General features: G+C 45.2%; 4 protein-coding genes across 6 annotated transcripts in view; 1 reads left to right on the plus strand and 3 right to left on the minus strand.

The window, feature by feature from the left end:
* Positions 1-975: 975 nt before the first annotated feature.
* On the minus strand, positions 976-26,309 carry LOC120314985 (maestro heat-like repeat-containing protein family member 7; the record flags this gene model as incomplete). Its single annotated transcript, XM_039358614.1, has 14 exons — positions 26,292-26,309; positions 26,079-26,198; positions 23,566-23,645; positions 22,282-22,417; positions 18,308-18,403; positions 16,847-16,951; positions 14,221-14,353; positions 10,927-11,045; positions 9,813-9,962; positions 9,105-9,259; positions 6,818-6,965; positions 5,151-5,332; positions 2,650-2,787; positions 976-1,090 (listed from the first exon to the last, which is right to left on the minus strand). Coding segments are annotated over exons 1-14 (1,695 nt in total), but the record flags the coding sequence as incomplete, so codon positions are not given.
* Positions 26,310-27,706: 1,397 nt separating this feature from the next.
* LOC120314984 (maestro heat-like repeat-containing protein family member 1) lies at positions 27,707-34,957 on the minus strand. 2 transcript variants are annotated; one of them, XM_039358612.1, is made up of 6 exons: positions 34,799-34,957; positions 31,805-31,944; positions 31,359-31,466; positions 30,669-30,785; positions 29,304-29,426; positions 27,707-28,064 (listed from the first exon to the last, which is right to left on the minus strand). In XM_039358612.1, the coding sequence occupies exons 1-6, from the start codon at positions 34,812-34,814 to the stop codon at positions 27,822-27,824; spliced, it is 747 nt and encodes a 248-aa protein (XP_039214546.1). In that variant the 5' UTR covers positions 34,815-34,957; the 3' UTR covers positions 27,707-27,821. The 2 variants fall into 2 exon arrangements, with proteins under 2 accessions (XP_039214546.1, XP_039214547.1); XM_039358613.1 differs by lacking the exon at positions 27,707-28,064 and adding an exon at positions 28,895-28,988.
* Positions 34,958-44,797: 9,840 nt separating this feature from the next.
* LOC120314986 (aquaporin-7-like) lies at positions 44,798-63,726 on the plus strand. Of its 2 annotated transcripts, XM_039358616.1 has the most exons (8): positions 44,798-45,046; positions 47,153-47,293; positions 49,463-49,574; positions 51,136-51,262; positions 54,152-54,289; positions 58,806-58,924; positions 61,477-61,694; positions 63,289-63,726. In XM_039358616.1, the coding sequence occupies exons 2-8, from the start codon at positions 47,289-47,291 to the stop codon at positions 63,449-63,451; spliced, it is 882 nt and encodes a 293-aa protein (XP_039214550.1). In that variant the 5' UTR covers positions 44,798-45,046; positions 47,153-47,288; the 3' UTR covers positions 63,452-63,726. The 2 variants fall into 2 exon arrangements, with proteins under 2 accessions (XP_039214550.1, XP_039214549.1); XM_039358615.1 differs by lacking the exon at positions 44,798-45,046 and having other exon boundaries at positions 46,816-47,293.
* A 1,190-nt stretch (positions 63,727-64,916) lies between these two features.
* Positions 64,917-70,178, minus strand: part of LOC120314987 (tubulin polyglutamylase complex subunit 2-like) — an 8,882-nt gene continuing 3,620 nt past the window's right edge. The window contains exons 3-5 of the mRNA XM_039358617.1: positions 69,788-69,901; positions 68,104-68,264; positions 64,917-65,576 (exon numbers count right to left, since the gene is read on the minus strand). Of these exons, the coding sequence (XP_039214551.1) occupies positions 65,334-65,576; positions 68,104-68,264; positions 69,788-69,901 (518 nt within the window). The 3' untranslated portion in view covers positions 64,917-65,333. The remainder of the gene's footprint in view (positions 65,577-68,103; positions 68,265-69,787; positions 69,902-70,178) is intronic.

The following is a 70,178-nucleotide window of genomic DNA, read 5'->3' on the forward strand; positions in this document are numbered from 1 at the left end:
CCCTCCCATCTTCCTTCCTTCCTACTTTCCTCCATCTTTCTTATGTTCCTTCCTTCTTTCCTTCTTTCTTCCATCTCTCCCTCCCTCCCTCCCTAAGTTATTCCACTGATTAAGAGAATAACAGAAGACCTTGGAGGTCTTCTAGTTCAAACCCCTGCTCAAGCAGGAGATCCTATACCAGTGATGGCGAACCTTTTAAAGACCCAGTGCTCAAACAGCAACCCCAAACTCACTTATGTGTCACCAGGTGCCAAGTGGGCGTGGCCCACTGGGTGGGCGTGGCTGTGGTGGTCATGGCAGACTGGGTAGGTGTGGCCAAGGTAGGTGTGGTCACCTTGATGTTGCTCCTGGGGAGGGATGCCTGTGGGGGCCGGGCAGAGTTGGGGGAGATCCAGGGGGTCTCTGGCAGGTGGGGCATTGCGCAGGAGGCTAGTCCTGCAGGGTGAGGCAGGGCAGGGCTGCCATTGTCACAGGGAAAGGTGAGGCAGGGGCCGGGGCGGCTGTTGCCTGACACCATCGGCCCCTGCACACAGAGGCCAGTGAGCGCACGGGGGCCGACAGTGTCCATCAGCAGCCACAGCCTGCCGGCCCCTCAACCGGTGCATTCTGGGGCTCCGCAGCCCACCACCAGCAGTTCAGAGAAGCTGCCTCTGAGCTGGACGGCCGGCCAACAGCTGAGGCGGCTATGCAGTGGGTTGTGCCTGGGAAAAGGAGAACATGCGAGGCCAGGAGGGATGGGACGGGGGGGGGAGGGAAACCAGCCGTGCTGGGATGCATCCGGCCACGTGGGACCTCGGTGAGTTAGCGGGCGGCTGGTTGAAGAGAGATAGTTGCCATCTCCTTCCAGTCTCTTCTTCAAAACCTCCAGGGATGGAGCATCCATAACTTCTAGTTTCTAACAATAAAGTTCTCGTGAACTCTGGGCCACTTTCCTTGACCTCCCGAATGTTGAGGTGCGCCACAACATCTGCTCACCTCCGAAAAGAAAGCCATCCCGATAGTCTTCACCTTGATATCCGAATGGCGAAGGTATGTGTTGGCCTGTCGAAACATCAGCTTTAGCTGTACGGTAGAGAACGTGAACAGTGTCCTAAAAGATCAAGTACGGGAGAGACCAGGCAAGATCCGCTGGTTAGTGAGAAGACTCACCAAGTTAGAGACACCACCATCTGAATCATCGATAAAGAGATTGAATGAATTTAGAGAATTTTTATGGCTGCTCGCCCTCCATTTAAACCCTGGGTGTTTAACACCTGTTCATCAATAAAGCCTCAAAACACAGATCCAAACCAAGGTAAAAAATAACCAGGTGGATATTTAATGTGGGTAAAAATAAGCACGCGGTTATTTACAGTGCTTGTGGATATTGAATGGGCTACAGAAGTCTGGATCTTGCAACGTTTAGACAAATGAATGCAAATCACTGCAAAAGTTAGTGGCTATCTGACCCCCCACTTTGATCCCCTTTTCTCTCTCTTTCTCTCCCCCTTCTTTCTCCCTCCCTCTCTCCCTCTCCCTTTCTTTCCCTCTCTCCCCTTCCCTCCCTTTCTCTCTCCCTCTCTTTATCTCTCTCCCTATCTGTCTCCCTCTCCTGATCTCTCCCTCTCTCCTTTCCCTCTTCCTCTCTCTCTTCCCCTCCCTTTCTCTCTCTCCCTCCATCTCCCTTTCTCTTCCCTTGTCTCCTCTCCCCCTCCCTCTTCCTCCCCCTTACCTCCATCTCTTTTCCTCTTTCACTCTGTCTCCCTCTCCCCTTCTCTCCCCTCCCTTTCTCTCTTCCTCTCCCTCTTCTTCTCCCTCTTTCTTTTTCTCCCTCCCTCCCTCTCCCTCCGTCTCTCCCCCTCTCCCCTTACCTCCCTCTTCCCGTCTCTGTCACACTCCCTCCCTCTCCCTTTCTTTTTCCTTCTCTCTCCCCTCCCTCTCCCACCCTCCCTTTCCCTTTCTCCCTGTCTCTCTCCCCCTTCCCTCCCTCTCCTCCTCGCTCCCTTTGCTTTTCTCTCTTTTCCTCCCACTCTCCTTCTCCCTCTTTTTCTCCCTCCCTCCCTGTCTCCCTCCGTCTCTCCCCCTTTCCTTGCCTCTCTCTCCCCCTTCTCCTCCTCCCTTCCTTCCTTTCTTTTTCCTTCACCCTCCCTCCCTCTCCCTCTCCCTCTCCCTCTCCCTCTCTCACCCTGCCTTTCCTTTTTCTCTTTCTCTCACTGTCTCTCCTCCTTCCCTCTCTCCCTTTCTTTCTCTCTCTCTCCCCTCCCTCTCCCACCCTCCCTTTCCCTTTCTCTCTCTCCGTCTCTCTCCCCTTCCCTCCCTCTCCCCTTTCTCCCCCTCCTTCTTTCTCTCTTCCTCTCCCCCTCTCCTTCTCCCTCTCTTTTTCTCTCTCCCTCTCCCCTTACCTCTCTCCCCCTCCCTCCCTCCCTCCCTCTTTCTTTCTTTCTTTCTTTCTTTCTTTCTTTCTTTCTTTCTTTCTTTCTTTCTCTCCCTCCCTCCCTCCCTCCCTCCCTCTCCCTCTCCCACCCTTCCTTTCCCTCTCTCTCTCTCTCCCCCTCATTGTCTTTCTCCCCCTTCCCTCTCTCTCCCCTCCCTCTCTCCCTTTCCCCTTCCCTGTCTCTCTTCCTCACACAGCCACTTATAGCCAAGCTCTTTTGACTTTTAATTTCTTACCGGACCAGGTGGAAAATGGCTTCAAATAAACTGTCAGGGCTCGTCAGCATCCTCCAGCAGCCCTTCTTCCCCAGAGCGTTGTACTCCTCCAGATAGCCAGCGCACCGGATCAGATTTTTGAGGGCTTGCACTGCCGAGCTAAAACAGACAAAGGAACAAGAATCAGGGCCAACCATCCAGCTGATCCCCCCTCCCCTATAAAGCCCAGGCTTGCATTGACATCAATCTATCTCCCGCTGGTTTTCAGGATATTGTCAGGTTTCAGTTTGCAGCATGTGCAGCAACCACAAAACCTAACACAAAATAAACAACGACAAAAAATCAGCCCTGTCCCCCCATTTTTTTTCTTCCCCCTCCAGCAATAAAGTTGGTTATTAGGGCTCAAGGTGGTTTGGTTAATTCCAAGTTTCCTTGCTCGGCATCACAAAAAAGCATCCTTAACTCCAGGAGAAATAAACAACCACAACGGAAGCCACAAACACCTGGCCCAAAAAGAGATAGCGGCAGCCACGAAATAAAGATGTTGGAAAGGCTGCACATTCTTCTGAAGAGTGTGCGCTACATAACAGGGACTGCCTCGCTGGCGAAAGGCAGGCAATGAGAAAATCAGTTTGCAAAACAGTCTGTCGATTAGAGATCATGGTTTGCACAGGCTAACATGAACTTGGGGTAAAAGTAGGGTCTGAGTGTGCTTGGGGCGCATCCGTCCCAATATCATCCAACTGACCAGCACTGAGTCTTATGGTTAGCCAGGATTGCAGCATATGGTATGATAGTGATGTCGGCTTACATCTACTCTGATCAAAAAGCATTCCAGTAAAACCATGATTGGACCAAGCCATGTTGGTTGGCAGCGTCAATGTCTATGGGTCAGTCTGGAGATGAGTTGTGTCTGAGCTCAGTTACTATGACTTACAACCATTCATTTTAGTGACCGTTTGAAGTTACAGTACAACCCTACTGAAAAAAGTGACGCAAAGGAAGAAAGCTAGAATAAGGTTGAAAAAATTGGGGTTTTTGACTCATTAGAGGAGATTTTATATTGTCAATTAAAGGGTTAAAGGGAGATGTTGAGATAAGAGGAATTTTAGTTATTAGATTTAAAATAGTTGGAAATCAGTTGAAAATGATTCGATCTGTTTAATATTGATCTAAAAGGGAAAAGAAAATTAATTATCATGAATATGTTTGATTTATTGATTAATCCAGGCAATATATATATAAAATGGTTTTGATTTATTAAAGGGGATATTGTATTATTAAGTAGATGATTTAATATGGTGGGAAATAGATAACTTTTATGAAATAGAACAAGATTACATTCAAATAGATAAAATGTGTATTTTGGATATTATAGTTTGTTATGAAGTAAGATAAGGGAAATTTTGATTACCCAAGGTCTGAAAATTATGGAAATCAAAGCTTAAATTGGAATATTGATGAGAAATTAAAAAATTAAAAATCAATAACGGGATACGGATTGTTTATGAAGACTGAATGTAATTAAGATATGTATAAGCTAAAATGTATCGATAAATGTAATAAGGATGCTTTTATTGAGTTGATATAACTAGAATTGTATTAGCTTGAATACGAGACAGTAAATGTTAAGGGAAAAAGAGCAGAAATATCTGATGTTGTAATCTGAGATTTTCACTAAAGATTTTGTTATCAAACTATTGATTCACCCAGTCACCACGTTGCCTTTTAAATACTCAAATGTAAAATTGGAAAATTAATAAAGTATTATTTTAAAAAAAAGTGACGTAGGGCCGTTTCTTATACTTACGACCGTCATAGCGTCCCCATGGTCACGCGTGATGGTGTGACTCAGATTTATGACCGTCTCAGAGTCAGGCGATCCCCTTTTCGCGACTTTCTGACCAGCAAAGTCATGGGGGGGGGAAGCCATCTTTCCTTACAACGGTGTGACTAACTTAACCAAATGTAGCGATTCAGTTAACAACTGTGGCCAGAAAGGTTGTTGTACAATGGGGCAAAGTTCACTTAAAGACTGTCTCACTTAGCAACAGAAATCTTGGGTTCAGTTGTGGTCGTTAAGTCGACTTGGGGAAAAAAAACCTCTAGGCCAGTGATTCTCAACCTGTGGGTCGGGAAGACCATTTCACGGGGGTCGCCAAACAACGCAGTCCGCCATTTTTTTCCCCTTTTCCTTAGCTGTGCTACTCCCTTTTATTCTATTGGCTTTTGAAAGCCAATTGAATAGACTCTCTTGAATAGAGTCTAATTCTATTGGTTTTCAAAAGCCAATAGGAATTGTCCAGACTGTCTCTGCCCTGCTGAACCCGCCAAAAGTCCCATTCTGCAAACGGTGCTGCACCAGTTGAGTAGTCCTCGACTTACGACCGGTTGAGTAGTCCTCGACTTACGACTGGTTGGGGGGTCGCGGCATTAAAAAGTTGAGAACCACTGCTCTAGGCGTCTGCTGAGGTTTGCAGAAATGGAGAAAAGATCCAGATTGGGGCGAGGAGATTCCTTACCTCAAGGGGTTGACTTGTCCTAAGTTCTCACTGATGGTACTTGGTTTTCTTGATCCCCGTTTGCTTCCTCCAAGCAGGAAGTAGATCTGCGTGATCAGTCCAATGATGAGGCTAGGGAACTTATTTTCGATAGCTTCAGCTGCCTCAGGTATGGAGAAGATGAAACAGAGAGCATTGGTGGCCTAGACACGGGAGGAAAGGAGAGTCACTTTGTGCTCATCAGGTTACTTAGATCAGGGGTCCCCAACCTGTGGGCCATGACTCACTCCCGGTCCGTGGCCTATTCACAACTGGGCCATGTGAGTGGCTGGCTGATGCGCGCGTGTACAGCTTCACTCATGCGAGTGTCATGGGCTCCCGGGCCCCACTCACGTGAACGTCGTGGGGACTCGGTGCCCCGCTTGCATGAGCACTGTGGGCATGTGGGGCCTCACTCACACAAGCTTTGTGGGCGCTCAGAGGCTCACTCGCATGAATGTCATGGGTGCTCTCAGCCCCACTCCCGTGAGCAAAGGGTGCTCTTGCATGCCCACACATGTGCACACGAGCCTGCCTCTTCCACAAAAGCATCCCCTCTTTCCCCCCTCCCCACTTTGGGCCGCCAACCCAGAAATGTTGGGGAACTCTGACTTAGATTACAAAGTCCCAAAGTGGAATGAATGAATGAACGAACAAATGAATGAATGAATATATCAATGAATGGTTGAATAAATGAAATAAATGAACCAATGGATGGATGAATGGATGGATAAATGAACCAATGGATGGATGGATGGATATATAAATCAATGAAAGGGTGGCTGGCTGACTGAATAAATGAATGAACCAATGAATGGATGGATGGATGAATTATTGAATAAAAGAACCAATGGATGAATGAATGAATAAATGAACCAATGGATGAATGAATGAATGAATAAATGAACCAAAGGATGGGTGGATAGATGGATGGATTAATGAATAAATGAACCAAAGGATGGATGAATGGTTGGATGGATGGATGGATGGATGGATGAAACAATGGATGGATGGTGGATGGATGGATGGATGGATGAACCAATGAATGGATGGATGGATGGATGAACCAATGAATGGATGGATGGATGGATGAACCAATGGATGGATGGATGGATGAACCAATGAATGGATTGCTGGATGAACCAATGAATGGATGGATGGATGAATCAATGAATGGATGGATGGATAAATAAATGAACCAATGAATGGATGGATGGATGGGTGCATTGATGGATGAACCAATGAATGGATGGATGGATGAACCAATGAATGGATGGACGGATAAATAAATGAACCAATGAATGGATGGATGGATGAATGAATGGGTAGATGGATGGACGGATGAATAAATGGATGGATGGATGAACCAATGAATGGATGGATGGATGGATACCACTCTGCTTCTGGCAAGGAAGCCCAAAGACGCTTCAATCTCCAGTAGGGTCTTTTGGGGGGTGCCTTACCCCAAATTTTGTTCCAATTTCAGCCCCCACAACTTTACCCACTGCCTCCCTCCAACCAGGGCAAGCCTGCTCTCGTGCCTCTCACCAACTCTGAGCGGGTGGCCTCCGGAGGTGACCCTTCTGCTCAGCCCTTCCCCCTTCCACGTCTAGATAAAAGGAAAACAGAGTCGCTGGCTGACGGTTTACCGCAATTGGCATAATTGACTTGCTGTTTCTTCTGCCGGCGGTTTCCAAAATGGGATCTTCGTCCTGGAGCCTTTTTAGGAGTGGTCTCATGATCTTCATATTGGCATAAGGGTCAGTGACCAGCGCCCTCCATATCTCTCTTGCACTTCTGCAGAGGTGGGAAAAAAAATAGATTTGGGCCAATCAGATTCTTTCCCCCTTTCAGAAAAGACTGCCAGTCCCGATATAAAAAAGCTTGCATTGGAAGAAAGGATTAGAAAACTGATGGAGCTTGCAGCGATGGCCAAATTAACGGCTTTAATCCAAGAAAAGAAATACACAGGTAGTTATCCCAAAGATGCTTTTTTACGAGGCAATGGGACTTTCTTGCTTGTTTAGTTTTTTTCCTTTGAAGACATTTCGCTTCTCATCCAAGAAGCTTCTTCAGCTCTGACTGGATGGTGGGGAATGAAAGGTGGGGAATGACAGGACTTTTATTCCTGGCAGGCAGCTGGTCATTTGCATTCTTTTAGTGTGTCATTCACACAAATCATCTGCACAAATGGTTGGAAACTAATCAAGGAGAGAAGCAACCTAGAACGAAGGAGGAATTTCCTAACACTGAGAAGAGTTAACAGTGGAACAACTTCCTCTAGAAGTTGTGAATGCTCCAACACTGGACATTTTTAAGAAGAGACTGGACAACCACTTGTCTGAAATAGTATAGGGTCTCCTGTCTGAGCAGGGGGTTGGACTAATGACCTCCAAGGCCTCTACCTACTCTATTATTCTGTTATTCCTAGGTTCATAGGCCTGGAAGGGACCTTGGAGGTCTTCTAGTCCAACCTCCTGCCTAAAGCCAAAGAGGTAACCTCCCCACCACAAGTCTCTCACTGGTACCTTGCTCAATAGTAGTAACTGTGAGAGGGACCTCGGAGTCCTAGTGGACAGTCACATAAATAGGAGCCAGCCATGTGCTGCAGCTGCCAAAAAAGCCAACACAATACTTGGCTGCATTAACAGAGGGATAGAATCAAGATCACGCAAAGTATTAATACCACTCTACAAGGCCTTGGTAAGGCCACACTTGGAATCCTGCATTCAGTTTTGGTCACTGCGATGTAAAAAGATGTTGAGACTCTAGAAAGAGTGCAGAGAAGAGGAACAAAGATGATTAGGGGACTGGAGGCTAAAACATATAAGGAACGGTTGCTGGAATTGGGTAAGTCTAGTTTAATGAAGAGAAGAACGAGGGGGGATATGATAGCAGTGTTCCACTATTTCAGGGGCTGCCCCAAAGAAGAGGGAGTCGCTATTCCCCAAAGCGCCTGAAGGCAGGACAAGAAGCAACAGATGGAAACTAATCGAGGAGAGAAGCAACCTAGAACTAAGGAGAAATTTCCTGACAGTTAGAACAATTAACCAGTGGAACAACCTGCCTCCAGAAGTGGTGAATGCTCCAACACTGGAAGTTTTTAAGAAGAGACTGGACAGCCATTTGTCCAAAATGGTATAGGGTTTCTTGCAGGAGCAGGGGGTTGGAGTAGATGACCTCCAAAGATCCCTTCCAACTCTATTATTATTATTATTATTATTATTATTATTATTATTATTATTATTATTATTATTATTATTATCATCACCACCATCATCATCATCATCACCATCATCATCATCATCATTATGACTCACATCTTACCCCTCGACACACCCACACTTGAAGCCCTTACAAGCAGAATACCGACATCCCTTAAACTTTGCTGAAGATGTTACCCAGCCTGGTAACGAAACGTTCGGAAACCAAGCACAAGCTCGGAGGACGAACCTCCACCCTCATCCTCCACCTGAGCTACAGATATTCACCACTATCATGAATGATTGAGAATCTCCATAGACCAGTGGTTCTCAACCTGTGGGTCGGGACCCCATTTGGGGTCGAACGACCATTTCACGGGGGTCACCAAACAACGCAGTCCACCATTTCCCCCCCCCCCTTTTCCTTAGCTGTGCTACTCCCTTTTATTCTATTGGCTTTTGAAAGCCAATAGAATAGACTCTCTTGAATAGAGTCTAATTCTATTGGCTTTCAAAAGCCAATAGGAATTGTCCAGGCTGTCTCTGCCCTGCTGAGCCCGCCAAAAGTCCCATTCTGCAAACGGTGCTGCACCAGTTGAGTAGTCCTCGACTTACGACCGGTTGAGTAGTCCTCGACTTACGAACGGTTGGGGGGTCGCGGCATTAAAAAGGTTAAGAACCACTGCCCTAGACTGTAAGAAAACAGGAGTCCTCATCTCCTTGAGGTACTTACTGATCGCAATCCAGGGAACACTCCAGTAGAAGGTCCACCACCTTGTTGATCCGTTTGGAGGCCAAATGACAAACTGACTTCAAGGTGTTCTCTTTAGTGGTCGGCTCAGTGATGTTGGGGAGACGCCGGTATATTTCCCTGAGGATCATGGGTAGCTACGGCAAAAAAGAGATCAGAGGGATGAGATCCAGTGTCGGTCTCCACTGGAGAGGCACTGGAGTTGATCCCTCCCACCCACTGGGCGAAAAAAATTGGCTTGCAGAATGTCAAAGTTTGCCTTACATTTTTTGGGGAAAAAAACCATCTGATTTATCAAGCCCCGTGTGATATGGACAACACTGAACCGAATTCGTGCTGGCCACGGTAGATGCGAAGAGGCCCTCTATAAATGGGGCAAAATAGCATCACAGAATTGTGACTGTGGGCCCCCCCCCAAAAAACCCCCATCCAACTGGCTCTCTAAATAAAGTTTTCATGAAAGCAATATGGCTATTTTGTTTTTCCCTGACCTTCTTCTGGAAGGTTTACCCAAACTTTATAGCCTTAAGATCACCGGGTGGTCTCCCATCCAGCCCTAACTTTCTTAAAACCAGCCAAAGTGTTGTCATCACCAAGAGTGCCTCGGAACACAAGGTCTCATCCATTCTCATCGTTCTTTTCCACAAAATCTCCTATATCCCTTTTGCTCCAAACCCTGCCTTTTCTTACTTCCTCCATATCCATGCCACACTCCTCCAGAAAGGTGTTCAGTAGTATTCCTGCAGCCTGTGAAATATTCTTGTCCTCATTTGTGAGTGCCTCGAGAGCTTTCATGATCAGGTCCGTGATTTGCATAGGGGAGAGGTGCTCACCAAAGGCCTATCGGAGAGAAGAAAAGGAGACCACACAGAGATGAATCAGGGTTTTTGACTCCCTTCTCTCTACAAGTCAAGGGGGAGGGGGTTGTTTCAGAGACAACAGATTTGGGGAAAGCACATCATGCAGCGAGGCAGGGCTTATTCTATGTCATCAATCACATCCACTGATATTAGGGCGTGGGTAAAAAGAAGCCAACAGGGCAGCTACAATTGCCTATTCCTAGACATTAGAATAGAATAATAGAGTTGGAAGGAACCTTGGAGGTCATCTAGTCCAACCCCCTGCTCAGGCAGGAAACGCTACACTATTTCAGACAAACGGTTGTCCAATCTCTTCTTAAAAACTTCCAGTGTTGGAGCATTCACCGCTTCTGGAGGCAGGTTCTTCCACTGGTTAATTGTTCTAACTGTCAGGAAGTTTCTCCTTAGTTCTAGGTTGCTTCTCTCCTTGATTAGTTTCCATCCGTTGCTTCTTGTCCTGCCTTCAGGCGCTTTGGAAAATAGCTTGACTCCCTCTACTTTGTGGCAGCCCCTGAGATATTGGAAGACGGCTATCCTGTCCCCCCTCGTCCTTCTCTTCATTAAACTAGACATACTCAATTTCTGCAATTGTTCTTCATATGTTTTAGCCTCCAGCCCTCTAATCATCTTTGTTGCTCTTCTCTGCACTCTTTCTAGAGTCTCAACATCTTTTTTACATCGTGGCGACCAAAACTGCATGCATTATTCCAAGTGTGGCCTTAGTAAGGCACTGTAAAGTGATATTAACCCTTCATATGATCTTGATTCTAATACATTCTTATACATCGATGCCATAGATTGTATGGGATGGATAGCCAAACTCCAGCCTTTGGATCATGCCATCCCCACTGTTATACTGGCTTTTTGGAGCATCTCCATGTTCTAAGGAGGAGGACAGAAAGGAAGGTCAAGAAGAATCAAGGCAAAATGCTGGGCTAACCTACCTTAGCCATTTTAGAGATGTTGTTGTAAAAAATTCCCGATCCCGAACCAAAGAAATCCTCTCTCAGCCACTTCACTATGTTCCCCTTTTTATTCTTAGGCTTTTTATCCATCTCTTTAGCTTTATAGGGAGGGGAAAAAAAAACACAACGTCAAATTTTGGCATTCAGAACTTCTGAACATCCTTCGCCGGACTGCTGGTTTAATCGTTCCAACCGAAGATAAAATGTATAGCTCAGGGCTGAAATGTGGGGTCCTTGGTGCTCTCTGAGCTTGGTGGTTTTCTTGCAGATGTTTTATTACCCAACTAGGTAACATCATCAGTGACAGAAGAGAGTGGAGAAAGAAGCATCTCTGTTTAGATACTATTTGGTTAGAAAAGAATACTTGTAGCTATGGCTTGGACTGTGGAATCCTGGATGTTCTCTGAGCTTGGTGGTTTTCTTGTAGTTGTTTCATTACCCAACTAGGTAACATCATCAGTGCTAGAAGAGGGCAGGAGGAGGAGGGAGAGTGAGAGGAGGAGGAGAAAGAGGAGGAGGAGGAGGACGACGACGACTGTGGGCTCCTTGGTGCTCTCTGAGCTTGGTGGTTTTGTTGCAGACGTTTCATGACCCAACTAGGTAACATCATCAGTGTGTTGACCCGGAATTAGGAGACAGCATAGGACAGTGATGGCAAACCTTTTAGAGAGTGAGTGCCCAAACTGCAACCCAAAACCCACTTATGCATTGTCGAGTGTCGGGTGGGAGTGGCCCATTGGCTGGGCGTGGCCAATTGGGTGGACATGGCTGCAGTGGTAACGGCAGACTGGGTGGGACTAAAAAGTTCAATCAATCAATTCCAACTTTGCAAGATCTTTTTTTTCCCTGTGAGAAGTTGAAAATGACTGATTGAACCTTTTTTTTTTTTTTTGCACATGGCAGTGGAGGCCTAAAGCGAAAAGGTTTTATAAAACCCAGCTGAAGGCCTAAGACTGGAGAGACTGCGCACATTTCCACAGAGAGGCTCTGAGTGCCACCTCTGGCACCCGTGCCATAGGTTCGCTACCACTTGATAGGGAATATCAATTGCGAAATGTGCGCAGATGGCCCTGCTGACCTTGGGCACTTGCAGAGTCATGGATGCAGGGTCATGAAAGGACAGCAAGGAAAACACCCCATGTCCTAACCCACCCGGGAACGTACGGTGTCTTTAGGGAAACACCCAAAAGGGAACATTTTTAGCTACTTCTGCTTTCTCCCTTCTTAATCTACAGCAGTGGTTCTCAACCTGTGGGTCGGGACCCCATTTGGGGTCGAATGACCATTTCATGGGGGTCGCCAAACAATGCAGTCCGCCATTTTTTCCCCCTTTTCCTTAGTTGTGCTACTCCCTTTTATTCTATTGGCTTTTGAAAGCCAATCGAATAGACTCTCTTGAATAGAGTCTTTCCAAAGCCAATAGGAATTGTCCAGTCTGTCTCTGCCCTGCTGAGCCCGCCAAAAGCCCCAGTCTGCAAACGGTGCTGCACCAGTTGAGTAGTCCTCGGCTTACAACCGGTTGAGTAGTCCTCGACTTACGACCGGTTGGGGGTCGTGGCATTAAAAAGGTTGAGAACCACTGATCTACAGTGTGCCAGACTTACTGGGTGAAATCTTTATCTTATGTGTGTCAGCTTTGCCGGACGGATTGCTTATGTAATCAGAAAGAATAAATACAAGGATTTCTTGTCATTCGGGGCTTCTCTCTTTCGGAGGAGCCTGTCTTCGTTCAGCTGAATAAAAACGTAAAGCTTAAAGGAAACGTCTGGTTTCCTGTATTTTTTTTAATCAAGCAAAACCTCAGAACCTGCACAGCAAGTGATGAGGATGATGGCCATCAATACCGAGAGGGCAAAACACTTGTGTAGAAACACAGAGAAAGGTTCCCCCCCTCCTTCTAGTACTGATGGTGTTACCTAGCTGGGTCATGAAATGTCTGCCAGAAAACCACCAAGCTCAGAGAACACTAAGAACCCCACCCAGCTGTCATTACCTGGCACCGTCATCAGGCCCGTGTGTGTGTGTGTGTGTGTGTGTGTGTGTATGTGTTGCATACCGTTGTTCTGATGACCTTGCCAAACAAACATTTGCAAAGAAAAAAAATGGCTGGCTGAACTCAGCCTTGCTGTGTAGAGTGACAAAAATTCTTGCTAGAAAGGAAAAGGAACATGGGCAGGGGAACTCTTGTACTCCAGTTTGGTGCATCTTTGCATTAGGGTTGGTGATGCTAAACCAGGCATACGCTCTCTCTCTCTCTCTCTCTCTCTCTCCCTCCCCTCCCTCTCTCTCTCCCTCCCTCTCTGTCTCTGCCCTCCCTCCCTCTCCTCCCTCTCTCTCTCCCTCCCTCCTTCTCTCCCCTCCCTCCCCTCCCTCTCTCTCCCTCTCCCTCTCTGCCCTCCCTCCCTCTTTCTCCCTCCCTCCCTCCTTTCTCTCCCCCTCTCTCCCTCTGTCCCTCCCTCCCTCTCTCTCCCTCCCTCTATCCTTTTTTTGGTTAACACAATCGGCTGGACCTTAAAGAGAAAATAAATAGGGTTACATAAGAGACAAATTACACGAATGAATGAATGAATGAATGAATGAATGAATGAATGAATGAATGAATCTAACCGGATTTAACTCTGACTACGTTTGCCTGTTGTGCAAATGAAGCGTTAGGTTCGGAATTGATTTCATTCTGGAAGCTGAAATCCATACGTCTTAAAATTGCCAAGGTTCACAAACACTGGGTTAAGCTTTTAACTAACCAAATTTAACAGATCCTTTACTTTATTTAAGGCCCGTCTTTCAAATGACTGTGGACGGCTCCCAATTAAAAAATGAGAAGACATATGAAATGGTGTCGAAACTATAAAACTAACGTATAATTTAGTGTAAGGCTAAGCACTCGTTCTTTAGCTTTTTCCTTAACACTGCCTGCCCAATCAGTAACTTTGTTAACCACTTTTCCCCTTCCCACAATACCTCCAGCCATCCAATTACTTTGCAAAACACGGTAAGACACAAACAATGGGCCAAGACTGACAATCCCGTGCTGGGTGACCGGAGATGCTTAGCCTAACTGACCCACATAATGTGAAAACTCAGTCTTAAAAGCACCCCCGGCCCCAAAAGAAGCCAATATCAATTGTAAATTCAAGGCAACTCTGCCAAGCCCGATGCCTAGGGTCTTGGTCAAGCCAGAGGCTGTGCCACCCCGTGCTCTCCTGGGCAGCGTGCATCTGTGGTCTCCTTACAGCACGCCAGCCCCTTGGTGAGGGAGTCAAAATTTCTCACCCATTTTGTTCATGAGGATGTAGTGGAGGTGGTAGGCGGCCTCTGCGGAAGTCTGGCCAATTTCTTTGCCTTCGCCAATGTGCAGGCCCAGCAACGCCACCAGTTGCCCCAGCAGAAAAAAGTCAGCTGTCGTCTAATGAAAGGAAGGAAAAAGGAGGAGAAAGGAGAGAAAATGGCGCATGAAGCTTTCAGCCTGCTGAAATCATAGAATACAAACCATAGAACCAATACAGACCATAGAACCTTAGCATCACAGAATCACAGAACTGTAGAATGATAGAAAATTATAATCATAGAATCTTAGAATCATAGCATCTCAGAATCATAGAATTTTTATAGAATCTTAAAGTCATACTATCATAGAATCAGAATCTTAGAATCACAGAATCATAGACTGAGAATTACACAATCTTAGAATCATGGAATCTTAGAATCACAGAATCATAGACTGATAGAATTACACAATCTTAGAATCATGGAATCTTAGAATCACAGAATCATAGACTCATAGAATTATACAATCTTATAATCATGGAACCTTATAATCATAGAAGCTTAGAATCATAGAATCTTAGAATCACAGAGTCTTAGAATTATAGAATCTTAGAATCATAGTATCACAGAATCATAGAAACTGAATCATAGAATCATACAGAATCTTAGAATCATGGAATCAGAATCTTAGAATCACAGGATCATAGAATCATACAATCTTAGAATCATAGATCACAGAATCATAGAATGATAGAAACTTAGAATCATAGAAGCTTAGAATCATAGAATCACAGACTCTTAGAATTATAGAATCAGAATCATAGTATCACAGAATCATAGAATGATAGAAACTTACAGAATCATAGATCTTAGAATCATAGAATTATAGAATCTTAGAATCATAGTATCATAGAATCAGAATCTTAGAATCACAGGATCATAGAATCATACAATCTTAGAATCATAGTATCACAGAATCATAGAATGATAGAAACTTAGAATCATAGAAGCTTAGAATCATAGAATCACAGACTCTTAGAATTATAGAATCCTAGAATCATAGTATCACAGAATCATAGAATGATAGAAACTTACAATCATAGAATCATAGCATCTTAGAATCATAGAATTATAGAATCTTAGAATCATAGTATCATAGAATCAGAATCTTAGAATCACAGGATCATAGAATCATACAATCTTAGAATCATAGTATCAAAGAATCATAGAATGATAGAAACTTATAATCGTAGAATCTTAGAATCATAGAATCTTATAATCCAGTGATGGCGAACCTTTTAGAGACTGAGTGCCCAAACTGCAACCCCAAACCTACTTATGCATCGTCCGGTGCCGGGTGGGCATGGCCAATTGGGTGGTGAGGCCTATTGGGTGGGCATGGCTGCAGTGATAACAGCAGACTGGGTGGGACTAAAAAGTTCAATCAATCAATTCCAACTTTGCAAGACCTTTTTTTCCCATGAGAAGTTGAAATTGATTGATTGAACTTTTTTTTTTGTTTTTGCACACAGTGGCAGATGCCTAAAGCAAAAAGCTTTTATAAAACCCAGCTGAAGGCCTAGGACTGGGGCGACAGCGTGCGTGCCCACAGAAAGGCCTCTGAGTGCCGCCTCTGGCACCCGTGCCATAGATTCGCCACCACTGGTATAATCATACAATCATAGAAGCTTAGAATCACAGCACCACAATGCTGGAAGGAACTGTGATTTTTTTCTCCTCCAACCCGCTGCTCAAGCAAGACTTTTTTTTTTATTAAAAGTTTTACAAATTACAATATAAACCCACCCATCACCTCCCCCCTCCCCCACTTCCCAGAGCTGATTACAGGGTAACAAATAAACAAACATACTCTAGCTAACATAAACCAACTAAACTATCAATCAAAACCATAATACACTTTAACTCCTTCTCAAAACAAATATTAACAAATTAAGACAAAAATAATAATACCATTAATACTATTAATAATTATCTAAAATCTATTCAAAAGCAAGATAATACTTTTCAGTTTCATAATTCTTCTGAATATAATCAATCCATCTTCTCCAAACCATAATATATCTTTCTTGTGAATGATCCTTCAAATAGGCGGAGATTTTCGCCATTTCTGCCAAATCAGACACTTTAAGTATCCATTCTTCCAAAGTAGGCAATAAGTCTTTCTTCCAATATTGCCCCACCAATAATCTTGCAGCAGTTATGAAGTTCAACATCAAATTAGTTTCTTTAACATCCAAATCTACAATAATACCCAACAAAAATAATTGCGGAGTAAACTTTATTTTTTTCCTAAAAATCTTTTGAATATTCCACCAAATCTTAATCCAAAAAGCTTTAATATCTTTACAAGTCCACCAAATATGAAAATAAATTGCATCTAAATTTCCACATCTCCAACATTTGGGCTGTAATTTCGGATACATGTGGGACAACTTTTGGGGATCCAAATGCCATCTATAAAATATTTTATAAAAAAATTTTCTTAAATTTTGTGCAAGACTTTTGATAGCATCCTGGTCACATCCCAAAGGCACTTTTTCCAAAAGGCAACTGGACTTTGTTATTTTTCCTCTGAAAAACATTTCACTTCTCCTCCAAAACTGTGACTTACATCGAAATCTGTGTGTTCAGAAACAAACTTGAGGAGGTGCCAGGTGCTCTTAATTGCCCTCTCTCTCTCATGAATCTTGGGAGATTCAATCCAGGTATTTGTGTGCTGCCAGGGAAAAAAAAGAGAGAAGGAAGGAAGGAAGGAAGGAAGGAAGGAAGGAAGGAAGAATTTGTGATTAACAATTTGAAGATCCACAGAATTTGCCAGCACTGGGGAGAAAATTGAAGGAACCAAACGAAGTTGAGACATTTGCCAGTTTAGGTCTATGCTAGACTCAAAACTAGACCAGTAATTGAAAATTTCTGGAATAAAGCTAGTCCTTGATTTACAACAGTTCATTTAGAGCAGCGGTTCTCAACCTGTGGGTCAGGACCCCATTTGGGGTCGAACGACCATTTCACGGGGGTCGCCAAACAATGCAGTCTGCCATTTTTTTCCCCCCTTTTCCTTAGCTGTGCTACTCCCTTTTATTCTATTGGCTTTTGAAAGCCAATAGAATAGACTCTCTTGAATAGAGTCTAATTCTATTGGCTTTCAAAGCCAATAGGAATTGTCCAGGCTGTCTCTGCCCTGCTGAGCCCGCCAAAAGTCCCATTCTGCAAACGGTGCTGCACCAGTTGAGTAGTCCTCGACTTACGACTGGTTGAGTAGTCCTCAACTTATGACCGGTTGGGGGTCGCAGCATTAAAAAGATTGAGAACTACTGATTTAGAGCCCTGGTGGCATAGTGATTAGAATGCAGTATTGCAGGCTAATTCTGCCCGCAATCCTGACCGTTTCAAGGTCGACTCAGCCTTCCTTCCTTCTGAAGTTGGTAAAATGAGGACCCAGATTGTTGGGGACATTATGCTGACTATAAACTGCTTAGAGAGGGCCATAAAAGCACTGTAAAGTGGTATATAAGTCTAAGGGCTATTGTTATTTAGCGTTCAAAGATACAATGGCCCTGAACAAAGGGAGCCATGACTGTTTTTCACACTTATGACTGTTGCAGCAATCCCGTGGTCACATGATCGAAATTCGGACGCGTGGCAACTGACTCATATTTACGATGGTTGCAGGGTCCCGGGCTCTCGCGATCTGCTTTTTGCGACCTTCTGTAACTTTGAACGGCTACTAAACGAACGGTTACGCTAATAACGGAGAAATAGTGGAATGGCATCCTTAAAGAAAGGATGCCAAAAGAGGGACTAAATGAAATGCGAATGACAAAAAATGAAAACAACGTTTTAACTGTTCTAAATAATTAAATCGAATTGTCGAGTTGTCCCACGACAAATTGGCTGTGGCGAGTGGGCCGTGGAGAGGTGTCCCATTCCGCAGCCGCGACAATACTTTGCCAACAAACAGCAACATCTGCCTATCCCTGGTCCTTGGGAAGGACGGGGAGACTAAATTGCCAAGTCCCGTCTGAACATCTTGCCGACCATTGCAACCAGCCACAATGAGAATAAGTCTCACCATCAAGATCTCTTGCAGGGAATCCAAATTGGGAGCCTCCGACAGCAAGCTGGTGAGCATGGAGCTGCAAGCGGTCACCGTCTGGTGGTAAAAATCCTAAAAGGAGAAGAAAAATCAGAAGGAAGAGGTGGCGTAAAGAAAAGAACAGCGCATAAAGGAGGCAGAAAAACCAGGGGTGAGGAACGAGGGCCTTTTTTATGACTTGTGGACTTCAACTCCCAGAATTCCTAAGCTCAGGAATTCTGGGAATTGAAGTCCACAAGTCATAAAGATGGCCCTCGTTTCCACACCCCCTCTGCAGTAAACGAAGCGGCCAATCTTGCAGGGACTTTTTTTTTTCTTCAAGAGCCGGAGGAAATGCTTGAGAACAAGGAACAAAAGGACTTCCTTAATGTTGTCGTTCAGAAAAGGCTTATTAAAAGGTGGAACGTCTTCCTTGCAATTCTGGGATATTCAAAGACAGGCAGTCCTCAACGTACGACCACAGTTGAGCCCAAAATTTCTGCCGCTAAGCGAGACAATTGTCAAGTGAGCTTTGTCCCCATTTTATGACCTTTCTTTCCACGGTGGTTAAGTGAATCACTGCGGTTGTTTAGTTAGTTACATGGTTGAAGCGAATCCAGCTTCCCCATTGGCTTCGCTTGTTGGAAGGTCGCAAAAGGCGGACACGTGACCACGGGGACGCTGCATTGGCTGTAAGTGTGAAATAATGGTCCTACGTCACTTTTTCCAGTGCCGTTGTAACTTCAAAAGGCCACTACATGAACTGTTGTAAGTCGAGCATTACCTGTAGTTGCCCATCCAAGACTGAACCATGCCTGACCTTGCTTAGCTTTATCAAGACTAGCCCTGATACACTGCTGGACAAAATTCTTTATTCGATTTTGTTGTTGTTAGTTGCGAAGTCGTGTCCGACCATCGCGACCCCATGGACAACGTTCCTCCAGGCCTTCCTGTCCTCTACCATCTTCTGGAGTCCCTTTAAGCTCACACCTACTGCTTCAGTGACTCCATCCAGCCACCTCATTCTCTGTTGTCCCCTTCTTCTTTTGCCCTCCATCTTCCCCAGCATTAGGCTCTTCTCCAGTGAGTCCTTCCTTCTCATTAGGTGGCCAAAGTACTTGAGTTTCAACTTCAGGATCTGGCCTTCTAAAGAGCAGTCGAGGTTGATCTCCTCAAGGACTGACCGGTTTGATCGCCTTGCAGTCCAGGGGACTTGCAGGAGTCTTCTCCAGCACCATAGTTCAAAGGCCTCCATTCTTTGGCGCTCAGCCTTCCTCATGGTCCAACTCTCACAACTATATATTATTGTTGTTAGTTGTGAAGACCTATCGAGACCCCATGGACAACGTTCCTCCAGGCCTTCCTGTCCTCTACCATCTTCTGGAGTCCATTTAAGCTCATGCCTACTGCTTCAGTGACTCCATCCAGCCACCTCCTTCTCTGTCGTCCCCTTCTTCTCTTGCCCTCCATTTTTCCCAGCATCAGGCTCTTCTCCAGTGAGTCCTTCCTTCTCATTAGGTGGCCAAAGTACCTGAGTTTCAGCTTCAGGATCTGGCCTTCTAAAGAGCAGTCAGGGTTGATCTCCTCTAGGACTGACCGGTTTGATCGCCTTGCAGTCCAGGGGACTTGCAGGAGTCTTCTCCAACATTTTTTTGAATTTCTACAGCTGCCATTGGGGAGGTTACAAAGCCCTCCCTTGGTGGGAAAAACAGGAGAAAACAAGGACTGCTTTACAAAGCTACATGGGAGTAGTACAGGCACTCCTCGACTTACAACTGATTGCTTAGTGACAACTACCTCTACTTAAGACTGAATTTCAAAGAATTTCAGAGTTAAAAGTTCAAAGGTCCCATGATTGCTTTTTGGGTGCTGGCTTGCCTTTACAGCTGTTTGCAGTGTCTCAAGATCACATGGCCACATGTTTTTGACCTTTATTGCTGGTTTCGAGCATTTTCTTCTAGTTTCCAACAAGCAATGCCCATTGGGCACAATGGAATCGCTTAACGACCATGTTATTCGCTTAATAGCTACAGTGTCTGCTTAATGACTGCCGCATTCACTTCATGATCACTGCAAAAATTGTCCAAAAATCAGGTCCAGCCACTTAGTGCCTCAACTTATGACTATAATGACTTACAGCCATAATTCTGACTCTGTTACAGTGGTAAGTCAAGGACTATCTATAACTCTTGGTACAGATTCTCCTCCTTGAGCAGGGGGCTGGACTAGAAGACCTCCAAGGTCCCTTTTAGCTCTATTCTGTTCTGTTCCATTCCGTTCCATTCCGTTCCATTCCATTCCATTCTATTCCTCCATATTCTATTCTATTCTATTCTATTCTATTCTATTCTATTCTATTCTATTCTATTCTATTCTATTCTACTCTACTCTACTCTACTCTACTCTACTCTACTCTACTCTACTCTACTCTACTCTACTCTATTCTATTCTATTCTTAAAATGGTTGGTCTAATGCAGGAGTGTCAAACTGCCAGCCCACGGGCCAGTTGCATCATGCAGAAGCCGTGCCCACCCCAGCTTCGGCAATGCAAAAAATGTTACGATATGTTGTGACACGTCACATGACGTGGTGAGTTTAACACCCACGATCTAGTGGATTTGGGAGGAAAATCTATCGGCATCAACAATATCAGGAGTTGCGTTCTTCTACAACGGGGTGTCCAATTGTGGCAACTTTAAGACCTGTGGACTTCAACTCCCAGAATTCCCCAGCCAGCATATGCTGGCTGGGGAATTCTGGGAGTTGAAGTCCACAGGTCTTAAAGTTGCCACGGTGGACACTCCTGTTCCACAAGGTGCATACAGTCTTTTGTTGTTGTTTCTTTAGGATCTCAACAGGACCAAATAGACAATCTGGGCTCTGCTTCTATTTTGGAATTTGCATAGTATAATTTTGCCCTTCCATCTTGTGGCCAAGGAGCTGTAATGGATATGTCCTCCAAGTCAGCAGGAAACAAACTCAGGTCAGAGAAGTTGTATCTTTTCTTGAGGGTTCTTACAGATGATCTAGGAATCATAGCTAGTGCATGTAGATCATGGTTGTTCTGCACCACCATATGCCCTTCTTTCGTTTGGGGGCAAAAGGGGGAGATGGGGAGTGAGTCCTGAGAAGATACTTCAACCAGAACAGAAGAAGAAGAGGAGGAGGAGGAGGAGGAGGAGGAGAGAAAAGTTGATGAGGAAGACCATGGAGATGTTTAGAAGTTAAAAATACGTAGTCCTATCAAGAAACGTATAATGAGTTGAAGCATTCTTTCAAGACTGTTGGAAGAAAAGTCTTCATCATGGTTCATCCAAGCTGGGAATAAACATAGCAACTGCTTTGGGAAGAAGGTTGTAGTTTATTGGAGAGGACAGCCAGACAGGAAGATGGTTCTGGCAGCAAGAGAAGTGAAAAAAGGGCTGAGCATGTAGGAAGTGGGTTTTTATACCCTCTGGAGTCTTTTGTTTGGAGTTATTCCTGTGGCACGAACTTTGACCTGAGTCTGAGTGCCTTTCTGGTATTCTGATAGTGATGGGTCAGTCTTATTATGTCCAAAGGTCATATCCTGCTTCCCTAAGGCTGATGACTCTTAGAGTTTTGATGAGGTATATAGATTTTAAGTCTTTGTCTTCTTAATTTCCTAGCTCCCTGGATTTATATCTGCATCTCTATAGAGCTGGTTTCTGCTTGGGGAAGGGAGACTTGGAGCTATTAAGAAAAACTGGGCATGCTTTCCTGCGTTTTTCAAGATCCTTGGAAGAAATATATTTTTCTGCCCTTTTAATATTTCTTTCTCTGGGGAGCTGACTTCCCACAAGACCAAAGATGAAGGGGACAGGCCAAGGTGCCATTTGGCTCAAAGATCGATTCAGAGATTTTGAGGATATCTTGAATCATGTTTCACCTTGTCCTCCCACCAAAGGTCCATATGGATCTCATATTGCTTTGCTCCATCTGGACTGCTCACCTGCGTGTAGGTTGACTGGGTTGGGCTAGCAGCATTCACTTTGGTCATTTTCAGAGCCGGCAGGGAAAATACCCTTTGAATGCTTGTGTTCACCAACTTGGACATCACCTCTGTGTTCAGTGTAGGCTTCAAACGACTGATGAAAGATAAGAAAAGAGGAGGGGGGTGAGAAGATCGTAGACCCGTAAGGCTAGAAGGGCCCTTGGAGGTCTTCTAGTCTAACCCTTGCTTTTTGGTGGTGCTTATACCATCCTGGTCAAATGGTTGTCCAGTCTTTTCTTGAAAACCTGAAGTGATGGAGCACGCCCAACTTCTGGAGGCAAACCGTTCCACTGATTGATTGTTCTCAGTGTCGGGATTGTTCTCCTGGATCTCCCTTTGATGAGCTTCCATACCTTGCTTTTTATTTTGCTCTCAGGTACTTTGGAGGGTAGGTTGGCCCCCTCCTCTCTGTGACAGCCCCTCAAATATTGGAAGACTGCTATCATGTCACCCCCTAGTCCTTCTTGTAATTAAACTAGACAGAGCAACAGCAACAGCACTTGGACTTATATACCTCTTCACAGTGCTTTACAGCCCCTCTTTAAGTGGTTTTACAAAGTCAGCCTATTGGCCCCAAGAATCTGGGTCCTCATTTTACCAACCTCGAAAGGACGGAAGGCTGAGTCAACCTTGAGCGGGTCAGGATCGAACTGCTGGCAGTGGGCAGAGTTTGCCTGCAATACTGCATTCTAACGAGTGTGCCACCAATGCTATCATCCATCCATCTATCTATCTATCTATCTATCTATCTATCTATCTATCTATCTATCTATCTATCTATCTATCTATCTATCTATCTCTATCTACCATATCTTTGTCTGTCTGTCTGTCTGTCTGTCTCTCTCTCTCCCTCCCTTCTAGCACTGACGATATTACCTAGTTGAGTCATGAAATATCTGCAAGAGAACAACCAAGCTAAAAGAGCACCAAGGATCTCACAGTTCTCCTCCTAGCACTGATGAAGTTACCTAGTTGGGTCATGAAATGTCTGCAAGAAATCCATCAAGCTCAGAGAGCACCAAGGACCCCTCACCTCTAAATAAGCACACTCACCTCGTTTCCCAGATCTGAACTGCCCAGATGGCCAGCATGCAAATTGTTCACCCTTCCAAATTCTGGACTGACCTTCTAATTCAACGTGTGCTCTAGAGCCTGAGGATTTGGCATGAAAATCCCAAAACTGGGTCCAGCGCCAGATTCCTACAACCCTGGTGATAAGGTGGGGGTGGTGGAGATACGTACGTCATGCAGGTGATTGTGATGATCGCTTGATGAAGAATTATGACGGACAAAGATCTCGCAGGCTCATTTTCAATGACTTCCTGAAAGGAGGAGGAGTAGGAAACACATTTAAGAACGCTCCACAGATATGGCCACCATCCAACTGGCTCTATTCCCATCCCTATGCTTGTTCTGATTGATTCAAGAAGTCCTCAATTTAAAACTGGTCACTTAGCTATCATTTAAACTTGTGACAGATCTTTCCAGGACTACTTATGATCCAGATCCGAAGTTCCAAGAGGAGTGTCTTCCTCAGTGATCATGTGATTCCATTTTTGTCACCTGGCAACCAGCCTGCATTTATGGCAGTTTGTGGTGTCCCATCATCATGTGACCATGATTTAAGTTGGGGATGGGTAACTATGGCCTGTTTACAACCCGTGAACTTCAACTCCCAGAATTTATACTCCTTGCAGACAGCTGGTCATTTGCATTCTTTTAGCGATTTGTTGAGGCCACTTGGAGGTTTATCTGTGTCCTCAGGGTCATCTGAGCAGTGCAAATGGGTGTGAAGGGACCCAGGGCAGAAAACATCCTGTAGCCAAGAAGGTTCCACACCCATCTGCACTACTCAGGTGACCCTGAGAACAAGTGGCCTCAATGGCTCTCTAAAAGAAGGCAAATGACCAGCTGTCTGCAAGGAGTATCAATCCTTCCATTCCCCACCATCCGGTCAGAGCTGAAGAAGCTTCTTGGATGAGAAGTGAAGTGTCTTCAAAGAAAAACAAGAAAATCCAGTTGCCTCTTGGAAAAGCACCTTTGGGATAATAAGTCACAAGGAGTTTTTTCCCCGTGTGCCATCATTCTGCTGAACATCTAATTCTTATAGTACTGCCTTATCTCTATTTACCCACATCCTATGGCTGTATTTTATCCTTCTCATCTTTTTTACCACCTTCTCTTATTGATACCATTATTATGATGATTATTATTATTGTGTTGTTTTGCATGTACACTGAGAGCTTCTACATTGGAGAGAAATTATTGTTCTGTCCCAACCTATGTGAGTCCTTGTTAACTGACAAGGACAAACCCCTCTTTTAACAAGTAGGCTGGAAATGCAGGGAAAACAAACCCCTTTTATTATTATGTACAGACCTGCAAAATGTCCCAAAAGCAAAGGCAAACAAAACACGATGCAAACGGAGAATTGTCCCAAGGCAAACAGAACACGATTCAAATGGAGAATTGTCCAAAGGCAAGGCAAACAGAACAGGATTCCATGAAACTTGAGTCCTTTGCCAACGATTGCCTTCAGCAACCAGCACCACCCACACCTTCCCTTTTTATTATGCAGCCCCAAGGCGTGGCTTCTCAATGCCTTCTTCTCCTCCTTGGAGTCGCCCCATTGCCTCCCTCTGTCCTGCTCTTGTTGCCTGTCTGCGTTTGTGAGCATTTATGACAATGATGGCGAATCTTTTAGAGACTGAGTGCCCAAACTGCAACCCACTTATGCATCATTGAGTGCCGGGTGGGTGTGGCCCATTGGCTGGGCATGGCTGTGGTGGTAAAGGCAGACTGGGTGGGACTAAAAAGTTCAATCATTCAATTCCAACTTTGCAAGATCTTTTTTTTTCCCACGAGAAGTTGAAATTGACTGATTGATTAAACCTCTTTTTTTGTACATGGCAGCGGAGGCCTAAAGCGAAAAGGTTTTATAAAACCCAGCTGAAGGCCTAGGACTGGGGCGACGGCGCGTGTGCCCACAGAGAGGGCTCTGAGTGCCGCCTCTGGCACCCATGCCATAGGTTCGCCACCACTGGTCTATGATGTCTTCCAGCTGTGAGAGTCTGACTCAGCGTCCCAGCACAGCTGGGTCTCAGCCTGAGCACAAGTGGAGGGGCCAGGCTCTTCATCAGCTTGTAAGTCCTGGAGCTCATCAGAGCCTTCCTCCGACTCTGATAGCTCTCCAGGCCCCTCCTCCTCCTCCTCCTTTGATTCCCTGGATTCAGCTGCCGGGTCCACTGGCTGGCACGGAATCACAACAATTCTCTATGTCTAATCACACTTGGCTAAATAAATTACAGATAGTCCTCGACTTAACAGCCATTCATTTAATGACTATTCGAAGTTACAACCGCACTTTAAAAAGTGTCTTATGGTGGTTTTTCACACTTACGACCATTTCAGCATCTCCCTGGACACTTGACAACTGGTTCATATTTACGACGGTCAGAGTGTCCCGGGGTCACGCCATGCCCTTTTTGAGGACCTTCTGACAAGTCAAGTCAAAGGGGAAGCCGGATTCATTTAACGACCGTGTGACTAATTTAACAACAGTGATTCAGTGAACGACGGTGGCAAAACAGGGCGTAACATGGGGAGGAACTCACTTAACAGTTGTCCCACTTAGCAACAACCGTTTGGGGCTGAACTGCAGTCGAGGACTACCTGTGGTCAATTCAATTCAATCCAAATTCACTTTCAAAAATAAATACCCCCAGCAGCACCTGTCCCCCCCCTCCCCCACTTACAATGATGTTTATGACCAGTTCAGGTTTATGGGGTAAATTGACGTCCTGCCTCCTGGTATGGACAAGAGCTTTGGTGATCATGATCACGGACCTCATGAATGCTTTTTTCAAGGCTTCATCCTGGAAAACACAGGGTGGATAGTGTGGGGTTAGAAAAAAACAGAAGGAAGAGGATTGATTGATTGATTGATTGATTGATTGATTGATTTAAACCTTGATGTAGCCAACCATTTTCAGTTGAACTCTGAGGGGCTCCCAATCAAAATATCACCTGGATATTTTGAGTTCTGCTTCTGCCTTAGGCACGAAAGATGGCTGAGTGATTTTGGCCAGTCAACAGGCGACTTTGAGTTCTAGTTCCATCTTAGGATGAAAGTCAGCTGAGAGACTTTGGGCCAGTCACCCAAAAATGGTGAGTTCTAGTCCCACCTTAGGTGTGAAAGCTGGATGGATAACTTTGGACCAATCACCAGGAGACTGTGAGTTCTAGTCCCGCCTTAGGTGTGAAAGCTGGATGGATAACTTTGGACCAATCACCAGGAGACTGTGAGTTCTAGTCCCGCCTTAGGTGTGAAAGCTGGATGGGTAACTTTGGACCAATCACCAGGAGATTGTGAGTTCTAGTCCCGCTTTAGGTGTGAAAGCTGGATGGGTAACTTTGGGCCAATCGCCAGGAGACTGTGAGTTCTAGTTCCGCCTTAGGCATGAGAGCCAGCTGGGTGACTTTGGGCCAATCCGTCTATCTCAAAAGGTTGTGTGGAAAGGAGGAAAAAATATTATATATGTCCACTGCCTTGAATGTAATAAAGATAGCATGACCCTCTAATAGATAAATAAACAACTAGCATTTAATCATGTACAATGCAATTGGAATAGGGAGAGAATCTGAATTACAGGCCTAATCAAAGGCTGAAGGGTTCCTCCTTCTCCTTCTCCTCCTTCTCCCCTTCTCCTTCTCCTCCTGCTCCTGCTCCTCCTCCTTTCCCACAATCCACTGATAACAAAAAAAAAAAGTTCCCTCCCCCAAACCCCCCCAACCCACCCCAACCCTCCCCCAACCTTCCCAGAGCTGAATACAGGCTTAATTAAAATTTAAGAGAAAATTTTTTAAACACAAATAAACCATATACAAATTTGGTTACAATAATTAAACAAATCATAAAATACTTTAACACCAATACTTAAAAAACAAAAAAAGAAAAAGAAAAAAAACAAGAAGGAAAGAAAAAGAAAAGAAAAAAAAGAAATTAGAAAGAGAAAAAAAATATCTAAAAAATATCTTAAACTTTAAATATAAATTATTCAAAAGCTAAATAATATTTTTTATATCATACTTGTACTGTATAAAATTTATCCATCTTTTCCATACCAAAAGGTACTTCTCTTGCGATTGATCTTTCAAAAAAGCCGAAATCTTTGCCATTTCTGCTAAATAGGAAACTTTAAAAAAACCATTCTTGCAAAGTAGGCAAAGATTCCTTCTTCCAACATTGCCCTGCTAACAACCTAGCCGCTGTAATTAAATTTAACATTAATATAGTTTCTTTACTGTCACAGTCGGAAACTTTTAAAATTTTAAAAATTTTCAATTAAAAAAAAAACAAAACATTAGCTGGGTCATGAAATGTTTGCAAGAAGGCAATCAAGCTAAGGACTATAACAGATTATAACTGTTCTTGCAATAAAAAGGGCAAATAACGAGAGGTGATACTGGAACATAATCATTGGGGTTTTTTTATTTATTTAATTCATAGGAAAGACCTGTGACATAACTCCCACCTTTCTGAGAAAAGGGGAGCTCATCCTTAAGAGAGGTACAGGTGGAAGCCAGCCTACCTTGTTCTTAGTAGAATACTGGAAGAGAATCTCAGAGACAATGTGTTCCACTAAAGCTATCACCTCCTCCGGTTGAGCCCCCATGGCTGCTTGGCCATAGCACAGGATCAAGGCTGTGCGAAATTGTCTCTCAGACAGAGAGTGTGGGTCCTGTGAGTAGAAAGACGAGGGGGAGTCAACCTGTTCTCCAAAGCACCAGGAGAAGAAACAATGGATGGAAACGAACCAAGGAGAGAAGCAACTTGGAATTAAGGAGAAACTTCCTAACAGTGAGAACAATGAACTAGTGGAACAGCTTGCCTCCAGAAGTTGTGGGTGTTCCATCATTGGAGGCTTTCAAACAGAGACTGGACAACCCTTTGTCTGAAATGGTACACTCTCCTGCTTGAGCAGGGGGTTGGATCTAGAAGACCTCTGAGGTCCCTTCCAGCTCGCTTGTTCTATATCAGTGGTTCTCAACCTGTGGGTCGGGACCCCATTTGGGGTCGAACGACCATTTCACGGGGGTCGCCAAACAACGCAGTCCGCCATTTTTCCCCCCCTTTTCCTTAGCTGTGCTACTCCCTTTTATTCTATTGGCTTTTGAAAGCCCATAGAATAGACTCTCTTGAATAGAGTCTAATTCTATTGGCTTTCAAAAGCCAATAGGAATTGTCCAGGCTGTCTCTGCCCTGCTGAGCCCGCCAAAAGTCCCATTCTGCCAACGGTGCTGCACCAGTTGAGTAGTCCTCGACTTACGACCGGTTGAGTAGTCCTCAACTTACGACCGGTTGGGGGTCGCGGCATTAAAAAGGTTGAGAACCACTGTTTTATGTTCTATAATAAACAGAGAAAGAACTGTACCCAGGGGGTATATAAACATCCTGAAGGAGCTCTGAGGCTGGATCAAGTCCTGGGACCTATAAGATCAGCGTTCTGGATCCCAAATGGCCAACTGGATGTCTTTGGAAAGACCACATGTCTGGCCTCCAATTGGGGTCCCTTTCCCACCTCCATATTGAGGTCCAGGAAGTGGTCATCAACCTCCATCATCCGTCAGTCCAATCCCCTTCTCAGTCGGAACAGAAGAAGCTTCTTGGATGAGAAGTGAAAGGAAGGAAAAACAAAGTCCAGTTGCCTTTTGAAAAAGCACCTTTGGGTCTACTTGAGATGTTTGTTGTCATAATCTCCTCTAGCATTATAAAATAGCCCTCTGGGAGATGGAGAATTTCCACCACCACCTACAAATCTTAGCACTGGTCTCCGGTCTTTGAGATCGGAGTCTGAGGAGGCCAGGCATAAATTTATGGAGCATAAATCCTTCTAAACATGTTGGACTTTCCTTCCCAGAATCCCCCAGCGTTCTTCTGTATTGAGTCTCAGACCTTGCAACCCCATCTCTGGACTTACTTCAAAGGTGGCTTCTAGCACAGCAGGTGTCTTTGCATGTCCGAAGTGGCCGACATCTCTCAGGGCCAACAGAATCTCGGGAAGATGGCAAAAGGCAACCACTCCGATGGTTTCAGAGATTCCCTAAGCAAAGCGATGCTTGCGAATTAGGACATTTCAACATTTTACCCATAATTGCATTTCTTTATTGCAGGCTGCTTTTATGATGAAGGCTAAGTAAGAGCCACCTCTTGTTTGCTCTTGAGGGTGAGCCACATTCTGGAGTCGTTTGCTGCCAACAAGAGTGGTCCACGGGGGATGGTCAAAAATAAGGGTCTCCAAACTTTAAGACTTGGGGACTTCAACTCCCAGAGTTCCCCAGTCTGCAACTTTAAGACTTGGGGACTTCAACTCCCAGAACTCTTCAGCCAGCAATGCTGGCTGAGGAATTCTGGGAGTTGAAGTCCACAAATCTTAAAGTGGCCAAGTTTGAAGTCCCATGGTCAAAAAATTCATGCCACGATGGAACAATTGCAGCATTATGGCCACCATCTTGACATTTTGAGCATCCCTATGGACACCCAGTTCCTCCTCTCTGTAACCCCACAAGACCCCATAGTTCTCCTCTCCTTTTTATCCTCCTCCCCTCTCTTCTTCTTCTTCCTCCTCCTCCTCCTCCTCTCTGTAACCCCACAGGACCCCATAGTCCTCCTCTCCTTTTTATCCTCCTCCCCTCTCTTCTTCCTCCTGTTCCTCCTCCTCCTCCTCCTCCTCTCTGTAACCCCACAGGACCCCATAGTCCTCCTCTCCTTTTTATCCTCCTCCCCTCTCTTCTTCTTCTTCCTCCTCCTCCTCCTCTCTATAACCCCACAGGACCCCATAGTCCTCCTCTCCTTTTTATCCTCCTCCCCTCTCTTCCTCCTCCTCCTCCTCCTCCTCTTCCTCCTCTCTGTAACCCCACAAGACCCCATAGTCCTCCTCTCCTTTTTATCCTCCTCCTCCTCCTTTCTATAACCCCACAGGACCCCATAGTCCTCCTCTCCTTTTTATCCTCCTCCTCCTCCTCCACTCTGCAAACCCCATTCCCTTCTAGCACTGATGAAATTATCTAGTTGGGTAATGAAACATCTTCAAGAAAACAATGAAATTCAGAGAGCACCAAAGACAGTTCTTCTCCTCCTCCTCCTCCTCCTCCTCCTCCTCCTCCTCCTCCTCCTCCTCCTCCTCCTCCTCCTCCTCCTCCCCACAAACCCCATTCCCTTCTACCATGGATGATGTGATCTAGTTGGGTAACAAAACCTCTGCAGAACAACCCAGCTCAGAGAGCACCAAGGGCCCCACAAAGTTGGAGGGCTCGGCCCCTGCAGAGCTCCCACTTCCACTCACTTCTCTGTCTGTTTCTTCTTGTAATGAAAAACCTAGAAGTCTTTTCAGGTGTTCTTTGACCAGGTCTTTTTGTCTCGAGTTCCGTAGTTTCACCCCATAGTATTTGTAAAGCAAAATCTGAAAGTTGGAAAAAGAGTCAGTGAATCATACGGAGGTCCACCAATGGGTCAGGAAAAGGAAAAGGAGGACAAAATAATATCAAAAATGGACAGTGTGGGGTCAACTACTAATTAAGGAGAGAACCCCCCTAGAACTAAGGAGAAATTTCCTGACAATGAGAACAATCAATCAGTGAACGACTTGCCTCCAGAAGTTCTAGGTGCTCCATCACTGGAGGTTTTTAAGGAGAGACTGGGCAGCCATTTCTCCAGAATGGCATAGGGCTTCCTGCCTGAGCAGGGGGTTGGACTAGATGACCTCCAAGGTCCCTTCCAATTCTGTTATTCTACTATTCATTTGTCTGTCTGATCTCGAAGAAATGGTGGGACAGAATCGTTAAAGGAAGGATGCCAAAGGAGGGACAAAATGAAATGTGAAACGACAACAATTAAAATGTTTTTTTAAATAATTTGAACGAATTGAATTGTTGAATTATCCCGTGCCAATGTTGGCAGCGGTGAGTTGTCCCCTTCCGACGTTGTGTGTAGGACAATTGCACCCCCCAAAAGGGTGAAACCTCAGCATGTTTACCTTCTCTTGAGACAAGTGATGGGAACTGCTTTCTTGGATTGTAGACTTCTGATGGAGGGATGGAAATCCATCCATTTTCTTCCTGGGCAGTTTGGGTTCTGCAGAAATCTGTTCAGGCAACAACAATAAAGAAATTGTGACAAATTGAAGGAGCAGAGGAAGGAACAGGGGTTTTTTTGTGTGTGTTTCCAAGGAAAGCATCGGGTTTCCCTTCTGCATCAGGATACATTTTACAATTTACTTGACTTTTCTAGCTGGGACAGACACAAGGCACGTAAAAAGGACCATCCCGGATTGTATCAGCTGAAGCTGAGGTAGCTTTTGAGAGGAGCTGTTGGAAAATCTCTGGCACAAATTGTGAGAACAGTTGTCCAGATGAAGAACATAGAGTTGCTTCTCTGACTGGAAGGACAAGTAAACAACCTGACACAAACCAATCTGCTTACATGTAAGGGAGGACGAAGATGATCCAGGATGGTGTCTAATATTTCTTTCTCATCCATCATCTCTAAGGTGTCTTTCACAGATCTGCCTTTCAGTGGCTTCTTGCTCTCCCATAAAGGTCTAAAGCATTCATCGGAGAGTTCTGAGAAGGAGAGACAGACTGGGATTGATGGGCAATTCGACAGGACAAACCTTCTCAAAAGGAAGAGAAAAAAAGGGTGTGTAGGGCTGAGCCCGAGGGAGGGAGGTGTCCAAGGCGTCATTAGCCACAAATCCCTTTGCATCCGCAAGAGATCTAAATCCAGGCCAACTTGAATGTGTTTCTTATCTCCCTTATGGAATGGGACAACTCATCACAGGAAAATTTAACAATTCAGTTTCATTATTTAAAATAAATTTTAAAAAATCATTTTAATTTTTATCATTCCCTTTTCATTCCTTTGTCATTCTTTCTTTCATGATTCTATTCCACCATTTTTTTGATATTAATGTAACCCGCAGTGAGTTGTCCCTCGGCTAGTTGACCACTGAAAGTTGGCCGTAGAGAGTTGTCATAGACCAGGGATAGGCCACCTTGGCTCTTTTATGACTCGTGGACTTCAACTCCCAGAATTCCTGAGCCAGCATAGGGAAAACTTTGGCCCCTTCATGACTCGTGGACTTCAGCTCCCAGAATTCCTGAGCCAGTATGGCTCAGCTTGGAAACCTCTCCCTTTCCCCTCAGCATGGCTGGCTCAGGAATTCTGGGAGTTGAAGTTCACGAGTCATAAAAGAGCCAAGGCTGCCTACCCGTGGACTAGGCCTACCAGTATCTGATAAGCTACTCCCGTCAGGCTTAATAGACTAGGCCAGGGGTAGGCAACCTTGGCTCTTTTATGATTTGTGGACTTCAACTCCCAGAATTCCTGAGCCAGCATGGCTCAGCTTGGAAACCTCTCCCTTTCCCCTCAGCATGGCTGGCTCAGGAATTCTGGGAGTTGAAGTCCACGAGTCATAAAAGAGCCAAGGCTGCCTACCCATGGACTAGGCCTACCTGTTTCTACTCCTGTCAGGCTTAATAGACTAGGCCAGGGGTAGGCAACCTTGGCTCTTTTATGATTTGTGGACTTCAACTCCCAGAATTCCTGAGCCAGCATGGCTCAGCTTGGAAACCTCTCCCTTTCCCCTCAGCATGGCTGGCTCAGGAATTCTGGGAGTTGAAGTCCATGAGTCATAAAAGAGCCAAGGCTGCCTACCCATGGACTAGGCCTACCAGTTTCTACTCCTGTCAGGCTTAATAGACTAGGCCAGGGGTAGGCAACCTTGGCTCTTTTATGATTTGTGGACTTCAACTCCCAGAATTCCTGAGCCAGCATGGCTCAGCTTGGAAACCTCTCCCTTTCCCCTCAGCATGGCTGGCTCAGGAATTCTGGGAGTTGAAGTTCACAAGTCATAAAAGAGCCAAGGGCCAGTCCAAAGAAAAGACGGACTTGGGGTAACATGATTTAGTATTTGGGGGGCTGCCACAAAGAAGAGGGGGGGGTCAACTTATTTTCCGAAGCATGAGAGGGCAGGACAAGAAGCCATGGATGGAAACTAATCAAGGAGAGAAACAGCTTGGCATTAAGGAGAAACTTCCTAACGGGGAGAACATTTTATCAGTGGAGCAGCTTGCTTTAAAAGTTGTGGCTGCTTCATTACTGGAGGTTTTTAAGAAGAGACTGGACAGCCATCTGTCCAACATGGTACTACTATAGACTCTCCTGCTTGAGAAGGGGGTTGAACTAGAACAGTGGTTCTTAACCTGGGCGATATTGCCCCCCAGGGGGCAATTTCATTTTTCAGGGGGGCGATGGAACAAAAACGGGTGATGCGGGGCAAAGGAACGAAAAGGGGGCAATATGGGGGTGATGGAGCGAGAAGTTTTGGGGACACTTTTGAAACTTTTTCGTACAGTGAATGGCTGCATATCTGTCGTACAAAAACATCAGATCGCTCGCTATTAGTGGATTGAATTGTGTTCTCAAATGTTCCTCCAGCTAGCTTCAGTACAGAATGCCATACATATGTGAAGACGCATCGCTTATCTTCATGCGCATTGCGCAGCAGCCTCTACCCTTTTTATATTTCTTTTTGCGTCTTAAATTTCACCTGTAATTCAATCATTAAATGTTACTGTTTTTCTTTTCGGGCATTTCACTTTCTTGCCATTGAATTTTGTTTTCAGTGGTCATTAGTTTTAAGTGTCTTGAATAAATAAGATCATAATGAAATACATGTATCACGAAGTTTGGGAATAAAGTGACAGTGGCACCAAAAATTTTCGAACAGTTGAAATATGAGAAAAAGACTGGAAATAAATTATTTGCATCGATATGTCCTGATGACAATTTTAAAGAAAACAAAAAAAAGCACAAATTGAAGAATTACTTCCTATGTTGTGATTGAGAGGTTATGTTGGGGGAGGGGGGCGATGACAACTTCCTCATTGGCTCAAGGGGGCGATTCTTTCAAAAAGGTTAAGAACCACTGCACTAGAAGACCTCTGAAGTCCCTTCCAACTTGATTGTTCTATGTCAGTGGTTCTCAACCTTTCTAATGCCGTGACCCCATAATACAGTTCCCCATGTTGTGGTGACCCCCAAGTGGGTGTGGCCACCAATAAGAGGGAGTAGATCAGCTAGGGAAAAGGGAAAAAATGGCGGACAACGTGGTTTGGCGACCCCCATGAAATGGTCGTTCAACCCCAAATGGGGTCCCGACCCACAGGTTGAGAACCACTGTTCTATGTTCTGTTATAAACAGATAAAGAATTGTATCCGGGGGTAAATAAACACCCTGAAAGAGCTCTGAGGCTGGGTCAAGTCCTGGGACCTATTAGATCAATGTTCTGGATCCTAAATGATCTCCTCTGGCTCTATTCTGATTGATTGAGTGATGGAGTGATGGAGTGGGATGGGATGATGTGATAGGAGAAAGCTGGTTCCATACATAGCCCAGCTCTGTACTGTATATACCTGGATATAAAGGCATGATGGCATCTGGAGAACGTCTTCTCCCTTGGGGTAGGCTGCTCCTGTGAGACCTGTCATATACCCTTTGCAAGGAGGTGGGCTCCTTCTTGCCTTGCTTGTCCTCTGCCTGAGCAGCCCCTGGAAGGCTCTTCCGGGTTGTCCTGAGTCCCAACTCGGGAAGCACCAGCGCTGGAGGCTGAGACTTCTTCCTGGCCTCCATTGGAGCTGCGGCAGACTTCACAAGCAGAGGGAGGACCTGCGTGGTTCGCTGAGTGGCTGAGTGAGGGGAAGTGGACGGGTGGGAGCCAGAGAAGTGGGCTTCCTGGGGGTTCCACTGCTGGTCATGATTGACCTGGAGATTGGACTCAGCGCTGTCCTTCTTCTTTAGGAACGGCAACTTTTTCAGCATATGGGCCATTCTGCCGTTCAGTGTGAGGGCTAGAACTGGAATCAGATCCTACCGATAAACGAGAAGCTTTGTAACTCTGGGTTGAAATGAGGGATCCTTGGTGCCCCCATCTCTCTCTCTCTCTCCCTCTCTCTCTCCTCCTACCTACTTATCTCTATCTATCTATCTATCTATCTATCTATCTATCTATCTATCTATCTATCTATCTATCTATCTATCTCTATCTCTGTCTGTCTATCTTACCTCTCTCTACCTCTCTCTACCTCTCTCTACCTCTACCTCTATCTCCTATCTATCTATCTATCTATCTATCTATCTATCTATCTATCTATCTATCTATCTCTATCTCTGTCTGTCTATCTTACCTCTATCTGCCTACCTCTACCTCTATCTCCTATCTATCTATCTATCTATCTATCTATCTATCTATCTATCTATCTATCTATCTATCTATCTATCTATCCATCTCCCTCCCTCTCTCTCTCTCTCTCACCTCTATCTGCCTACCTCTACCTCTATCTCCTATCTATCTATCTATCTATCTATCTATCTATCTATCTATCTATCTATCTATCTATTACCTCTATCTGCCTACCTCTATCTCTATCTCCTATCTATCTATCTATCTGTCTGTCCGTCCTTCTCTCTCTCTCTCTCTCTCTCTCTCTCTCTCTCTCTCTCTCTCTCTGTCTGTCTATCTTACCTCTATCTCTACCTCTATCTCCTATCTATCTATCTATCTATCTATCTATCTATCTATCTATCTATCTATCTATCTATCTATCTACCTACCTACCTACCTACCTACCTACCTACCTACCTACCTACCTACCTACCTACCTACCTCTCTATCTCTCTGTCTGCCTGCCTACGTATGTCTTACAATGTTAGGCAACACAGGATCAACAGTAGAGACCTTCCCGTTTCTGGATTCTATAATCTCCCAGGACTTAAAATGGACACCTCACATTAGAAGCATTGTTAAAAAGGCACAACAAAGAATGTTTTTCCTGTGCCAGCTCAGGAAGTTCAGGCTAACCAAGCAGCTGCTGATGGGGTTTTATAGAGTAATTATTGAGGTACTGCCATTTGGACCTCTATAACTGTCTGGTTTAGTACAGCAACCAAACAAGACAGACGCAGACTTCAACAGATAGTTAGGATTTCAGAAAAAAACAGTCGCAACCCAGCCTGTCTTACACTGAGGACCTGTACACTGGACGAGCCAGAAAGAGGCCTGAGAAAATTTCTACAGACCCCTCACATCCTGGACACAAACTGTTTCAACTTGTTTCCTCGGACCACCACTATAGAATATTGCATGCCAAAACAACTAGACATATAATTTTTTTCCTCCATGACTGGACAGCCATTTGTCCGAAATGGTGTAGGGTTTCCTGCCCAAGCAGGGGGTTGGACTAGATGACCTCCAAGGTCCCTTCCAACTTTACTACTATTACTAACCCTTAATTCCCACAGCGCTGTCTCATTTCTCATCTTCTCATCTTTCCTACTATCTTCTCCCACAGGTTTCTTTTGATTTACCAACGGTTGTTTGTAACTTATGATTAATTATTGTAACTATGATTATGACCTCTGACCTGCTCTTTATACATACACCGGAGGTTTGGCACCGGTGATAAATTCCTTGTGTGTCCAATCACACTTGGACAAATAAAGAATTCCTCTATTACATTCTCTGTTCTTTCTTGTCTTGTTCCATTCCACTCCACTCCACTCCATCCCACCCAATCCCACCCCATCCCATCCCCTATAATAATAATGATAATAATAATGATTATGATAATAATCTACAGAATCAAGGTGCAGTTTTACCTGATCTTCTAATCTTCCAAATTTTGCAAACTTCTATTCTTTGCTTGCTGGATTTCCACACTCATAAAAAGCTCCTTAGCCTCCTCTCCTCTCCTCTCCTCTTATCTCCTCTCCTCTTATCTCCTCTCCTCAAATCTCCTCAACTCCACTCAGCTCTCTTTCACTCTCCTCTGCTCTCCTCCACTCCACTCTCCTCCACTCTCCTCCGCTCTCCTCCACTCCACTCCACTCCACTCTCCTCTCTGCAACTTAACTATTCTCAAATGAACTCAACAAAATGCTCCTCTCCTCTCCACTCCTCAACTCTCCTCAACATTCCTCTCCTCAACTTTGCCTTTATATATCTACCCTCAGGGGCCATGACATCACAGCATTGTTTATGTCCTCATAGAGAGAAGCTGAAGACATAACCCAGTGGACTTCTTGGGATATGGAGATCTCAAAAGAACCTAAGCAAGGTTAAGGTTGACCAAGTTTATCCTTTGGCTGGCTATATCTGTCACTGAGCTTATTTATTTTAATTCTAGTCTAGTCTAGTCTAGTCTAGTCTAGTCTAGTCTAGTCTAGTCTAGTCTAGTCTATTTTTTTACTTTATTTTATTTTTTATCCAATTTCTGCACTGCCCATCAATGCTTGAGGGCCTGAGTCATTTTTTAAAATAAAGCACTAGAATGATATAAAAGCTGTACTTGAAAAGAAGCTTTATATTGATGTGATTATTACTTGCAGAAACATGAGAAAAATGTTTATATTTAATTGTCATTTATTTAAATAAGAATTGTATTAACTTAAGGCTGGCAAAAGAGAATATTATTGGAAGAAGAGGAAATCATGGAAGGCTATCATACGGACTATAGAATTATAGAAATTAATTGTTATTGTTTTTTAAACATTAACCCAGACAACACGATGTTTACCAAATATTAAGGTGTATGTTAAAAATCAATAAAACATATATATTTTTAAAAAAGCTGTGGTTTAATATACAATAAGAAACAACAATTTACAGGGAGCATACAGAATAGAAGATAGTCACTTATATTCAAGTGGTTCAAGTGAGTAAGAAGATTCCAACTGCAATTGTCCTCAGACACAGTCTCTTAAAGGGATATTACCCCCCTCCAAATACTCTCTGTATCAGAGGTCCCCAACTTAAGCAACTTTAAGACTTGTGGACTTCGACTCCCAGAATTCCTCAGCCAGCCAAGCTGGCTGAGGAATTCTGGGAGTTGAAGTCCACAAGTCTTAAAGTTAGCAAGGTTGAAAAATTAATTAATTTGATGTTGAATCTTATAACAGCTGCAAGATTATTGGTGGGGCAATATTTGAAGAAAGATTCTTTGCCTGCTGTGGAAGAATGGATACTTAAGGTGTCTAATTTAGCAGAAATGGCAAAAATTTCCGCTTATTTGAAAGGACTACTCACAAGAAAGATATATTTCGGTTTGGAGAAGATGGATAGATTATATTCAGAATAAATATGAGACTAAAAACTATTATCTAGCTTATGAGTAAATTTTAGATTATTATTAATAGTTTAATATGGTAGAGCTTATATTAGTCTTAGTTTTATGGTTTAATTGTATTATTATTTTCGTATTTAATTTGTTAATATTTATTTTGAAAAGGAGTTAAAGTATGTTATGGATTTGATTGTTTGTATAGTTGGGTAATGTTAGTTAGATTATGATTGTTTATTTGTAACCCTGTAATCTGCTCTGGGAAGTGGGGGAGGGGTGGGAGGGGTGGGAGGGCTTTGGGATATATATTGTATAAAATCTTTAAAACTTTTAATAAAAAAAAAAGTTAGCAAGGTTGGAGACCTCTGCTCTATATATCACTTCTGCCGGTCAGCTACTAAATTATAATTACCTTGATATATTTCAGAATAACAAAGTTGGAGGTTTATAGTCTAACCCCTCTGCTCAGGCAGTAAGACCCTTACCGAATTATAGAATAGCAGAGTTGGAAGGGACCTTGGAGGTCTTCTAGTCCAGCCCCCTGCTCAAGCAGGAGACCCTATACCAGGGGTCCCCCAACCCCTGGTCCGTGGACCAGTACTGGGCTGCAGCATGCCAGCAACTGGTCTCGCACAAACAAGCCCCACCAGCAGGATGCAGGCAGCACACAAAATCACGCACCCTCCAGTCCTCTCTCTCCACAGAACTGGTCCATGATGCCCAAAAGGTTGGGGACCTCTGCCCTATACCCTTTCAGACAAATGGTTGTCCAATTTGTTCTTAAAAACCCTCCAGTACTGGAGCATTCACTGCTTCTGGAGGCAGGTTGTTCCACTGATTAATTGTTCTGTCAGGAAATTTCTCCTTAGTTCCAGGTTGCTTCTCTCCTTGGTTAGTTTTCATTCATTGCTTCTTGTCCTGCCTTCTGGTGCTCTGGAGAATAGGTTGATACCCCCCCCCCTTCTTCGTGGCAACCCCTGAGATATTGGAAGATTGCTCCAATTATTTCAAATATTGGAGGTGTTTTAAGTCCATTTAAGACAGCGGTTCTCAGCCTATGGGTCGCAACCCCATTTGGGGTCGATCGACCATTTCACGGGGGTCGCCAAGCAAGGCTGTCCGCCATTTTTCCCCCCTTTCCGGTGGGTGCCTTACCTCCCTTGGGCTGGGCCAGCTGGTGGCCCAGCCAGTGGTCAGCCTGCTCCGTTTCTGCCGCTTGCCAGCTATGCCTTGGCCAATGCAGGGGGCGGCACCACGCATGCGCAGCTCTCCTGGGCAGGGAAAGTCCTCGACTTATGACTGGTTGGGTAGTCCTCGACTTACAACTGCTTTAGTCCTCGACTTATGACCGGTTTAGTCCTTGACTTACGACCGGTTGGGGGTCGCAGCATTAAAAAGGTTGAGAACCACTGATTTAAGATGAATGCAGGAATCCAAATGCAGGTATCCCAGGTGCGAAAAATGGCAGTTCAGCTTTCTACTTCTCTGCTTCTTTGGATCTATGATCAATCTGCTCTTACTCTTAGGAAATTCACTTAGGCATCATCTAGCAAGGTCATCAAGTGAGGGAATGGTCCAAGTTCATCCCGCTGGCTTTTGTGCTTAAGGCGATACTAGAACTCGGCGTCTCCTGGTGATTGGCCCAATCACCCAGCTAACTTTCATGCCTAAGGCAGGACTACAACTCACCATCTCCTGGTGATTAGTCCAAAGTCACCCAGCTAACTTTCCTGCCTAAGGCAGGACTAGAACTCACCATCACCTGGTGATTGGCCCAAAGTCACCCAGCCAGCTTTTTTGCCTAAGGCTGGACTAGAACTCACCATTTCCTAGTGATTGGCCCAAAGTCACCTAGCCAGCTTTCATACCTTAAGCGGGACTAGAACTCACAGTCTCCCGGTTTCCAGCCTGATGCCTTCGCCACGCTCGCCTTTATGATAAGATTACTTTAACAGAATCTTGCATGTCTGAAAGTAAATCTCTTTCCCCCCCTTCCACCTTTACAGTCCAATAAACTAGGGAGGGTCAATTCTGAGTAGCTGTTTCCCACATGCATTTGCCCTCTTTGGGCTCCGTTGCTTCTTGCTTAGTCGGTGACTCTTCTCTTCCCAGTCTCCCAAGGTCATATCCACACACCACTGCAGAACTCCACCTGTTTTCTCTGTGGAGGGAGATTGCAGGTAGTCCTCAACTTACGACCGCAACTGAGCCCAACATCTCTGCTGTTCAGTGAAACATTTGTTAAGCTTTTTCCTGCTACAGGGGCTAAGGGAATCGCTGAAATTATTAAATTAGTAACACGATTGTTAACGTGAGCCTGGCTTACCCATTGGCTTTCCTTGCCAGAAGGTCACAGAAGGGGATCACGTGACCCCGGGCGACTGCAACCGTCGTAAGTATGAGTTAGTTTCCAAGCCTCTGAATATTGATCACGTGACTATGGGCATGCTGCAATGGTCGTAAGCGTTAAAAACGGTCGTGAATCACTTTTTTTCAAACCCTTTGTAACTTTGAACCGTCACTAAAGGAACTGTTGTAAGTCGGGGACGACTTATATTTCATTTCACGTGAGGTTAGAACCTTAATTTCTAGGGGTTTTTTTTCTTCTTCTTTTCAGCTAGTTGGAAAATGCTATTTTTTCATTCCAGCAATCTTGGGTGTGTTTGTGTATGTGTCCAGGATCGTTTCAGGACCAGAAAGCTCTTAATTTAAAAATGAGCGTCTTAAAAGCCATGTTCTGTGTTAAAGTTGTGATTAAATTACCCAAACTCATTGCTAACCTCACATTGCAATGAACTAAGAGCAGGAGAGAGCTAGCTAGCCCAGCTAGGCTGACTCAGGAATTCTGGGAGTTGAAGTCCATGAGTCATAAAAGAGACGAGGTTGCCTACCCCTGAGATTGTTGGAGAACAACTTGAAGCTTGCCAGGTGAGCAGCAGATGGGGGGGGGAGAAAGAGAGAGAGAGAGAGAGAGAGAGGGAGGGGGAGAGAGAGAGGAAAGAGAGAGAAAGAAAGAGAGTGGGGGAAGAGGAGTGGCAGACCAAGGGCAGAGAGGCAGGGAGGGAGAGAGACAGAGAGAGAGAGAGACCCTTTTGACATCTAAAATGAAGATAACACTGCATATATCCTTTTTTTACCTGTGTGTGTATGTAATTTTATTCTCTTAAAGCATTCTCTCGATGATCATTGTTTTAATAGTATGGATATTCCCAAGAGTCATATTTTTACTTTTAGTTTTAATGTGTGTGTGCGTGTGTGTGTGTATACACACACACATACACAAACACTCTCTCTCTCTCTCTCTCTCTCTCTCACACACACACACACACACACACACACACACACCTATAATAAAGATAAAAAAGGATATATGCAGTGTTATCTTCATTTTAGATCTCAAAAGGGTTTTGCGGCTCCCGGTGTTTTGTTTTTGGTGGGAAACGGGTTCAAGTGGCTCTTTGAGTGTTTTGGGTTGCCTACCCCTGAACTAGGACATACATTCAATTTCGCAGCTACTAAGATTGTTGGCTGAGCAGGTACAAAAACAGCCAGGGAAATGATTGAAGCCTGGGAAACAGGTCCCTCGTTGGTCAACAGGAGTGCTGATTTACCACCAGCTGATCAGGTACTTAGGAGCCGAGGGCTTGAAGCACAAGGAAACAACAGCCAATCACTAGCCATCAACACACCAATCAACCAATCGGAAGGCACTACATAAATATACAGCGTAGAATAGCCCGAAGTAGAGAGAACCTCCTTGAAGAGGGACTCCAGCACAAGTCCAAAAGCTCAGTAAAGTAAACTTTTGGTCTCAGTGACCGACCCAGATTGGATCTTGCAAACTTATCATGGGACATTATACTTTGCCTTCATTCAATCAACATTAATCTTTCATTTCCTTTTTCTCTTTCAGTAGCATAAGGCATTATGGAGAAATTGAAGGCCTGCTTCATATTAAGTGTCCTAAACTAATCAAGGAGAGAAGCAACCTAGAACTAAGGAGAAACTTTCTGACAGTTAGAACAATGAACCAGTGGAACAACTTGCCACACTTGGAATACTGCATCCAGTTTTGGTCACCATGATATAAAAAAGATGCTGAGACTCTAGATAGAGCGCAGAGAAGAGCAACAAAGATGATCAGGGGATTGGAGGCTAAAAGATACAAGGAACGGTTGCTGGAATTGGGTATGTCTAATCTAATGAAGAGAAGGACGAGGGGTGACATGACTGCAGTCTTCCAATATCTCAGGGGCTGCCACAAAGAAGAGGGAGTCAAGCTATTCTCCAAAGCGCCTGGACAAGAAGCAACGGATGGAAACTAACCAAAGAGAGAAGCAACCTAGAACTAAAGAGAAATTTCCTATAAGTGAGAACAATTAACCAGTGGAACAACCTGCCTCCAGAAGCGGTGAATGCTCCAACCCTGGAAGTTTTTAAGAAGAGACTGGACAGCCATTTGTCTGAAATGGTATAGGGTTTCCTGCCTGAGCAGGGGGTTGGACTAGATGGCCTCCAAGGTCCCTTCCAACTTCACTACTACTACTACTACTACTACTACTACTACTACTACTACTACTATTGATCATCGCACAGTCAGCCAGATGTTCAGACTGGATTTGGCATTTTGTCTACCTATCGAGTCCTTACCCAGGACCTGGGATAGGCAGATGTGGATGTTTGATGGTATTACAGATATCGTCGCAGGATGGAAGCAGTTCTTAGTAAGGCCGCCTTTTGTAATTGACTAATGGCGAATTTGTCAATGCCAATGGTGTTCAATTGGTGCTCCAGTTGTTGTGAGATTGCACCCAAGGCACCTATTACTATTGGTACTATTATTATTATTATTATTATTATTATTATTATTATTAACTGGTCAGATATGGGAATTGCCCTAGCCAACATTTCTCTTCCAGGCAGTTTTTTTGAAAGATAGGTTGGTTTCCAAGTGGTCTCCTTCACAGTAGATGGCAGCACCGATCTGCCTTTTTCTGAGTTCTAATCCAGCCTTAGGAATTAAAGTGGGCTTTGGGACTTTGGGGCCAATCATCAGGAGATTGTCAGTTCTAGTCCCGCCTTAGGCACGAAAGCCAACTGGGTGATTTGGGCCAATCACCAGGAGTTCCAATCCCAGCTTGGAAACTAAAGTGAGCTTTGTAACTTTTGGACCGATCTCTGGGAGTTTGAGAGTACTAGTTCTGCCTTATGTAAGAAAGTCTGCTGGGTGACTTTGGGCCAATCACCAGGACACCGAGAGTTCTAGTTCCGCCTTAAGCATGAAAGCCAGCTGGGTGATTTTGGGCCAGTCCCTCTCTCTCAAGCCAGCCCACCTCACAGGGTTGTCGTTGTAGCGAAAACAGGAGAAGGCAGGAATATTAGGTATTCTGGCCACCTTGAATTTCCTATAAAGAATGTAATATAGGTAATCCTCGACTTACGACCACAATTGAAACTAACATTTCTGTTGCTAAGCGAGACAGTTGTTAAGTGAATCTTGTCCCATTTTACGTTATTTCGTGCCCCAGTTGTTAAGTGAATCGCTGAAGTTGCTAAGTTAGCAGCCCAGTTGTTAAATGAATCTGGTTTCCGCATTGGTTGTCAGAAGGCCGCAAAAGGAGGTCACATGACCCCGAGATACTGCAACCGTCATAAATATGAGTAAGTTGCCAACCGGCTGAATTTTGATCACGTGACCACGGGGATGCTGAGAAGATTGGAACTGTGAAAAATGATCATAAGTCACTTTATTCAGTGCCGTTGTAACTTTGAACGGTCACTAAATGAGCTGTTGTAAGTCGAGGATTACGAGTCAAGGCAGGGTAACAATCTAATAAATAAATAAATTTGAGCAGAGTGGGGCTATTTCTAGATCTGATGCCACAAGTGTAGCTCAAGTGTTTTTTGAGAAACATTGGACTAGATCTGCAAACACACACACACACACATACACAGAGGGGGGGGGGAAGAGAGTCAACCAGCAGAATTCTGGGAGTTGAAGTCCACATATGCTGGCTGGGGCATTCTGGGAGTTGAAGTCCACCCATCTTAAAGAGCCAAGGTTGAGAAACATTGGACTAGACTGCAAACATTGACAGAGAGAGAGAGAGAGAGAGAGAGAGAAAGAGAGAGAGAGAGAGAGAGAGGAACTTCAACCAGCAGAATTCTGGGAGTTGAAGTCCACATATGCTGGCTGGGGCATTCTGGGAGTTGAAGTCCACCCATCTTAGAGAGTCAAGGTTGAGAAAGACATATGTAGATTAACAGCCAGGTCCAACATCATGCTAAAAACTGATGCACAATTCCACACTGGAGATAACCTTAATCTCTTTGTATCTTGGCTTTCTTGGTTGTAAAAGTTAATGTTTCATGGGCAGCGATGGAGCGGAGCTGTGTGTAACCCTTGTTGTGTGATGGAAAGGGAGACAAGAAAAGTGACCTTTGAGTTGCTGATTGCCGAAGTGAAGGATAAAATGCGCATCAGGACTAAATCACAAAGTTATTACCGGGCAAGCAAGCTTGGGATTGGGGTTCCTGTCTGAAAAGGTAAGATAACACGGAGTCTTAGACTTACGACCATAATGGACCTTCTCCCCTTGTAAGCTGTGGAGGCCGGGAAACAGGTCTGTATTTGTTTTTTTCCACTTTTTTGTGGCGGTCACTAAGCCAACATGGTCGTTAAGCAAAGCCATGGATCCCAATGGGCCATTTTGGTCAGAAACTGAAAGTAAATGTTGGGGGCCTTTTTGGGTGGGTGGAGGCAAAATCTTCCAAAAACAGAGTCACCTTGGTCATGGGATGCTGCAAATGGCCATAAAAGTAGTCAGTTATGGAGTGCCTAACATAGGGTCATGTGACTGTGGGATAATGTGTGGTAGATATCTTCAGGGAGATCCGCCGTAACTTTGAACAGTCACTAAACGAGGACTAGCTGTAAGGAGGACAGTCCGAATATGAGACTGAATACGAAGGCTACCTGGATGAACACAGTCGCTCTGGCGTGAATATTTGGTTCAGCAGCTTTGTTCTTTCCTATGAAATCCAGAACATTCCAGATGGGTTGAGAACATTCAGTGGAATTTCTTAATGCTGTGGTTCTCAACCTTCATCACTTCACCCATCAGTGAAAGAGCTTTCCTCCAGAAGTTGTGGGTGCTCCATCCCTGGAGGTTTTTAAGAAAAGATTGGACAGCCATTTAAATAACAGAATTGGAAGGGGCCTTGGAGATCTTCTAGTCCAGTGGTTCTCAACCTGTGGGTCGGGACCCCATTTGGGGTTGAACGACCATTTCAGGGGGGTCGCCAAACAACGCAGTCCGCCATTTTTTCCCCCTTTTCCTTAGCTGTGCTACTCCCTTTTATTCTATTGGCTTTTGAAAGCCAATAGAATAGACTCTCTTGAATAGAGTCTAATTCTATTGGCTTTCAAAAGCCAATAGGAATTGTCCAGGCTGTCTCTGCCCTGCTGAGCCCGCCAAAAGTCCCATTCTGCAAACGGTGCTGCACCAGTTGAGTAGTCCTCGACTTACGACCGGTTGGGGGTCGCAGCATTAAAAAGGTTGAGAACCACTGTTCTAGTCCAACCCACTTGCTCAGACAAATACCATTTCAGATAAATGGCTGTCCAATCTCAGCTTAAAAATCTCCAGTGATTGAGCACATGGCGGCGGAGGCCTAAATGAAAAGGTTTTATAAAACCCAGGTGAAGGCCTAGGACTGGGTCGACGGCGCGGGTGCCCACAGAGAGGGCTCTGAGTGCAGCCTCTGGCACCCGTGCCATAGGTTCGCCACCACTGCCCTATAGGATTTCAGTCAAATGGTTGTCCAGTCTCTTCTTAAAAACCTCCAGTGTTGGAGCACCCACAACTTCTGGAGGCAAGTTGTTCCACTGATTTATTCTTCTTATCTTACTGTCAGAAAATTTCTGTTTAGTTCCAGGTTGCTTCTCTCCTTGATTAGTTTCCATCCATTGCTTCTTGTCCTGCCTTCTGGTGTTTTGGGGAATAGCTTGACTCCTTCTTCTTTGGGGCAGCCCCTGAGATACTGGAACACTGCTATCATGTCACCCCTCGTCCTTCTCTTCATTAAACTAGACATACCCAATTCCAGCAACTGTTTTAGCCTCCAGCCCCCTGATCATCTTTATTGCTCTCCTCTGTGCTCTTTCTAGAGTCTCAACATCTTTTTTACACTGTGGCGACCAAAACTGGATGTAGTATTCCACGTGTGGCCTTTCCATTTGTTTCAAATAGTATGGGGTCTCCTGCTTGAGCTTGGAGTTGGACTAGAAGACCCCCAAGGTCCTTCCCACCTCTGCTATTCTGTTATTCTGCTTAATACAATAACCTGGTTGGGTCCATGGGGTGAATCCAACCAGTATCAATCACTTCTGGAAGTAATTGTCAAGGTAGAAATGGAGGGGGGGGGGTTAGAGACAAGCGTGAAATTGACCTTTGAGACACGTGGCTTCGGGAATGGGTCCAAGTAGAACTGGCTGCACTTTCCATTCGTTCTTTTGACCTGTGGCCATGACGTCTGGGTCTCGGTGCTATCCTTGTTCAGCCTCAGAGTTCGTGGGGAATGTTTTTCTGATCGCTATTTCTGTGCAATGCGGTTTTTTTTCCCTCTCTGAAAAAGGCCACTTTTAACCAGGAGACACGTCTCTCTCGTGAATGCTGGGGACCAGATTCGTGGACCCCCCTAATCAGCCCCCTCCTGTTCATCCTCTTGAACAAAATATCGGCAACGCCACCTATTGATCGGTGCTGAGGATATTTGGGAAACTGAAATGAGGTATGTATATATCTAAAGATATTATTTAAAACATAGAGCAGTGGTTCTCAACCTTTTTAATGCCGCGACCCCCAACCGGTCGTAAGTCGAGGACTACTCAACTGGTGCAGCACCGTTTGCAGAATGGGACTTTTGGCGGGCTCAGCAGGGCAGAGACAGCCTGGACAATTCCTATTGGCTTTTGAAAGCCAATAGAATTAGACTCTATTCAAGAGAGTCTATTCTATTGGCTTTCAAAAGCCAAAAGAATAAAAGGGAGTAGCACAGCTAAGGAAAAGGGGGAAAAAATGGCGGACTGCGTTGTTTGGTGACCCCCGTGAAATGGTCGTTCGATCCCAAATGGGGTCCCAACCCACAGGTTGAGAATCACTGACATAGAGCATAAAATCCTAGGCCTGGGAGGGACCTTGGAGGCCATCTAGTCCAACCTCCTGCTCCAGCAGGAGAACCTATACTATCCCAGACAAATGACTGTCCAGTCTCTTCTTGAAAACTGACAGATGGAGCGCCCACAACTTCCGGAGGCAAACCGTTCTACTGATTAATTAAACAGAATAACACAGTAGGAAGGGATCTTGGAGGACTTCTAATCCAGTCTCTTGCTCAGGCAGGAAGCCCTATACCCAGTGGTGGGATTCAAATAGGTGAACAACCAGTTCTCTGTGTGGATGCTGCTTCCAGAAGTCCATTCTGGGCCTGGGCAACAAAAAATTAGCGACCTGTTGTGCTGAAGTGGTGTGAACTGGCTGAATCCCACCACCGGCTATAGTCCAGCTATGCTGGCTCAGGAATTCTGGGAGTTGAAGTCCACGAGTTATAAAAGAGCCAAGGTTGCCTACACCTGGCCTATACCATTTCAGAAAATGGTTGTCCAGTCTCTTCCGGAAAACCTCCAGTGTTGGAGTCCTCACAACTTCTGGAGGTAAGTCATTGCATTGGTTAATTGTTCTGTCAGAAAAATTTTTCTTTGTTCTACCTTGCTTCTCTCCTTGATTAGTTTCCATTCATTGCTTCTCCTGCCTTCAGGTGCTTTGGAGGATAAGTTGCCCCCCCTTCTCTGTGACAACCCCTCAAGTAGTGGAAGACTCATGTTAGCCCTCGTCCTTCTCTTCGTTAGACTAGACCAGGGGTAGGCAACCTTGGCTCTTTTATGACTCGTGGACTTCAACTCCCAGAATTCCTGAGCCAGCATGGCTCATCTTGGAAACCTCTCCCTTTCCCCTCAGCATGGCTGGCTCAGGAATTCTGGGAGTTGAAGTCCACGAGTCATAAAAGAGCCATGGTTGCCTACCCCTAGACTAGACATAGTTCCCTCAACTGTTCATCATAGGGTTTAATCTCTAGATCTTCTGTTATTCTGCTGGTGGTGCCTTGTTTATGGTTCCACTTGAATGGAGTTCTGTTCTTATTTCTGACCTTGGATTATGAGTGGGATAATTTTTGCAAATTGTTATGTTATTATACCGGTCTAACTCATCCTAAAATTACAGTATGTTCTACTGTTTCACGATGAAAGGATGAAAGTCATGTCCCAACATTTAATAACTCTCCCAGTGACTGCTCTCTGATGTTCCTTTGTTATATTTTCACGTGTTCGGTTTACTCGGAGACCACTGTATAATTATGTAATCTATTGTCCCCTTCTGACACGAGTTTGACATCATTTTTCCAGGAACCAAGATCACAAATTCTCTGGGTTACAATTAGAGATGGATACGATCTCTTGATATTATCACGTCTATAGTTAGCCTGTGAATAGATGCCAGATGAATATTTCCATTCGTTGCATCTGAGACAAGCGGGAGGGTGAAATGTTACTGAATTTAATTCCATCCTTTGCTACCCCTGGCAAATTCTCAGATTTCATTTTGGATTCTGCAACAATTCCTGGAGGCAGGTCTGCTTTTTTTCTCACAATGGATTTGAGGTCACAATGTTGTAAAGCTTGGTGGGTCCTTGGTGTCGTGGTGGCCCAGGAGACGGTGACAAAAGCAGGGTGGGGTGGTGGAAAGGGCTATGTAAGGACAGCAGATGCTCAATGGACCGATTAGACTTTAACCAGATGGTGGGAACTGTCAGTACACAGCCGGGAGGAGATGAAAGAACGCCTTTGCATTTGAAGCTACTGCAAACTTAAGGTTTTTACCGTGACATCTTCCTTTCCAACAGAAGTCGTATCTGGGTGATCGAGATGTTGGAAAAATTAGTCAATGTGGTGACGATCCGGAACGAAACGATCCGACAGGGCCTGGCTGAAGCTCTGGCGACCTTCCTCTTGATGGTGAGAAGACGTGGGGTGTGTTGGGGAGAAGGAGAATGTGCTAGGACAGGGGTTCTAAACCATGGCAACTTGAAGATGGGTGGACCAACTCCCAGAATTCCCCCCCCCCAGCCAGCAACGCAAGTCCACCCATCTTCAAGTTGGTGAGTTTGAGAAAAAAACTAAGTTAGAAGATGGTGTGCGTGGATGGGTGGGTGGATAAGGATGGAAATATTGGAAGCATGCCTTTTCCTGGCTTATGGAATTTTTTTGGTGAAGGAAAAATGAAATTTTTACTAGTGGATTTGAAGATTAGAAAGTATAGCTTATGAAAGTTACGATGTAACTTTAGTGAGAATAGCAAAATATTCTATAAATATATCCATAACCACTCTCAAGAAGATTGGTAGGAATTTTGTTATGATTTCTCTTCTCTTCTCTTCTCTTCTCTTCTCTTCTTTTCTTTCTTTTTTCTTTCTCTCTTTCTTTCTTCTTTCTTTCTCTTCCTTCCTCCCTTTCTTCCTCCCTTCTTCTTTCCTTCCTTCCTTCCATTCTTTTTTCTTTCTTTCTCCCTCCCTCCCTCCCTCCCTCTTTCTTTCTTTCTTTCTTTCTTTCTTTCTCTTCCATCCTCCCTTTCTTCCCTTCCTCCCTTCTTTTTTCCTTCCTTCCTTCCTTCCTTCCTTCCTTCTTTTTCTTCCTTTCTTTCTCTTTCCTTCCTTCCTCTCTCCCTCTTCTTTCTTTCTTTCTTTCTTTCTTTCTTTCTTTCTTTCTTTCTTTCTTTCTTTCTTTCTTTCTTTCTTTCTTTCTTTCTTTCCCTTTTCTATTTCTTTTCTTTTACCATTTACTATTTTTCTTTATTTTCTATATTTGCTCTTCTGGTTTTTATTTTGTTTAAAAAATGGTCAACACAAATGGTAAGAAACCAAAACAAAAGTCAGGTTTGTCCTGAGCAACCTCTGACCCAGAGACCTTCAACAACTTCGTAGTCACGTCTGCTTGGACTCAGATGTGCAAAAGACCAAACAGAATTTTTTTTTTTTGGAGTCCTCCAAACTAAATGTGAGCGAAGGACTATATCCCCAGCCAAACAGGTAGGTCACAATAAAAGCAAAATGTTATGGACTTTGCAAGCTGAGAAAGCCAACAAATGCAAATATATTGAGAGAGTTACACCAATTTTTCCCCTGTCATGGTATTTTATACTGAATTAGATTATTGGCCAATGTTTTTCAAGGCTCTCTCTCTTCAAAGGGTCACAGCCTTCCAGGTTCCCAAGGGAAAAAAGGGAATTTAGGATTTTCGGCATGCCAAACATGATCTGATCCTGATGTTTGAGCTCTGTCCAGGACATTTTCCTGGGAATATCAGAGAAAAGACGATATTGTTTTCCTTCCTCTTTGTAAACTTATCCTGTTATCCTTGTTTTTCTAGTTTTTCTTTCTTCCTGGACTAGTTTTTCCAGAATTTTCCAGCTAGCATGGGGATTGGAGTCCACAAGTCTTAAAGTTGCCAGGTTCGGAGACCCCCTGCCCTATCTAAAATTGCAGAGATTCTGGGAGACCTTCTCTTTTTCTTCTGACAGAGTTTTGGCCTTGGGTCCGTGGCACAAGTCGTGTTGGGAAAGAACAGTTTTGGAGAGTACCTGAGCATCAATCTTGGGTTTGGGTTTGGTGTCATGTTGGGAGTCCATGCAGCTGGTGGAATCTCAGGTGAGTCTAGAAAGTGAGGGAGTGGGGTCTGATGAGTAAACTGGGCAACTGATGATGTTATCTAGATTGGAAATGAAATGTCTGCAAGGTCAGAGAGCACCAAGGACTTTATTCTCCAAAGCGCCTAAAGAAGGCAGGACAAGAAGCAACGGGTGGAAACTAACCAAAGAAAGAAGCAACCTAGAACTAAGGAGAAACTTCCTGACAGTTAGAACAATTAACCAGTGGAATAACCTGCCTCCAGAAGCAGTGAATGCACCAACACTGGAAGTTTTTAAGAAGAAACTGGACAGCCATTGTCCGAAATGGTATAGGGTTTCCTGCCTGAGCAGGCGGTTGGACTAGATGACCTCCAAGGTCCCTTCCAACTTTATCATCATCATTATTATTATTATAGTCGTCCTCCTCCTCCTCCTTCTCCTCCTCCTCCTCCTCCTCCTCCTCCTCCTCCTCCTCCTCCTCCTCCTCCTCCTCCTCCTCCTCCTCCTCCTCCCAAACTCCTCTCCCTTCTAGCAGCAATGACAGAATAGAATAACAGAGTTGGAAGGGACCTTGGAGGTCTTCTAGTCCAACCCCCTGCTTAGGCAGGAAACCCTATACCAGTGATGGCGAACCTTTTAGAGACCGAGTGCCCCAAAACCAACCTGCGCCCCCCTCAACCCCGCCCTGCCCCTGCCCCCGTCCCCTCCCCTGCAGGGCCACCCACCGCCTCCACGGCCCACCACAGATTGCCCAGACAGCCCAGCAGCACCATAGCAGTGACGCCCTCTGCTTGCACCCTGTAGCATCAACTGCGCACGACAGGGCGCGAGGGCGGAGTCTTGTCCTTGCTTCCTGGCTGCCATGTCCTTGGCTGCGCTGCTCCACGCGGGCCACGCCCGGGGGCGACTCTCCTCTGGAGGTGCTGCTGGTGAGGCGGGGGCCATGGGGGGAGGCAGGGCTGGGGCGATGGCGCATGTGCCCACAGAGTGGGTTCTGACTGCTGCCTCTGGCACGGGTGCCATAGGTTTGCCACCTATACTATTTCTGACAAATGGTTGTCTAATCTCTTCTTAAAAACTTCCAGTGTTGGAGCACCCACAACTTCTGGAGGCAGGTTGTTCCACTGATTAATTGTTCTCACTGTCAGGGAATTTCTCCTTGGTTCTAGGTTGCCTCTCTCTTTGGTTAGTTTCCATCTGTTGCTTCTTGTCCTGCCTTCAGGTGCTTTGGAGAATAGCTTGACTCCCTGTTCTTTGTGGCAGCCCCTGAGATATTGGAAGACTGATATTGATACTACCTAGTGGGTCATGAAACATCTGCATGAAAACCACCAAGAGAGCACCAAGGACCCTATAGTTGTCGTTGTCCTCAACCTACTTGTCCTCCTCCTCCCCCCCAAGCCCCTCACCCTTCTAGTACTGATGATGCTACCTAATTGGGTCATGAAACATCTCCATGAATACCACCAAGCTCAGAGAGCACCAAGGACTCGACAGTTCAACCCTGAATTGCAAATATTTTCTTTTATAGTGTCCTTCACAACCCATCTTGAAACTACAACTCCCAGAGTTCTCAAGCCACGAGGCTCAGTGTTTCTCAACCTTGACAAGTTCTTGGACACTGGCTGATGTATCCTGGGAAGTGAAGTCCACCCATTTTCAAGTTGTCAAGGCTGAGAAGCACTCTTCTAGACAGTGCAAAGTTTTTCCTTCACCTGTTGTTAAAAAAAGGACCTTTGGCGATCTGCACTGCGCCCAGACGACATGATAGAGGGTGGATCCTTTTGTTGAATATTATTCCTACCACTTTCCCTAATGTGGGTTTCAACATAAGCTGAGATATCGTGTCTATGGAGGTTCTTTGTCATCCAGGTCATGGTTGTTCCAGGAGAGCTTTTTCAAGAGGCAACTAGATTTTCTTGTTTTCCTTTGAAGATGTTTTGCTTCTCATCCAACAAGCTTCTTCAGCTCTGATTGGATGGTGGGGAATGGAAGGATTTATACTCCTTGCAGACAGCTGGTCATTTGCTTTCTTTTAGAGAATTGTTGAGGCCACTTGGAAGTTTATCTGTGTCCTCAGGGTCACCTGAGATGGAAATGGGTGTGGAGCCTTTTTGGCTGCAGGATGTTTTCTGCCCTGGGTCCTTTCACACCCATTTGCATTAAACAGGTGACCTTGAGGACACAGATAAACCTCCAGGTGGCCTCAACGACTCTCTAAAAGAATGCAAATGACCAGCTGTCTGCAAGGACTAAATCCTTTTAGAGAGTCGTTGAGGCCACCTGGAGGTTTATCGTGTCATCAGGGTCACCTGAGTAGTGCAGATGAGTGTGGAGCTTTCTTGACTACAGGATGTTTTCAGCCCTGGGTCCCTTCACATTCATTTACACCACTCAGGTGACCCTGAGGACACAGATAACCTCCAGGTGGCCTCAACGACTCTCTAAAAGAATGCAAATGACCAGCTGTCTGCAAGGAGTGCAAATCCTTCCATTCCCCACCAAATGAGTGCGAAGGCACCCAGGGCAGAAAACATCCTGCAGCCAAGAAGGCTCCACACCCATTTCCACTTCTCAGGTGACCCTGAGGACACAGACAAACCTCCAAGGGGTCTCAATGACTCTCTAAAAATGCAAATGACCAGCTGTCTGCAAAGATTATAAATCCTTCCATTCCTCACCATCCAGTCAGAGCTGAAGCAGCTTCTTGGATGAGAAGTAAAGCGTCTTCAAAGGAAAACAAGAAAGTCCACTTGCCTCTTGAAAGAGCAGCCTTGGAACTGAGATTTCCTGACATTTTATTGCGCAATGATGTGGATGGTGGCTAGTTCTAGTAAGCCAGCAGGTTGCTGTTCCTCTTCCTGCTACTGTCCCAATCGTTCTTCTCCTGTTGTCTTGTCGCCACCAGGTGCTCACATGAATGCGTCCATCAGTTTCGCCAACTGTGTGGTAGGAAATCTACTCTGGCGCAAACTCCCGGCATACGTCATTGGCCAGTTCTTTGGATCCTTCGCCGCATCGGCTGTTATTTTTGCTTTATATTATGGTATGTGCAAATCCTCCTTTGTTCTCAGGAGAGGGAAAAAAAACCAACAACAATTACAGGGAGTCCTCGACTTACGACCGCAATCAAGCCCAATATTTCTGTGGCTAAGAGAGACATTTGTGAAGTGAGTTTTGTCCCGTTTTATGACCTTTCTTGCCGCAGTTGTTAAGCGAATCATGGCAGATGCCGATGTGGTCACACGGTTATTAAATGAATCTGGCTTCCCCATTGGCTTTGTGTGTCCAAAGGTCGCAAAAGGGGATCAGTCACTAAATGCACGGTTGTAAGTTGAGGACTATCTAGACCGGTGGTTCTCAACCTGTGGGTCGGGACCCCATTTGGGGTCGAACGACCATTTCACGGGGGTTGCCAAACAACGCAGTCCGCCATTTTTTTCCCCCTTTTCCTTAGCTGTGCTACTCCCTTTTATTCTATTGGCTTTTGAAAGCCAATAGAATAGACTCTCTTGAATAGATTCTAATTCTATTGGCTTTCAAAAGCCAATAGGAATTGTCCAGGCTGTCTCTGCCCTGCTGAGCCCGCCAAAAGTCCCATTCTGCAAACGGTGCTGCACCAGTTGAGTAGTCCTCGACTTACGACCGGTTGAGTAGTCCTCGACTTACGACTGGTTGAGTGGTCCTCGACTTACGACCGGTTGGGGGTCGCGGCATTAAAAAGGTTGAGAACCACTGATCTAGACTCTCTTTATCTCAGGGGCATCCAACCTTGGCAACTTTTAAGACTTGTGGACTTCAGCTCCCAGAATTCCCCAGCCAGCCATGTTGGGAGTTGAAGTCCACAAGTGTTAAAAGTTGCCAAGATTGGACACCCTTCCCTTATCGGAAAAAGGTCTACATTTCTGTGCTGGGAGCAAGGAGGAGGAGGAGGAGGCCATCCTGTAAGGATACATCTCTGATTACAGATGTGCAGCTTTCTCTTCGTTTTGAACCAGCTGCAGTCTCATTGTATAATGCCATCTTGCGTTTAATGATTGGGGAGCCTTTTGGTGCTGTCCGAGCTCGCTTGTTCTCTTGCAGACGTTTCATTACCAAACTAGGGAACATCATCAGTGATAGTCTAGCACTGGTGATATCAGCTAATTAGGGTAACATCTGCAAGAAAACAAGCAAGCTCAGAGAGCACCAAGGACCCCCCAAGTTCTCCTCCTCCTCCTCCCCCCCTTCCTGACAAACCCCACTCCATTCTAGCACTGATGAAGTTACCTAGTTGGGTCATAAAATATCTGCAAGAAAACAAGCGAGCTCAGAGAGCACCAAGGACACACCTCCGCGGTCTCCTTCTTCCTCCAGCTCCTGCTCCTGCTCCTTCTCCTCCTCACACACACACAACCAAGCTCAGAGAGCACCCAGGACCTCTCACTTCACCCCTGAGCTATAAATATTCTCCTTCAATGATTGGGGATTTCAATTAACCTCATGGAGACTGGTAGAGTCCTGCTTGGGCCATGATAGCCCTGGGATTGTTCCTTGGAAGCCTCTTGAAGGACGAGACTGTCGGTCTAATCCCCAAAGAGGCCATCATTTGCTAGGAAACCAGCAAGCAGCAGAGATCATATTACAGGTAGTCCTTCTTTTCATTAAACTAGACATACCCAATACCTAAAACTGTTCTTTGTATGTTTTAGCCTCCACCCACCTAATCATTCTTAAGAAATCTATTAAGCGGCTAAAATTACATTTTCCACATTTCTGAAATGATTATCACGCCCACTGGATGTCCTCCATGCCAAACTGCAAGTCTTCTATTTATATTTTTTGGCATGAGTACTGAGATAATGTCTGCTGGTTTTGAAGCAGGAGATACAGAATATGAAAAGGCCAGGCAGGAAAGGAAAATTAAAGGCAAATTCTCTTTAGTGCTCATCGCCTTCCTTAACAAGCCCCCAAATAGGGGACAGTACTACTACTACTACTACTACTACTACTACTACTACTACTACTACTACTACTACTACTAATAATAATAATAATAATAATAATAATGAGCTGAGGTGGCGCAGCAGTTAGAGTGCAGTACTGCAGGCCACTTTAGCTGACTGTGTTCAACAGGTCAGCGGTTCAAATCTCACCGGCTCATGGTTGACTCAGCCTTCCATCCTTCCAAGGTAGGTAAAATGAGGACCCAGATTGTTGGGGGCAATGTAAATATATATATTCATTGCTTACTGGTGTACACCGCTTAGAGAGTGCTTGCACTTAAAGCGGTATATAAGTCTCATAAATAAATAAATAAATAAATAAAATAATAAAGTTGGAAGGAGCCTTGGAGGTCATCTAGTCCAACCCCCTGCTCAGATGGGAAACCTATACCATTTCAGACAAATGGCTGTCCAATCTCTTCTTAAAAACTTCCAGTGTTGGATCTTGTCCTGCCTTCAGGTGCTTTGGAGAATAGTTTGACTCCCTCTTCTTTGTGGCAGCCTCTGAGATATTGGAACACTGCTATCATGTCCCCCCCCCCCGTCCTTCATTAAACTAGACATACCCAATTCCAGCAACTGTTCCTTGTATGTTTTAGCCTCCAGTCCCCTGATCATCTTTGTTGCTCTTCTCTGCACTCTTTCTAGAGCCTCAAGATCTTTTTTACATTGTGGTGACCAAAACTGGATGCAGGATTCCAAGTGTGGCCTTACCAAGACATTGTAAAGTGGTATTAACACTTCACATGATCTTGATTCTATACCTCTGTTAATGCAGCCTAGCACTGTGTTGGCCTTTTTGGCAGCTGCAGCACACGGCTGGCTCATATCTAAGTGATTGTCCACTAGGACTCTGAGGTCCCTCTCACAGTTACTACTGTTGAGCAAGGTATCCCCTATACTATACCTGTACATTTGGTTTTTCTTTCCTAAATGTAGAACCTTACTTTTTTCACCATTGAATTTCATTTTGTTAAGGTGGTTTAGAATTGAAAAAAAAAAGTAAATTTGAGCCTCAGTATTGCTGGGATAAGAGACCACTAGGAAATCCCAAGGCTACAGGTTGGAATGGGGAGTCGTGAAGTCATTCCTCATGGAGATGATGGCAGAAATTAGCCCCCTCCCCCCACCCGCAACTGGCCTGCCTTGAGAATACAGGTAGTCCTTGACTTAACGACCACAACTTCTGCTGCCAAGTAAGACAATGTTAAATGAATTTTGCCCCATTTTACGACCTTTCTTGTCACGGTCATTAAGCGAATCACTGCACCTCTTAGACCAGTGGTTCTCAACCTTTTTAATGCCGCGACCCCCAACTGGTCGTAAGTCGAGGACTACTCAACCGGTCGTAAGTCGAGGACTACTCAACTGGTGCAGCACCATTTGCAGAATGGGACTTTTGGCGGGCTCAGCAGGGCAGAGACAGCTGGACAATTCCTATTGGCTTTTGAAAGCCAATAGAATTAGACTTATTCAAAAGAGTCTATTCTATTGGCTTTCAAAAGCCAATAGAATAAAAGGGAGTAGCACAGCTAAGGAAAAGGGGGGAAAAATGGCGGATTGCGTTGTTTGGCGACCCCCGTGAAATGGTCGTTCAACCCCAAATGGGGTCCCGACCCACAGGTTGAGAACCACTGTCTTAGACAGTAACATCGTTGTTGAGGTGAATCTGGCTTCCCCACTGCCTTTGCTTGTCGGACGGTCGCCAAAGTGGATCATGGGACCCTGGTGGGATCGCTGCAACCATCATAAATATGAATCAAGCACTTTGTCAATGCTGCTAACATTGGATGTTCTTGCTTTGACAACATATGGAGGTGCAGCCTTTTTCTTTCTTATGCTTTACTCTTAGAATTAGATGATACTGGGGGAGGTGGAGGAATGTGATGGGAGTTAGTTAGACATAACAATATTGTAATAGTGTGTGCATTCAGAGCTTTTGAAATAAGAGACGATAAGGAATGGCGGGTTGGAGAACAGAAGGGAAAGCCTGCATTTCAAACTAATTGGAGAATGTGATTTATGACGGTTAATTAGAGGAGGGAATTGTCTTTTATACTATGTGCTCAGGGGAGGGGAATCCAGATTTTGTTTTAATGTTATGGCTCCAACATATGAAACTCTTCAAAGAACTTTGAGGCATTGTTTAAAGAGTCTTTATTCGAGCAGCAACACATTGGCACTTACACAGATTCCCCTTCCTTAGCACACACCACACACTATTACAATATTGTTATGTCTAACTAACTCCCATCACATTCCTCCCCCTCCCCCAGCATCATCTAATTCTAAGAGTAAAGCATGAGAAAGAAAAAGGCTGCACCTTCATATGTTGTCAAAGCAAGAACATCCAATGTTAGCAGCGTTGACACACTTGACATTTGATCAGGTGACCGTGGGGATGCTGCTGCAATGATCGTTAACTGTGAAAAAGCATCCTAAGTCACTTTTGCAGTACTGTTGCACTGAATGGCCACTAAACAAAGGGTTGGAAGGACTACCTGTATTTTTTTTAAAAAAAAACCTTCGTCTTTTTACGTTGGCTCTCCAAAGACTTGCTTCCTTCTTCCCTTTTAGAAGCACTACAGAACTACACAGGAGGGAACCTGACGGTGACGGGACCGGCAGCCACCGCAGGGATCTTTGCCACCTATCCTGCTCCTTATGTGTCTCTGTGGAACGGGTTTCTGCAGGAGGTTAGTGTTTTGTTAAGGTGGTTTAGATTTGGGGGAAAAAAAAGTGAGTTTGAGCTTCAGTACTGCTGGGATAAGAGACCACCAGGAAATCCCAAGGCTACAGGCTGGAATGGGGAGTCGTGAAGTCATCCCTCATGGAAGTGATGGCAGAAAGAAGACTGTTTTCGTTCCTTCCTTAAATCTTCGCTTCTGCGGGCTAAACACACCCTACTGTGGGGTCTTTTGTGCTCTCCGAGCTTGGTTGTTTTCTTGCAGGCATATCATGACCCAACTAGATAACATCATCAGTGCTAGAAGGGAGTGAGGTTTGCTCTTTGTTCATATACAATAATAGGCTACTGTGTATATACAAGAAGCAAACTCCAGTCCGTTTTAATACTGATATGATCTAGTTCAGTGGTTGGGGTCGAACGACCATTTCACGGGGGTTGCCAAACAACGCAGTCCGCCATTTTTTTCCCCCTTTTCCTTAGCTGTGCTACTCCCTTTTATTCTATTGGCTTTTGAAAGCCAATAGAATAGACTCTCTTGAATAGAGTCTAATTCTATTGGCTTTCAAAAGCCAATAGAATTGTCCAGGCTGTCTCTGCCCTGCTGAGCCCGCCAAAAGTCCCATTCTGCAAACGGTGCTGCACCAGTTGAGTAGTCCTCGACTTACGACCGGTTGGGGGTCGCGGTATTAAAAAGATTGAGAATCACTGATCTAGTTGGATAATGAAATGACTGCAAGAAAACAACCAAGCTCAGAGAGCACCAAGGACCCCACGGTCCGCCTCCTTCCTCCCTTCCTCTGCTCCACACACCCCACTCCCTTCTAAAACTGATGTTACCTAGTTGGGTCATGAAACAGCTGCAAGAAAACCACAAAGCTCAGAGAGCACCCAGGACTTCACGGTCATTTTCCTCTTCCTTCCTGCAAACCCACTCTCTTCTAGCACTGATGAAGTTACCTAGTTGGGTCATGAAAAATCTGCAAGAAAACAAGCAAGCTCAGAGAGCACCCAGGACCCCACAATCTCCTCTTCTCCCACAAACCCCACCCCCTTCTAGCACTGATGAAGGTACCTAGCTGGGTTATGAAATGTATGCAAGAAAAGCACACCAGCTCAGAGAGCACCCAGGACCCCACAGTTCAGGGCTGAGCTACAAAGATTCTTTAGGGTCACACCTTACCCTTTGATCATCCTGAACCTTCATACCTCTCCTCCTCCTCCTCCTCTCTTCTAGCCTTGATGAGGTTACCTAGTTGTTTCATGAGACATCTACAAGAAAATCAGGCAGCTCAGAGAGCATCCAGGACCCCATTGTCGTTGTCTTCTTCCTCTTCCTCTTCCTCTTCCTCTTCCTCTTCCTCTTCTTCTTCTTCTTCTTCTTCTTCTTCTTCTTCTTTTTTTTTTTATTAAAAAGTTTTATAAATTTTACAAAAAGAACAAAACAATACAATAACAAAAAACACATATACAAAGAGAAAAAAAACCTAAACATTACACAACAAAAACCCCCTCCCCCCACCCCCACCCAAACACCCCCCCCTTCCCCCCCCTGAGCTTCCCAGAGCAGGATATAGGCTTAATTAAAAAACAGTTAAAAAATTATATTTATAAAAAGAAAGAAAGAAAAAAAAATAACATTAACATATATATGTATATATATAAAAATAAAAATTATGAAAAGGCTATATGATATTTTTTTATATCCAATTTAAATTGTATAAATTTTATCCATTTATCCCAAACAGCAAGAAATTTCTCTTGCGTTTGTTCCTTTAAAAAAGCCGAAATCTTTGCCATTTCCGCCAAATAAGAGACTTTAAGAAACCATTCCTGCAATGTAGGCAAAGATTCCTTCTTCCAATATTGTCCTACTAACAGCTTCGCGGCTGTAATCAAATTTAACATCAATATAACCTCCTTTGTATCACAATCAGTAACTATACCCAACAAAAATAATTGCGGAGTAAATTTTACCCTCCTTCTAAAAATTCTCTGGATATTCCACCATATCTTAATCCAAAATGCTTTTATCTCTCTACACGACCACCAAATATGATAATAGGTAGCATCCATACAACCACATCTCCAACATTTAGGTTGTAAGTCAGGGTACATAAGAGACATTTTTTGTGGATCAAGGTGCCATCTATAAAACATTTTATAAAAATTCTCCCTTAAGTTCTGTGCTTGTGTAAATTTGACATTTCTCACCCAAATGGTTCTTCTTCTTCTTCTTCTTCTTCTTCTTCTTCTTCTTCTTCTTCTTCTTCTTCTTCTTCTTCTTCTTCTTCTTCTTCTTCTTCTTCTTCTTCTTCTTCTTCCTCTTCTTCCTTCTCCTCCTCCTCCTCCTCCTCCTCCTCCTCCTCCTCCTCCTCCTCCTCCTCCCTTCTAGCCCTGATGAGGTTACCTAGTCTTTTCATGAGATGTCTGCAAGAAAACCACCCAGTTCAGAGAGCACCAAGGCCTCCACCGTTCAAGGCTGAGCTACAAATATTCTACAGGGTCCCGCCCTGCCCTTTGATCGTCTTGAGCCTTGACGCCCATCCCTCTCTTCCGCAGGTTATTGCAAGCAGCCTGCTGATGATCGGTGTCCTCGCCATCCACGATATGAAGAACGCCAGGGCACTGCCAGGCACCAATGCCTTCATCACCGGGCTGTTGGTGGTGGTCATCGGCATGTCCATGGGGATGAACACCGGCTATGCCATCAACCCTTCCAGGGATCTCCCCCCGCGGATTTTCACTGCTCTCGCTGGATGGGGGCTAGAGGTGTTCCGGTGAGTTGGTGGCACCGATTTAGTTTACCGATGAGAAGGACTATCCCACCGTCTGGCCTGGTAGAACTTCTGCCATCTTACATTACAGGTAGTTCTCAACTTACGATCGCAATCGAGGCTAACATTTCCATTGTTAAGTGAAACACTTGTTGAGTTTTTGCCCCAATTTTACGACTTTTCTTGCCACTGTTGTTAAGTGAATCAGGGCAGTTGGTTAAGTTGGTCACATGATCATCCTTTGTGACCTCCTGACAAGCAGAGTCAATGGGGAAGCTTAACAGCCCTGTTACTAACATAACAGCTGCAGTGATTCGCTTAACAACTAGGGCAAGAAAGGTTGTGAAATGGGGGCAAAACTCACTTACCAATTGTCTTCACTTAGCAGGAAAAATTTGGGGCTGAATTGTGGTCATAAGGGCGTATATTTGTAATTGCTCACTTCTGGTGGTTATCATTTTGGAGCAATAAACTTTACAGCGTAACAGAGTTGGAAGGGACCTTGGAGGTCTTCTAGTCCAACCCCCTGCTCAGGCAGGAGAACTTATACCATTCCAGACACATGGCTGTCCAATCTTTTCTTAAAAACCTCCAGCGATGGAGCACTCACAACTTCTGCAGGCTGGTTGTTCCACTGATTCATTGTTCTGACTGTCAGGAAATTTCTCCTAGATTGGATGTTTCAGATATGTATTTTTTTTTTTTTTTTAAAAAAAACTGAGAGAAAATACTGGCAACCTATTTTATTGTTCTTACTACTTTCTGATAGTTTGATAGCTCTAGGTTTTATAATCAGAGTTGCTGTGGCTGGTCATATATACATCTTTTAAATAAATAAGTTAAATATATAAAAAAATGTCCACCAATTGCCAGGAGTGGGGCTCAACCTTCTGTGGGTCCAGGCAATTTTTCAAATCAAACTAACCTTCCAATTTATTACAGGATTAAAAATGGATTCCCACAATGCCTTGGGCCAGCTAGGAACCATGACTTTATCTAATTTTGGAGCAGAAGAAAGCTAACCAATACTGCAGAAGTCATGGCTGAAGGCAGTGTGTCTCAACTTTGGTTGCTTGAAGAGGTCTGGACTTCAACTCCCAGAATTCTCCAGCTAGCCATGCTAGCTGGGGAATTCTGGGAATTGAAGTCCACACAACCTCAAGTGACCAAGGTTGAGACACATGTGTGGACTTTAAGGTGGAGACTCGTGTAGATTTCAATGTGTGGACTTCAACTCCCAGAATTCCCCAGCTACCATGCTGGCTGGGGAATTCTGGGATTTGAAGTCCACACACCCTCAAGTGATGACGGTTGAGACACATGTATGGACTTCAACGCCCAGAATTCCCCAGCTAGCCATGCTGGCTGGAGAATTCTGGGCGTTGAAGTCCACACACCTTCAAGTGGCCAAGGTTGAGACACATGTGTGGACTTTAATGTTGAGACCTGTGTGGATTTCAGTGTGTGGACTTCAACTCCCAGAATTCTCCAGTTATCTAGCTGGGGAAGTCTGGGAGTTGAAGTCCACCTATCTCCAAGTGGCCAAGATATCCTGGCTTAGGGTCTACTGCTAATCTGGACTTCCTTCTTCTTTCAGAGCAGGCAACTGCTGGTGGTGGGTGCCGATGGTGGCCCCAACCCTTGGATGCCTTGTTGGGATGTTCATCTACAACATCCTGATAGACTTCCACAATCGCTCTCCCTCAGATCCAGAACCTTCAAAGCAAGACCCGGAGGCCGAGTTGACGTCTCCCATGTGACCGGGGAGGGCTGCTTTGAAAGGATTATGTTCTTTGAACATCTGAACATGCTTTCCTTCCTGGTCCTCAAGGAACACAGGAGATCCTTTGGGGAAGACAGGAGAAAGATGGAACTGATCAGCTCCTATGGGGGCTGCACTAGGAACAGTTCTCTTGCTCAACTTGGAGACAGCTGTCCACCGTCCTGGAAGACGTGCAGACCAGCTTTGATCAGGGAGGACAATGGACACCCGAGAAAGAGACTTGGAAAAAATAAATCTACCTGTTTAAGACCAGTGGTGGAGACAAGAATAGGTGTCCATGTTCTAAGGAGAATCCATCCCTGTCCATTTCTGGTCAGAAACCAGCTGAGATCTTCCTAAATTCATCACCTTTTCTTTGGAACCCAGGCCTGGAAGCAAGGAGATGGCTTTTCTCTACTACTGGGACCATCTTCCCCAGCAGGCTGCAACCTCTGTAACTTCTCATCCCATATAGTTGGACCACCTGGCTGGGGTACTCTTGAGAGTTGCAGTTAAAGAGCTTTGAAGGGTGCCAGGTTGGGGAATGGTGCCTTATGAGTTCACCAGGGATGTATTTCCAGGGAGGGAGGGAGGGAGGGAGGGAAGATGGAAGGAAAGAAAGGGAGGGAGGGAGGATGGAATGAAGGAAAGAAAGAAAGGGAGGGAGGATGGGAAGAAGGAAAGAAAGAAGGGGGAAGGGAGAGGGAGAAAGGAAGGAAGGAGGAAGGGAGGGAAGGAAGCAAAAAGGAGGGAGGGCGAGAGAGAAGGAAGTTGAGTGAGAAAGTGAGGGTGGGGGGAGGATGGATAGAAGAAGGGAAAGAAAGGAAGAGAGGGAGCATGGAAGGAAGGAAAATGAGGAAGGGGAGGGAGAGAGGAAGAAGGAAAAAGGAAGGGATGGAAGGAGGTAGGGAGAGATGGAAGGGAAAAAAGGAAGGAGGGAAAGCGGGGAAGAAGGAAAGAAAGGGAGGGAGGGTGGAACAAAGAAAGAAAGGAAAAAAGGGAAGAAGGGGAGGAAGGGGGAGGGAGAAAGGAAGGAAGGAGGTAGGGAAGGGAAAAGGAAGGAAGGAGGGAGGGTGAGAGAGAAGGAAGAAAGTTTAGAAAGAGAGGGTGGGAGGGAGAGGGGAGGATGGATAGAAGGAAGAAGGGAAAGAAAGGAAGAGAGGGAGTATGGAAGGAAGGAAAATGAGGAAGGGGGAGGGAGAGAGGAAGAAGGAAAAAGGAAGGGATGGAAGGAGGTAGGGAGAGATGGGAAAAAAGGAAGGAGGGAAAGCGGGGGAAGAAGGAAAGAAAGGGAGGGAGGGCGGAGCAAAGGAAAGAAAGGGAAGAAGGGGGAAGGAGAAAGGAAGGAAGGAGGGAGGGAAGGGAAAAGGAAGGAAGGAGGGAGGATGAGAGAGAAGGAAGTTGAGAAAGAGGGTGGGAGGGAGAGGATGGATAGAAGGAAGAAGGGAAAGAAAGGAAGAGAGCATGGAAGGAAGGAAAATGAGGAAGGGGGAGGGAGAGAGGAAGAAGGAAAAAGGAAGGGATAGAAGGAGGTAGGGAGAGATGGAAGAGAAAAAAGGAAAGAGGGAGAGCAGGGGGGAAGAAGCAAGTAATTAGCCTTGCGATAGGTGTGGGAACAGTTCTGTGCAAACCCGGGATAAGAGAACGAGTGCATTAAAAACACCCCCTTCCCCCCCCCTTTGTCTTTTGGAAGAGTTGCAGGTGTGCCTCCCCCCCCCAAAAAAAATCAGGCAGGGCTTCAAGTCTGTGGCAATAAATATTCAGCAATAAATATTTAAGTCCTGCAAAGCAGAAGGAGCCAGGTGGAGCTAGGAGGCTGGGCAACATCTAGGGGGGGGGCCGGTTAGGATGGATGGGTGGGTGGGAATCCAGAGGGAGGCTCAAGGCTGCGTTTCCCGTCTTCTTGACAAGCTCCCGCCCTGCGGAGGGTTCCGGGGCGACCCTCCGGCCGTCTGGCTCTTCTGGGAGGGGGCCAGCTGGGACGGCGACCTCTTCTTCACCGGGGGCATCTTGGTCTTGCTGCGGAAAACCTTATTGGGGTCCAGCTTGTTGACGAACGCGTCAGCCACTTCCGACAGCCGCTCCGTGTTGAGTGTGATGGGTTTGTACATGTTGAACCATTGCTGGAAGACGAGGAAGAGAAAAAGGGAAGTCAGAGCCGGGGTTTGGGAAGGGGAGAGCAGGAGAGGAAGGGACCCCCCCGGGATTCCCGGCTAATTTTGTCTCCCTCGGTGCTCTCCGAGCGTGCTTGTTTTCTTGCAGACGTTTCATTATCCAGCTAGGTAATGTCATCAGTGCGAGGAAGGAGCGGGGAAACTCTCAAAGATGAAAACTCTTTTAATTTCACAATTTATGGACAGACTCAACCCTAGTTTGAACTGGGAAGGCGTGACCAAGCCAAGTTCTAAAAGCCTAGAGCAGTGTTTCTCAACCTTGACAATTTTAAGGCGTGACCAAGCCAAGTTCTAAAAGCCTAGAGCAGTGTTTCTCAACCTTGACAATTTTAAGGCATGTGGACTTCAACTCCCAGAATTCCACAGCCAGCACTGCTGGTAGGGGAGTGTTTTGATCTTTCCCCCCCTTTTTGGGGGGGCTTTTTAACTATTTAACTTGAATGGTATGTAGATGTTGTCTATCTCTTTGTGCCTGTTGATGGCTGCTTTGTCTGAGTGCCAGGCGTTCAGGAATTCTCTAGGCCAGTGTTTCTCAACCTTGACAATTTTAAGGCATGTGGACTTCAACTCCCAGAATTCCACAGCCAGCAAAGAAACACTGGCCTAGAGAATTCCTGAAAGCCTGGCACTCAGACAAAGCAGCCATCAACAGGCACAAAGAGATAGACAACATCTACATACCGTTCAAGTTAAATAGTTAAAAAGCCCCCCCAAAAGGGGGGGGAAGATCAAAACACTCCCCTACCAGCAGTCAATACCCAGAGGAGCATAGATTAACATCAGACCAACACTCAGGAGGTAAACAATGCCCCAATCAAGGAACCGCCAGTCAAGCCAAGAGGAAATGGCTCAACCAAAGTACCTCTAAGGCCACCCCCACCAACACTGACCAAGCAAGGCACCAGAGTGTAAACTGAGAGCAAACCCCACTCTCTTCTCGCCCTGATGATGCCACCTAGTTGGGTCATGAAACGTCTGCAAGAAAACCACCAAGTTCAGAGCAACCAAGGACCCCACAATTCTCCTCCTCCTACTACTACTCCACACCTCTCTCTCTTCTAGCACTGATGATGTCACCTAGGTGGGTCATGAAACTTCTGCAAGGAAACCACCAAGTTCAGAGGGCACCAAGGACCCCACAATTATCTCCTCCTCCTCCTCTTCTCTGCAAACCCCTCCTTCTAGCACTGATGTTACCTAGTTTGGGTCATGAAACATCTGCAAGGAAACCACCAAGTTCAGAGGGCACCAAGGACCCCATAGTTATCTCCTCCTCCTCCTCCACTTCTCTGCAAACCCTTCTCCTTCTAGCACTGATGACGTTACCTAGTTTGGGCCGTAAAACGTCCGCAAGGAAACCACCAAGTTCACAGGGCGCCAAGGACCCCTCATGTCAACCCTGAGCTACAAAGATTCTCCTTTACTAGTAATTTATCTCCTCTTTGGTACTTCGTTCTCCATCCTGCTGGGATGCGGTGGTTCACGACCACAATGGAACCCCCACATTTCCGTCACTAAGCAAGGCACTGGCCATGTGAGCCTTGCCCCATTTTACCATCTTGTCTTGCCAGCACTGTCAAGCGAATCGCCGCGGTTGTTACGTGGCTGTGGGGAGGCTGCAATGGTCATAAATGTGAAAAACGGTCATAATTCCTCTTTTTTCTGTGCTGTTGTAATTTCAAACAGCCATTAAACGAGTGGTTGTAAGTCAAGGACTACCGATAATTGGCTTTAGCCCACTTGGCCAACATGCTCCAACACCGCAAGTTTTTAAGAAGGGACTGGACAGATATTTCTCTGATAGGGTGTAGGGCAGTGGTTCTCAACCTGTGGGTCGGGACCCCATTTGGGGTCAAACGACCATTTCACGGGGGTCGCCAAACAACGCAGTCCGCCATTTTTTTCCCCTTTTCCTTAGCTGTGCTACTCCCTTTTATTCTATTGGCTTTTGAAAGCCAATAGAATAGACTTCCTTGAATAGAGTCTAATTCTATTGGCTTTCAAAAGCCAATAGGAATTGTCCAGGCTGTCTCTGCCCTGCTGAGCCCACCAAAAGTCCCATTCTGCAAACGGTGCTGCACCAGTTGAGTAGTCCTCGACTTATGACCGGTTGGGGGTTGTGGCATTAAAAAGGTTGAGAACCACTGGTGTACGGTCTCCAGCTCGAGTGGGGGGGGGGGCTGGACTAGAAGACCTCTGAGGTCCCTTCCAACTCAGTGATTCTGTTAATTAACCAGTGGAACGACCTGCCTCCAGAAGCGGTGGGTGTCAGTGGAGGTTTTTAAGAAGAGACTGGACAGACAACCCTTTGTCTGAAATGGAACACTGTCTCCTGGCTGAGCAGGGGGGTGGACTAGATGACCTCCCAGGTCCCTTCCAACTCTTGTTATTTTTTTTATTCAGCCTCCAAGGGCGGATTGGCAGGTCCATCCAGGTGCAAGCAAAGGCTTCTGAAGAGGCGGCTGCCCTCACTCACCTTGGCCTGGGGGCTGAGGCCGTAGCTGGTGAAGATGTACTGCCACTGGGGGAGTCCCAGATGAGTGATCAGAAGCCGGTAATAAGCGGTGAAGGATTTGGTGAGGAAGTGCCAGTAAAGGCCGCGGTCCAGGAACCAGATTTCCGATTCGGGGCTGACAACTAAGGTGGAGACGGAAGACGATCGCAAAAGTTAGGAAATTGGTCAAAAGAGTCCTTCCTTTGATACTCTGCAAAAAACAACTTAATTGCCTCCGTTCACAGATTTACCAGCCACGTTTTCACTTAGGGGGCAGTGCCAGCTCACTAAGGCAAACCCAGAACATTTGGCTGAGTTAACTGAGGCTCAGTTCATTGGGGGTGGTGGTGGTGGAACAATCTCCCTAGGAGACGGTGAGTTCTAGTTCCGTCTTAGGCATGAAATCCGGATGGGTGACTCTGGGCCAATCACCAGGAGAGGGTGAATTCTAGTCTTGCCTTAGCCATGAAATCCTGATGGGTTACTTTGGGCCAATCAGTAGGAGATGATGAGTTCTAGTCCTTCCTTAGCCATGAAATCTGGCTAGGTAACTCTGGGCCAATCACCAGGAGAGGGTGAGTTCTAGTCCTGTCTTAGCCATGAAAGCCAACTAGGTGACTTTGGGCCAATCACCAGGAGAGGGTGAGTTCTAGTCCTTCCTTAGGCATGAAATCTGGCTAGGTAACTCTGGGCCAATCACTAGGAGATGGTGAGTTCTAGTCCCACTCTAGGCATTAAAGCCAGTTGGGTGATTTTGGGCCAATCACCAGGAGACTGTGAATTCTAGTCCTTCCTTAGCCATGAAATCTGGCTGGGTAACTCTGGGCCAATCACCAGGAGAGGGTGAATTCTAGTCTTGCCTTAGCCATGAAACCTGGCTAAGTGACTTTGGGCCAATCAGTGGGAGATGGTGAGTTGTAGTCCTGCCTTAGCCATGAAAGCCAACTAGGTGACTTTGGGCCAATCACCAGGAGAGGGTGAGTTCTAGTCCTTTCTTAGCCATGAAATCTGGCTGGGTAACTCTGGGCCAATCACCAGGAGAGGGTGAGTTCTAGTCCCACTACAGGCATTAAAGCCATTTGGGTGACTTTGGGCCAATCACCAGGAGACTGTGAATTCTAGTCCCCCCTAAGGTTGGGTAACCTTAGGCCAGTCACATTCTCAGTCCAACCCACCTCACAAGGTTGCTGTCATGAGGAGGAACTGGAAGCGATGTTGGATATGTTTGACATCTTGAGTTATTTATAAAAACAATAAAGGCAGACTGTAACTAACTCGCTCACTAACTTACTAACTCACTCACTCACTAGGGACGTGTCTACCTTCCCCAAAACTGGCGAGCCAATCAGAACGCTAGAATTTCCCATCTTGCTTCCTTCAACAGCTATAAAAAAACTTGGCTTCCCCACTGTTTGGGAACCCTCTTTGTCAAGTGGGCCCCAATGACGGTTGAAATAAACAAGGGTTCTTCTCACTGCCGTGCTATTTCTGACTTTTCTACAACTGCCAAGTCATTGATGGGGTTCTGAAACAGCCCTAAGCCGTGATTGGAGGCTTAGGTGAGCAATGGTGGGGTTCATCCAATGCTGAAACTCAGAAACCGTGGTCTACAAACAGTGAATAATTACGCTCACGTGGCAGGTTGAGATTCGGATTAGCCACATACCCGGCTTGGTGTTCTTGTAGACCAGGCAGACTTTCCCGTTGCCTGAACAGGAATCTAATTCGAAGATCAGAGATCGGGAGTCCAGGTGAGGCCTCTTTGGTTGTTCCTTGTTACCTGTGGAAGGAACAGCCAAGAGAACAGACAAATTCCTTCCCATGGCAGGAATCAGGGAGAAATTCCCTGACAGTGAGAACAATTAACCAGGGGAACGACCTGCCTCCAGAAGTTGTGGGTGCTCCATCACTGGAGGTTTTCGAGAAGAGACTGGACAGCCACTTGTCTGAAATAGTACAGGGTCTCCTGCGTGAGCAGGGGGTTGGACTAGAATGGGGGTCTCCAACCTTGGCACCTTTAAGACTTATAATAACAACAACAACAACAACAACAACAA

The sequence above is a fragment of the Crotalus tigris genome, unplaced genomic scaffold (genome assembly GCF_016545835.1).
Source record: "Crotalus tigris isolate CLP2741 ecotype Arizona unplaced genomic scaffold, ASM1654583v1 scf7180000019036.79488, whole genome shotgun sequence".
NCBI classification, from domain to species: Eukaryota; Metazoa; Chordata; class Lepidosauria; order Squamata; family Viperidae; genus Crotalus; species Crotalus tigris.

Excerpts from the sequence above, each read along its gene's own strand:
- LOC120314984 (XM_039358612.1), bottom strand. Across the intron at positions 30,786-31,358 it reads ATCACTTGTCTCAAGAGAAG|ATTTTGCTTTACAAATACTA; the intron begins GTAAACATGCTG and ends TCCAACTTTCAG. Across the intron at positions 28,065-29,303 it reads TGCTAGAAGCCACCTTTGAA|GACCCACACTCTCTGTCTGA; the intron begins GTAAGTCCAGAG and ends TTCTACTCACAG.
- LOC120314986 (XM_039358616.1), top strand. Across the intron at positions 58,925-61,476 it reads GGAACGGGTTTCTGCAGGAG|GTTATTGCAAGCAGCCTGCT; the intron begins GTTAGTGTTTTG and ends TCTCTTCCGCAG. Across the intron at positions 61,695-63,288 it reads TGGGGGCTAGAGGTGTTCCG|AGCAGGCAACTGCTGGTGGT; the intron begins GTGAGTTGGTGG and ends TTCTTCTTTCAG.